We start from the raw sequence: 60,948 nt of genomic DNA on the forward strand, positions 1-60,948 counted from the left end.
AAATTTTTCATCTTCTCAAATTCACAAACTTCCTGTCGTTTTAGGGGCAAGTCTGTCGATTCTATGAGTAGCTGTGAAAAAAGACTTGTGGGCGGAAAAGTGCACTTTCGAAGAAGTTTGGAAAGTTTTTAAACGAGAGGACATAACTGTGCCAAATGCCACATCCATTCCTCTCGCATTTTCCTCTCCATAAGCAAAATCGAAATCAAATGGCGTCATTCCAAGAATCGAAAAGTAAATGGTTAACATTTGCACCAAGTTGCTGCTTCATTCTACTAGCAAATGAATTGAATTGGTACTCTCGGGAATTAATAAGTTTAATGGAAATTAAAAGTTCCATACGCTCAGTTCCATTTTAGCTTTCATAGACAGATCAAATAAATTGCAAAAAATATGGTGACTATCCGGAAATTTTTCTGGCTCAAGCCCTTCTTTGTGCCTCAACATTTTCAATATGAAAATGTGATGAATTATTTCCAGAGGGTAATTTCTAATTATGAAAATGGAGTTGCAAAAATTTTCCTTCTATTGAAAGTCAGATTTTTGTCAATAGCTGCAAAGTTCATGCCAAAAGTTTTACTTGCAAATCTTTCAAAAACATTTCTTTTTAATAATATTAATAAAATATATTTGTTGGCAAGATTATTATGATTTTATTAGTTACGTTTGAACGAGAGAGTAAATAGGGATGAGTGCAGGAAGTTTCAGGAAGAAATAAAATCATCTCCTGCAACTTTTCCTGGTTCTTTTAAAAGAAATGGCCTAAAACCTTCATGTTACTAAGAAAGTAGAGCCTCATGCTCACTAAAATATTATTTGCTCTTCGTTTGGTTTTTGTAATGAAAACCGATGGGTGAATAAGTAAAGCGATTGAATCGTGAGTTATAGAATGTCTGATCGACTGATTGGCGGCGATTAAATCTGATTGATTACCGACTCTTATTAATTAATCTTCATGATCGGCAACCATAGTTAAGCGTGAGTAGCGGACCCGTCTATCCCATGAAGAAAACATTTTATTAAAGATTACTAATTTATCGGTAACCCCAGTGTTATTGTAATTATTTTTTTTAAGTATGGGAAGTCTTCCAAGCCTCAAACACTTCTTATTATTCCTATATTCCATTAATGAATCTGAAATTCAAAAGAAACCCCTAATTTTGGGAACTCAGCTAGATATAACCCCTTAAGTAGAACTTATACGGGCTTCAGACCTAAGGCTTAGCTACATGGCTTAACTGCTTTTCTTATAAATTACGATTTTTTGGAAAAATTTATTTTAAAAATGCGGCAGTAAGAAATTGAACAAGTCTTCTGAACAAATGTTTTGAAGTGTTTTAATATTATAAATCTTTGATCAAACACTTTGAAAAAAAATGCGAATTTTACATGTAAATTATTACCACTCGAACTCAAAGAGAGAACACTTATATAATCCCTTCTTTGTTCAACTTGTGACACGGCTAGAGGCTAAAGGATAAGAGATATAGACTTTCGGTATTCGACAACCCTTCCATAAGTCAACATTATTTAGAGCAGTCTTTTTTTCTCCATCCCCCATCTTCTCCTTCTAATACAAAATCATGTTTTTTTGGTTTATTTCGAAAGCGGCTGCTTTGATTTTTTTATTTTCGAATATGTTTTAGAGGTAGTCAATTCGAATATTTTGTCCTTGAACGCCTATGTGGCCTATGTTCGAAAAGCATTTCGATATCAAATTTTCAAAGATCCAAACTTTACCACATTAGAGGACCTGTTTTTTTAAACCGATTTGCTTGAATTTGGATTTTTTCGCTTTTTTCGAATCGATAGTAAATGATTTACCTTTCTCAGATTTACTTTTCATTTGTTCGTATGCTTGCTAACTTATGCTAAAATATTCTAAAATCTGCTTTTCTTAAGCAAATTTTAATTTCGGAATGGTTTTTTTTTCATTTTATAGATCGATTTAATCGGTTCGATAAAGTAAAGCGTTCAAAACCATAATAGGGGAAAGTACCCTACCTTCGAACGTTCATGCCTTCGAATAATGTGAATTTCTTCTACTTTTCTTAAGAGATTTACACATGATTATCCTGATTATCACATAATTATCAATAATTGATGATAGTTAACCAATATTTAATAAAAATGTGTAGGGTAAAGGCTCATAATTTTGGACAGTCTGCTTATAAGCATCGATGTTCCAAGTTTAAAGTGCGATATTTTCAATACTAATTGATTTTTTCCATTACTCTCTTTTCAGAAGGGTTGTTTAGAAACTTGGCAAGATGTTCATCGTCCTATTTTTACTAAAATTAGTTTTAATACGTTTAAAAATGAATTGATATGCAGAGGTGACTTTGGCTCTTATTTTGGACAACTTGTTTATTAATTTGTCCAACTTGGCTGTAAATTTGGACAGCTAATCCGCCTCAATAGGATGCCCATTGTTCTTCATTTCATGAACCAATCTTGCCAAGTCCTCTTCCTGGTCATGTAAGGAAAACGTAGAATGTCACAAGAAGCCCGGAAACTTTCCATATCATTCATTAAAGTGAGTTGACTTCGGTGCTCCAAGTACGTGCGGATTCGCTCATTCCCTGACCTTTCCGGGAGCCATTCAGGGCATTTCTCGCTACATCTCTTTCGTAGAGATGATGCGCCTTTGTTTCTCCAGGCATTTGTCTAACCTAGTCATCACAAAAGCTACAACTTCACGAAATTTCGTGAGAAAAACACCTGTCCAAAATAAGAGCCATCACCTCACTGGTAAATGTATTAAAACATTTCCCATTTTTCACACGAAAAATCTAATTCACAAGGCAAATCTCACTTCAGATCAAATGTACAAATCACCACTAACGTGAATCAACACAATATTCAATGAGTATTCAATAATATCACTCAAAAAACCGAAGAAACATTGTTAGTACTTCACCACAGCTAAATAAGAACTGAAGTAAACACGAAGTTCGGTCATATTTCTCGTAAGCAATTGCTCACACTGAATTTTCAACAAAGCAATTTCAACTCAAATCATATTCAAAATTTAACGTGTAAAAATCTTCCAAAAAAACAAATATTTAGATAGAATTCATTATTCATCAAATATTGGAATAAAAATCCATCATTTTAATCAATTTATTTTTAGTGTCCAATGTTATCCTCAAAGTGTCCAAAATAAGAAACTGGACAAAATTATGAGCCTTTCCCCTAAGTCTCTTATGAAAAATAAAAGTAAATTCATATTATTCGAAGACATGAACGTTCGAAGGGAGAGTACTTTCCCCTACAGGGATAGCTCTTTCTCGAGTGTTGGAGTAGTCCGCAAAGCCGTGAGGCTTTGCCATTTCTTTTTACCTTGTGACAATATAACATTTAAATTGGTAGAGTCTGTGCTTTTTCCAAACGATAATAAATTGATAATGAACCGATAATTGATAATTTATTGAAAATTCAACTTTTGTCTATTATAGTAAATTACTGGATATTTATCAGATTATTATTAGATCAGTTAAATTTGATAGTATACAGATATACACCTAAAAACGGTAGTGAAATAAATCTTATAAACAAAAATGTGTTAACGTAAAAATACATAAAATAAAAAAAAAACACCTAATTCAGTAGCGGTATACTTCCATCATGAAAATAGTCCAAAGTCATTTCAAATGAGAATTTAAATAAATCTCAAATGGCAAAAGTGCAGAAGATTGAACCACCCCCAAAAATTTCATCACAAAACTCTCATGATGTCGTTCAGTTTGTGATTATACTCCAAAGTAATTCGTTGAGTATTTTGCAAGAAGATACGACCCTTTTCTAGGCTTCTGTTGCTGATTTATGCGTAAAGTTTTGCGAACAAAATGACTTTTGCACTGCCTCTTTTCGTCTTTCTCTCTTCAGGGGATCTGGGGAAATGGATTTTGCCACATCCAGCAGCAATCTATATATAAAACCCAAAAATCCCAACGACCAAAATTGTTCACCAACATTGGGGTATAGGGTAAAATATTTCAATATGATACTCAAAGTATAGTTTTCTCTTCCGTCACTGCTGTTATGCATGAAATTTTGTCAAGTACGTGAGCTACCAGGAAAAGAATTCTTCAACTTTTAGATGGATTTTTCATCTGAAGTTTATGGTGATTTTCCTTCCCAAAATATAAAGGAAGAGGCTTTCAAGAGCTTCAAGTTTCCAATGTAAGAGCTTTAAAATTTTGTTTCAACTTGTGGAAAGTAACATTGATTGTGTGATATACTTTACATTTCCTACATGCAAGAACTAGTACAAATAATTCAAGAGTTATACAATATAATGACTTTTGAGCAAGAAAACTCTGAAAAATATATTTAAATTTTATTTACTCATTGCTGAAAGTTCTGCGTACATCTGTACGTACATTGATTGAAGTCATCTGTACATTGATGAGTAAATCTCAAAATTCCAAAATAGACATGATTCCGAATTACCCCATCTTATCATATACGGAACGTACGAGCTATTCTCATTTTCTACCCTTACTGTATCATTTTCTAAAATGCGTCACGTTGTTGTCGAGATTTTCCACCTGATAGCGAAATAGAGCCCAGGCTGATGAATTCCCTTCCCTGTTTGCGGGAAATTCATATTTCCCGCCTCTAGCTCCAAGTAAGGCCTTTTACTGGTGGTATAGTTCTGTTGCCCGCCGTGTGGGGGATTAGCTGACAGGCGCCACTGTCAGTCAGTCGGTAATGCCCTAGACACATTTACGACTTAAGCCGAGAGACGACTTAGTGGAAAATGACGGAAATGTAGTTTGACTATTATTTCTATTATAATTATGCTAAGCCGTCTCTTGGATAATCCTCAAGTCTGTCAAGGCCCTAACATGGCCTGGAAAAGGTCGAATGGGGGCACAGAGCTAGGTCGCTACCGGGCAATTGGCCACGATAAGCCTTGGTCTCCATGAGGATTATTTCAGGGCAGTAGTCCGGCTACAACGTGATATTTTTTTTTTATTTTGACATTAATGACATTAATTTTCGTTCTGGTTTTATAAGTCATATATATAAATCGATTCTTGAAAGCAAATTTCGCAACCGATTTTGGTAATCTTGAACTTAGTTTAAAGATCTTTGAATCCTGCACAAGAGAGAACCAGTTTCGATCGTTTATAAATCGGTATAAACTGGTTTTGAACCAATAACTATTTTTTTTTCTGAAATCCAATTGAATCTACCTAAATACCATCAATCAGTCTCCAAATAACGTGTTACCAATAGCCAAAAAATGCATTATGACCTCTTGGGAATTCCACAATTTGACTATGAATTTCTATTCCAATTTCGAAATACAGTCCAGTGGTAACATAATTGAATTCGTTTTTTCAACATTCGTTGGAGTCCTGATTTATTACTGTATTTGAGCCAAAAATTCACTTTCGGCGAGGTCTAAAATATTGAATAGCTTTTGAAACTAACCAAAATCGATATCTTAAGTAACTCCGTCTTCAGAATATGCTAACTAATTAAAGTAGAGCCAAAGACGAAACAAAAATGACATCATATTTTCAAAAGTGATATAAACTTAATAATTAATTCAATAAATATTGTTTTTCTGTAATTGTAACAATATTCTCATCATTTCTATTTTTTTTAGTAAAGAGATTCTTAAATTGACTTAAGGTGATTTTTTGTACTTTAATTAAATTATTAGTCTTCAGAGTATACATTTATACGGACAAGAAAACTTCTAAATGTTAAATTATTTTGTTAACAAAAGATGATAGGATTAAGATCCGAATTTTATTATGAAACCACTATGTCGCTACAAAGTTGTTTTTAAGTTAAAAATAATATGTTGGTATACAATAAGATCCATTTTAAAATCGAAAAATTCGTATAATGAAAACATGCAATACTTTTAGTTTAATAAGAGAATAGTTGACTCTATCGAAGTTGACATTAGAGTCCATAGCGTAAAAAAGACTATTAACTCTATTGGAGTTAGACTCTATCGAGGTCACACAGTATTTCGACTTTCAGGTGAGCATAATATTGATGTTCAAAATACTAGATAATTTTCGGCCAGTAAACTGAGTATAAGGGATCGGTCTTTGTTGGATGTTGATGGAGAAATTGTCTCTCGTGCAAAGTCCGAATTGTGCTCAGTGTAACGATTTTTGTGACAATTTTTTCCCCAAAATTTTTATACCTGAAGAAGGAGAAAAACCCCTCCGAAACGTCGGCTTGAGAAATTAAAAGGAGAAAGGAGCCAAAGGTCAATACCGTGTTTTACTGTCCCCAATTATATAATAATTTACTAATTATTTTTTAGAGAATACACAGGCGGACAATTCGTCCTTATACGAAAATACCTTTGAATTAAATCCAAGGATTTTCAGGAATTTTGTGAGCCGGAATTATGTACCTAATAAGTAAGAGAATTTTTTGTCATAGTGGTATAATTGATTCAGTTTGTGTAGCATTCAGTAAAAAATCTTAAATCTTGGACATCTGTTTCCGTACGACGCTGCACAATCTCTCCCTACACTTAATTATAGCTGATAATTTGAAAAGGAAGTAATTATGTGGTAATGTATCTTTTATCTTTATTTTTACCTACTTTATACATTAGTAACAGTATTAACGCAAACTCGGTAGAAGATTTCTGACAAAACGATGACCCAATCAAGCATTATACCCTATTAAACCCTATGTTACAAAGCCCTAGGAACCCTATCAGCTACAGTAGACCCTCGATAGTGCGATTCTTTAAAGAGCGGACTACTTTTTAATTCGGGTAACAGTTAAATACGAAAAAAGTTTGTTGATATTTGTCAAGATTGTACAATTTGTACATTGTTTATGAGTATGTAAATTTAATAGGAATATGGTGGTGAACAAAAAATCGTTGGATTTCAAATGGTTTTATGCTCGAATCTCTCTATATATTTCGGGTAAGATTTCAGTCCAAAATGCAAGAATTTGAGAGAATCTACTATACTATTGTCCTAATTTGTCAATTAGCGTATTGAATTCGAAATTTTAGTTCATTTTCAGTGAAAATTCTCTTAATGAAATACTCCTCACGATCTCAGTAATTGGCTCGCCCTATTCCTTGTCGGCTTAAAAATGTTACTAAAACTTTCGTACAAGTGTCCGAACTTTTGAATTCAAAGCCGTACAATAATTTTACCCAATTAACATAATGGAAAGATACTCAGTGACCTCGTAATTACTTGCAAATATTCCATCGGAGTTGTGTAAAATATTTGCAAGCCGCCTGTGAAGCTTTTTCTTAATTTCCCATTTAAAGTGAAAATCGTTTTAAACTCCAAACCTCTGTTCGTTATTCTTTCCTGAAAGGACAGGCTGAAAGAAAGTTTCATAAAATTCAAGAATTATACTGAAGGAAATTTAATTGTCTATGACTTTCCGAAATTACTTCTGAAAGAGCAATTATATTTTTCAATATGTGTAGTTTAATTTTTGCCATTGTACATTTCTTGTATATGGCTCAAAAAAAGTGCCTCCAGAAACTTTCTTCGTTTCCGGGCATGTTCAAATGAAAATTCGTTAGGTCATTTCCTGCAGTATTTCCTTTCGATGTCACAACGAGTGATAAAAAAGAAGTTTTAAGAAAAATTCACCCTATACCAAATTGGCTTTTCCTTTGCACCACGTCCCATGATACACTTTTTGAAATAAATATTCCGTCAGAGTTTTGGCGCCAATTCACATCTACTCTTTCCATGTTTTTGGTTAGCTTTGTCAAAATACATCTAATCACTTCCCTATTTATCTCAATACGTCTCATTCGTTACATTCTTTTGGCGAACTTCAACAAGATTTTGCTGTTCTATTTTGTCTTCCGTTTTTCTATCGCTGAGAAACCAAAAGAGCCACCCTTCGTATTTTCCACCCACCATTTCCTTCACTTTTCTGTATAAAGATGATATATGAACAGTCATTTGACAAGATTTTTATACCGCATCCCACTCCTTGATTTCTTTTCTTATGAACGCTCCACGCAGAAATTCCTTCTCGTATAAACAGAGTTGTTTCAGCTGATGCACAAGAATTTGAGATAAAATATCGGAATGATTTTAAGAATTTTCCAGCCCAAATTAATATTAGGGGTAAGCTAATTAGGGGGAAGAGGGGGGCCTGTGAGTTGAAGCAACTTTTTTTCTCTTATTTTTAAATGAAACTGGACCTTAGGGGAAAGTGACCATGCTTGATACCATTGGAAGCTTCGTAATGATTAAATTTTTCCTATGTTTCTTAATAAACATAACTCCGCAATATATTTAAAAAAAAACTGGCCACTTTCCCACAGTTTTTAAAATATGGTTGCGATGAGTCATATATATATATTGTGAAACATATAGAAAATTTAGTCTTTATAAAACTTCCAATGGTATCAAGCATGGGCATTTCCCCTACTGTGGTTATAATTTTACTCAACAAATCAATTGCGAACTTAATTGTATCATGATAAGGCTTATTTCGATTTTAAAATATAGGAGAAAAAAGCCCAATTTCAAAGTTGTCCCTATTCAAAGGTGTCCCACCTATTCGAAGAATTTTCGAACACTGAGAGAAATCCGAAATAGTTAAAATAACATTCCGGAAATGTTAATTTCACCCTGCATTATTGATCCTAAATCGGTGTAAATATTACCTTTTTTAGGTGTATTATGGGTTAAAGTTATTACCTCTTTCAGGGTGTTGACTGATAATTAGGGTTTTTTCTTCTCTTTTCACCTCCCTCGTGGTTTGTGTTCACAAAAAAAGTTCTTTTCCAAAAAAAAACAGCACAAACCATCACAATGCGCACTCGACACTTCTTGCATACACTATCTTTACACAATCACATTCAATCACCTTCAAGCTCATCCAAAAACTGGCCCAAAATTTTCCAGCCACCGACCGGCCTCCCTATTTCCCCTTATCAGCAAAATTTCCTGCCTAACCAGTTGCCCATATATTCTCTCAAGATCTAGGAAATTAATTTAAATTTAAAATGTAACCGCAACAAAGTTACCCTTTTTCATGTTGATTTTACCATCAAAAGGTGTTAAATTAACATTGAAAAATGTTGATATATTTTTACATCCGAAAAGTGTTAAAATTATGACGAAAAAAAGTTAATCGTAGCCTGTTTTTTTTTCTCAGTAAAGATACATAAATGGAAGCGAAGGAGAGCTAAGCTGATTTGCGATCTCTCCAATGAACATAGACAGTCCTTTTGTAACATTTTTCTCCTTAGTCGTTTTCTTCTCTTCCGAGAAATAATCGTGAAAACAGCTAATTTTTGGCCTCCTAATTCAGACTTCCCCCTTGAACTGAATGAAAATTTAGTGTTTAGATTCGGAACCATAGCTAGGAATAGGGATACTAGTAACGTTGAGAAACCCTATGATGGAAGTCGAAAATTGTTGCAGGACCAGATCCCCATCATCAGTCTTTTAGCCTTTAAAGGACGGTAGCGACACGGGTGTCAAAAAAAATGTTCCTACGGAGTTCTAAAGTTCTATTTTTGCTTTAAATTCAGAAAAGACGATTTTTTCAGACCCTCAATTTTTGACCCACTCGTGCTTAAAAGATTAAAGTTAAGAAACAAACTCAATGAATGCCTTGGCGTAAAGGAAGAATTACGATTTGCAGAATCTTAATTTTTTCCCAGTTTGTCTTTGGAATCTTTGTCTGCGGTATTCTTTGTTTCTTGGAATTTTTGTCTTTGGAATCTGGTCCTTCATATATTTTTCACAGGTATATTTTATTAAATTAAATAATGAAATTATAACTTTATATTAAATTAGGCTGAGATCACTACACACCTGGAGTCTAACTTTCCGATAAAACATGAACACTTTTACAACTTTAAAAAGATAAGGACTTTAGGGTGCGTTAACAGTCGAACATCAAGGTCCTTAATGATCAGTTTTCACTGTTAGGGCAAAAGGGAAATTTTCTTTGTTTTAGGAAGTTTTTAGTGTCGTCCTTCTAGGCAAAGGGAAATTTTCTGTATTTTTGGAATGCAGTCGATTTGGAATTCTAAAAACAATCCAAATTTAGACAAATCAATTGAGAAATAAGATCCTTTAAAGTGGTTTGACTTTGATCTATGGAAATTCGATGTCGAAAATTATTTCGGTCATAAGTGTCTATCCGAAAATAAATCACTGGAACCGTTTTCAAGAAAAGTCTCAAAAAAAAGTTCTGGAAGGGATAGGAAGAGGAGATTCCTCTGGACAATACAGACTTGTGGGTATATCACCGAAGATCTGAAGTTGATATCTCCTATCGTTTAGGCTACAGAAATGTACTAAATTGGAAAAAAGGTGATTATGAGTATATACTGCCCTCTCTTCAAATTCGAGCAGTAAAAAGAGACAAGGTTTAAAACGACCTGCCTTAATTGTCTGGAAAAGTGTTCTAAAGCCATGGGTAGTGAAACATTTCGGGAAGAGGTAGTGGACGTTCCAATAAGAATCAGCTACGTCTGTGAACCCGTTCGGTAACCAAACTTGACTAGAAAATAACGCTTCGTTGTTCAGTTCGAGAGCACAAAAACCTAAACGATATCTTATCTAGGTTTTTCAGGACAATCTGTCCTTCCGGTGAGCGTCGGAATTTATTGATCAAATTCTATGAATCAAACACACAATTTTACCAGAGCTTTCGACACTTATCGTGTCTTCCTCAGTGATTATTTGTTGGTCTTTTCTTTAGGATTTTTGTCACTAATTCCTCTAATTTCTTATGCATCGGTTTTGAATTTGGTTAGGAGCTCACTAACAATTTAACACGATTTTTTAACACAATTAGTGTCGAAAGCTCTGGTAAAATTGTGTGTTTGATTCATAGGATTTGATCAACAAATTCCGACGCTCACCGGAAGGACAGATTGTCCTGAAAAACCTAGCTCACTTACACCACCGTCGGCTATCGCTTTAGACCACGATATCTTTAGCAGGCACGAAAGAGCAATTATTTGCTGAAGACAACTCAAAATATCTACTGAAAATCCATTTATGAAAGGCTACCTAAAATCTGCAATAGACATATCTAATGATATATATGACCTCAAGGATATTGATATTGATAAAAAAAAGCTCAACAAATGTTAAACACTGGAAAATCTTGTTTTTAATGCTTATAAAATTTTTGAAGAATCAAGTTAATATTTGCTTCAAATTGTGATTTTACTAAACTTAGCTTTTATCTGGTAGTTGGTCAACTCTAATCGGGAATCATGTAGTAAATGTTTGTTATGAAAGGGGACGAAAGACGCTAGTGGTTTGGGTGAAAAAAATCATCAAGACGGAAACTACCAATAAAATATTTCCGATTTCTTCGTCTTTTGATATCGAGCACAATCACAAGAAAATCTCTTGGTAGCTTTTTTTTTCCTTTTGACTTCCTCTCCATCATTCCATTCATCGCTGTAATTATTCAAGCAATTTATGAAAGTTTCCACCACAAGAATCACTCGGCGGAGTGAGATTCTGGGAGCCATGTGATGACAAAACCGGGAAAGCAAGAGGAAAACTCAGGGAACGAAGGGTGTAAAGGGAAGAACAAAAAAAAATCCAATCAATTCGATGCGGTAGAATAAAGAAATTAATATTAATGTTGTGCAATTTATGAATTCTCGTGGACATTTATGGTATATTGTATATCAAAATTGGAGAAATTTATGTGAACCATCTGAACAACATTTGGGTTCAGGAAGAATTTAGTGAAATGGGAGAATTTTTTTTTACCGTGATTTACAGGAAGGGATAATCTTCATTTTTTTTTTTTTTTGTTAGACAGAGGATTTTCAGTAAATTCGATTTTTGTAGTGTGACATATTGCCTTTTATTCCCTCATGATTTGCTATCTCCTGACATGTTCGTATTGTTCCTCATATTCAATCCTGTATTCAAACATTCAAACTACTTGGAAATAAATATTATGTTTTACACGTTTATATAGGAAATTTCTTAGAAAACCTGACGGACATCACGGTTGTTCATCAGAAACTTTCCTTTATCACTTAAAAATGGTCTTCGCCGACCCGATCGGTAAAGAATATCCGATTTTTTTTTCAAAAAAAAAACAATCCATTAATCTGTAAGAAATTAATTTCAAGATATGATATGAACATTCTATCCCCAATATTTCTAGTACATTCAATGAATGGATTAAAATTAAAGATTCTTTAACTCGAACTTTTCAAAGAAAAAGCAACAGGATCTTTACAATGAACCAAATGGATCTATTCGAGTTCCAATTTTTACATCGAATTTCTAACGCAATTAAAACAATATTTGACCAGAAAATGAGACCAAACCATTTATTTCGGTGAGAGCAAGGTACAGTGCTGTCTCTCTATATGCACACTCTCTATATGCACAGCTTTTGTGTCGGTTGCATTCAAAATCAATTTGTTTACATTTTGACATTATTTTCTTCGTAACTAATTTTTCTTGTTTTTAATTTTCTTAATTTTATTTTTTCTGTCTCATATTATATTTAAAATAACACGGGAAATTCTAGAACAATAAAAAATGATTATTTATTAAAAGAACGAAAAAAACCGTTGGGAATTTCAAAAAAAAATTGTGCATATTCAGAGAGAGAACTGTCAAAAAAAGTATCCAAACTGTGCATATAGCGAGACAGCACTGTACTACTATTATAGTCGAGATTTTCCACCTGATAGCGAAATAGAGCCCGGCTGGTGGATTCCCTTCCCTTTTCGCGGGAAATTTATATTTCCCGCCTCTAGCTCCAAGCAAGGTCTTGGAGCACCTTCCTGTACTGTGGATGCTTTTTCCATGCTCCCAGAGTTCTTGGGCAAAGGCTTTATATTACGTTTTAGTTTTTAGTTATATTTTAAAATTTCCTGTATTAAACATTCAGATCGTTCTTTGCAACGGGCGGAACTCTAACTCACAACGGAGAGTCAAGCCGGAAATATACCCGCCCAAAAGCAGACAATCTTGCCTATTGCGCCACTGATATCTTGGTACCGTTTTGCAAATATGAAATTTCGAGTTTTAGCTAAAATTCTTTACAATCTCAGCTTATGTGGTCCTAGCTAGACCCTAGTCCTGACCCGAGCTAGAAGGGGTCAAAAATTGAATTTTAGAATGGCGATATCACCGGTTCTAATTATCGGAATTCGAAAAATTTTGATGTTTTGGAAAGCCCTAATTTAGTACTACAACCATTTTAACTCCACAATTTCATCTGATTAAATCGAAGGTCCGATTAATCGAAAAATCGATTTTCGATTAATCGATCTCGAATATTTCGAAAACTAGGCGATATTTTTCTTCAAATTCTAGTATTTTGTAACTGAGGTCGAGACCTTTCCAACGGTGTTTCGCACTCCTCCCTCGAAGTTCCCTGTCCCGAGAGCTATAACCAAAAATGTCATGACCTGACTGCTTTTTTGGTGTTTCTGAAGCGATTTTGACAAAATTTTAGTATATATTATATCTGAGATCAAGATTTTTCTAACGATGTGTCCCATCCGTCTCTACCCCAACCCACTGTACCCCGACCCTTACTATATCCATATGGACCGGACTCTATCTCTTACGTTTATTCACCGGTTTCAATGAACTTTTTTTCAGTGGTTTTGAAATATAGGATCCAAGTCATGAGTTTAAGTATTTTAAAAAACATGAGACACTTTGTTTAAGCTCTAAGAACTACTGTCTTCTTCCACCTGACGTAAATAAGATAAGTAGGATGTTACATGATCCATCAGATTATTGAGGAGACATAAAACCTGAACTGATAATTAAACTCATATAAGAAAATAGGTATATTTCCTTAAGGTAATTGCTCAGGAACATCTTTGCTCCTTGAAACTTTCTCATGTCTAAAAAAAAAACAATTCCAATGAAAAGAACGCTTGTTATGCCTATACAAATATTGCAGAGTATTTTTACGACTTGTTTAGCGTATGATGTAAACTTTCCCTTTACTTCAAAGAAAAGGATTCTTGATCCACGATGATGATTAACATAGATCCAAATAAGGGTTTCATTAAATCGATTATGAATATGTCCACTCACCATCTGAATGTAATCCATCCCTAATATGGACTCACAAGTATGACATCGATGTTCTCATATCGAATAAAGTCTTTACGATTCTCAACGGATGAAACTTTGCGCAAAAACTTTATCTTATTAGTCGTAAAAAAAATCGCCGCAGAGAAAAATAAAACTCATGTCTCGAATATTACTGAATATGTGTTGTATTAAATTTCATCTTTCCCAAGAAGGGTCTTTAAAATTATAATTGAACATCCAATTAAAGTATATTGGGGGAAAAAGAGTATAAAATACATAAAATAAACTCCACTCGAAAGTCAATCAATTTTCATGTTTTATGATTCTATTCAGCGAGTTGAAGCTTGCTTTTAATTGAGATTGATAAATTGACTGACTTTTTAACTGTTACTCCTTTAGAATTTCGACTAAATTTTGCCATTGTTCTTTTTTACGATTAATTTAAAAGACTTAAAATAGAACGCAATTACAATTTCTTCTCTTTTGCTGCATTTTTTTGTAGCGATCAAAATGGTAGATTATATTTAATAACTTTTTTTTCAATGCAGCTTTGAGACCAAAATTACACAAATATTACAATAAAGAAGTTAGACGTCTAAAATTTTTGCCAAACATTTTTTTTGTAGTACTAATAAAAAGACACACAACGCAATTTATATAAGAATATTGATAAGACTTCCCCATAAGCCTTGGGGAATTTACAAAAGATTAAATGACAAAATAAGAAAGTATTTTATGTACCTAAGACATAAGTTTAAATTTACTTGTCAATATTTGGTTTTCTTTTTTTTTTAATATTTCAAGCTCGAGATATAAGTCATGATTTACCTCCTTCGATATTTTTTTCTTTTTCATATGAAAAATTTTGAATTTTATTTTATTTATAGCTTTTTTTCGTATAGCCAAAATTTTGCTTCTTCTCAAATTTTTGCCCTAAAGATACCCAAAAAGATTTTCATTCTCAAACATTTTTGCTTTTTTTTCTTGTTTCTGGAATTATTTTTTTCGTTTTCTATTGTTTTTTTTTTTCAAACTGTTGACTGAAAAAGTTGAAACAATAACCCTTAAAATTAATAATTAGTTATTTCATTTAGTATTCTTTTTTTTTCTTCATTTTAATAATAATATCACCACATTATTTTCTTTTGTAAATATTGTTTTAAATATATGATCAAAAACAATACAATTGCCTATTTATTTTTTTAAGTTTTCTTTTTTTTATCTTTAGTTCAATAACTAATAATTTGTTTAATTTGTTTATTTCATTTCTTTTTATATTTAATAGTAACTGTTTCTATTTCAATTTGTTGGTTGTTGTGTTTCTTTAATCTTTCTCTTTGTCTCTTGTTTATCTTTTTGTGGGTTTCTTCATCTTTAGTGTAGTTTTTTTTTCTCCAACTTCTATTACAATTAATTCATGTAAAACTTGAAGGCAATATTTAAGGTGTAAATATGCACTTGTTTAGCATCTTTCATTCTCATTAAAATGTCTCGTTTTACACTCCAAAGTGCCATAGTTAAAAAAAGGAAAAAGAAAAATATATTTTTCAATAAAAACATTTTTAAATAAAAACATTACTGAAAAAAAGAACTATCAAAAAATTCACAACATAAAAGAAAAACAATTTAACAAAGCAGAATAATATTCGTAAACATTCACTTTACTAAACGATTGAGAAATAATAAGGATATCCACCTTCTCTATGGCACTTGCATTTCAAAGAAAATCTTTAAAGTCCTATTCATAATTAATTAAGTCAGTGTGTATCACCAGGAATCATAGTTGCAAGTATTATTCATAGTACCGTTTAAATTCACTTAACAAAGATTTTATGCAAAAAATAGTATTTTCCATAGAAATAAAGGCATAATTTCACTTGGCATTACTTCCCTTGAATTCTTAATATTCAACATGTGAATTTTATTTCAATTCCTAAACAAGCTCGCCTATAGAAAACTTGTATGATCTCGTCCACTTATTAGATACCTTTACACATTGGGGACAATTTTTGTCAAAATTGCTGTTTTATTAACTAATTAATTTTATTTATATTAATTTGCTCAGTTGTAGCTGAATATGCTACTAACTGAGCTGTAAGGGGCACTGGCTCTAATTGTCTTTGCCACTGATCTTAACAAAATGTCGAGTAGACTAATTGACAAAGCAAGAAAACTCTAGATTTGACCACTGAGGAAGGCTTGGAGTCCGAACCGAAAGTTCTGGGAAAAGTCGTCTTTTTCTAAACTACCCCATCCTCTAACTCTCACCGGTTCTCTATTATTGAAACTATTAAAATACTCAAGATGATTTGGGATATGAATATTGAACATCTCTCTATATAGAAAAAGAGATATACGCAATCCCGGCATATGAACTTTGGGATTATGTTTTTTTTTTTTTTGGTAATTTCCGACGATTAATTCAATAGGTGTGGAAACCGGTGAGCGTCGGGTAAGAAGAAGCAAAGAAAATTTTCAAATTCTTCCCAAAGCTTTCGGCTCGAACTCCAAGCCTTCCTCAGTGGTCAAATTTTTAGTCTTTTCTTGCTTTGTCAAAGGGACTTTTTTGTTCACAGGGCATGGGATTTGGGGCACTGCACTGCACTTAATTTTCTACTTATTTTTTAGAATTTTTAGCAATTTTTCTCTCTTTGTGTGTCTTTCTTAAGATTTCTTTGTGAGACTACATCTTAAGAAATCTTAAGAAAGACACACAAAGAGAGAAAAATTGCTAAAAATTCTAAAAATAAGTAGAAAATTAAGTGCAGTGCCCCAAATCCCATGCCCTGTGAACAAAAAAGACCCTTTGACAAAGCAAAAAAAGACTGAAAGTTTGACCAATTTTGAAAATTTAAACAAATTTTTAAACAAAAATTTAAGGAAGATAGAGACATCATAGTCTAAAAAAAATATATACGGCCTTCAAAACCATATCATCGGTTGGATCAGCAACTGTCTCAACTGCAATTGCGTTGTGTCTGCATTTGTTGTAAATGATGCACCGTTGCGCAGTATTTGCAATGAATACAGACAGATAAGATTCAGTTAGCACAGTTGCTGAGCCAAACCACGATATCTTTCTACGAAAGACTTCCACGGTAATACAGTTATGAAACAGAAAAGACAACTCTTTCGGTATGCTTCGACGGCTACTTTATGGTAGTTTCTGCTGACAGAATGAGCTTTATACTTACATAGAATATAGATATTACTCTATATCTATAGGACCCACAATAAACGCATTCTAATAGGCTACGGAATTAATAATAATAATACTGGCACAGCATTCCGTGAAGGAATTAGGGCTTTCCGCAAGGGGATTTCTAGACATGAATTGCATGAATTATTATTTTTTCTTATACGGGATGAGGTTGTCAGTCCCATGCCCATGGAATCAAGTGCAGTGAAGCTCACTGGATGCAATCCGAACGAAGCCAGAAAAATTCCTGGAGACCCAAAGGGGATTCGAACCCGGAACAATTGCATCATAGAGCGAGTGCTCTACCACTTGACCAATTGAGTTACCCATAGGTTACGGAATTGGAGCTGTATTCCCTTTCACTAAAAAACTATAAACCAAAAGTTTATATTTTTTATATGTTCAACTTTCGCTTAAAGCTTAGGACCAACTAACCCGTGATCAACCAATGTTTATACGGAATCGTTCTCCACTTCAGTCATTCAAGATCTCATTTGATTATATGCTATTACCATCAAGATCTATGCCTATGGCGGCTCCATATGGACTTACGTCTAACACTTCAGTTAATAAATAATCAAGTAATAAATATAGCTAATTCTACCCCAGTTTTAGAGACCGGGTAGATGAAGTATTTGGATTCTTTACATTGACTTGGCGGCGGAGGGTTGTCAGAACATTCCAAGTTGCTAGTTCTATTCCTTTGATCAAAAATTGTTCAGAAGAAATATGTACTTCTCTTCCAAATAATTTTTATCAAGGTGGGGACGCTTTTAAAATGAATGAATCAAATCGCCTCTAGGAAACTCTACAAAACAAAAGTGTACAGAAAGAATAAAATTTGTTACTTGAAAAAGGAAATAAAGAAGGCTCTCTTTATGCTTCAGACACTGATGAAGGCTTGGAGACCGAGCCGGAATTTTTGAGAAGAGTTGCCGTTTTTATAAGGGTGACTCCAAAAACAAAACATACCCAAGAATAAAGCTAGGCGACAGTGTGGTCTTTTTCCGTTACCGGTCAATTTGACCGGCTTTGGTAGGAATAGGTATACAAAAATCTCATTATGTTAGTGTCAATAGATAATCCGAACTCTCAATGTACCACAATTCAAGATAAATCTTTACTGCTTCACTTCTGTACTAAAAGCACAATATCATGTTTCCCAAATAATAGATAGAATATTCAAAACTTTTCGACCCTATGCTATATTTTTTTTAGTTTGCCATAATTTTTAGCAACTTACGTCTTTTCAAAAATCAACATAATAACCTATCCCCATTAAAAAAGCGTCCCAGGTGAAATTTCCCTATTGATTCTTTGGGAAAATTTCACCATGTACCCAGTGAATTTTGGCACAAAATTCTCGTACACTTCCCAACTTAGGAATATCTTGAGAAATTACCCTATAGAGCTGTCAAAATTTCCGAAGGAAATCACAAGTAATTCTTTTTGAATTTTCAGTCTTGGAAAATTCGTTAATTTCTTAGGGAATTCCCAGAGAATTCCTAGATAAATTTCTATGGGTCATTTCCTCTGAAATTTCTTGGGATTTGCCCAAGAAATGTCAATGTTTGAGTAGTGAAATTCCCCCCAAATATCTTCAAGAATTCCATTATTGAAAATTTGAAAGGAATAAGTGAAGAAATTACCCTTTTGGGATGTGGGAATTTCCCAACAAGATCATAGAAAATTCTTTTCAAATTTTCGTAATTAGAATTTCAATGAAATTCCCAAAGAATTCCTTGAGAATTTTCCATTGATTGTTTCCTCTGATATTCCTTAGGATTTTCAATAGAAATTTCATTATTTGTGTAAGGAATTTTGTCATAGAAATCCTCGAAGATATTACCCATGGGAATACGTACTAAATCGCTGGAGAAATTAGCGAGTTTAGAGGAAGAAATTTCCCAAGGAGATCGCAGGTATTTCCCAAGACCATTTTCAGCTTCGAAAAAATGGGTAACTTCCTAGAGAAGTTTTGATGATTTCTTGTGGAAATTTTCTCAGGTAATTTATTAAATAATTCCCTGGACTTTCCTACAGAACATTCTATGCTGAGTTCGAGAATGTCTTATGAAATGGTGGGGACATTTTTTGTAATTCACCTTTCTTAAACTTTCCGTCCACTTTTGGTAACGATTGCGAAGGTGAGTCTTTTAAATGATGGACGCTCTATGCCGCTCTCGGTAGTGAAACAATAAACATCATCTGGTTATTGATAGATTTGGTAAATTTCAAGAAATTTCATGAATTTCCGCCTAAAGTAGATGGCGACTGCTGTGAAATTTCTGAAATTTTACCATCTCCAGTTATTGAACATCGTTATTGAACAGTTATTGAACAGTTATTGAACATTGATCATACTTTCCAAAGGAGTGGAGCTAAATAAATTTTCAGGGCGGGGCTTATTCTGGAGGTCAAAAAACGACCTGATTACTTTTAAGAAAATCAAAGGAAATATTGCCAAGCAAATAAGACCAAAAATTAATTAATTTTCAGTGACTATAAATTCTTAAAACTCTCACAAGTTTGCTTGGTATCTTGTGCACGAGTTTAGTATTTGAGCAAAATTCTGAGTATATTCAAAAAATTATCTCCATCAATTGATTTAATTTTATTTTAAATCTTCATCCGTTTTTTTTTTTTTTTTTGCCAATAAAACGAGAGCGTAAAAAAGTTTTTCAAGTCTTTTCATCTTGCTGAAAGTATTCGATTATTCTGATATTCTTTCTCAGCATATTTTCATTAGTTTTTCTTCAATTCTCCTTAGATATTAGAGAATTTCTTTTTTTTTTAAAGATAGTTTTACAATTTTTAAAACAAATAATCTTGGTTCTTTGATTTATTAATTTTTTTTTGGAGCAAAATTATTCATTAAAATTTTAAAAATATTTTTTGGCATATTAAAAATTATTAAATGCGTCATTTAGTTACTTAAGAATATTACTAGTAAATTGAATATCAATATAACTTGGACATCTCTCTGTTGATTACTAAATTTAGATCTTAGTTTAAGAATGTCTCTTTTTTCCAAATCTACATACACACAATCATTTGAATATTTTATGGTAATTTTTTTCTTTTTAAATCCTTAGCCAAAAATTCTTTTTTTTTCTTTTAAATTCCAAAATATTTCGTAAAATTTCCGACAATTTTTTTTATACAATTTTACATTTTCGACATTATCCAAAAAACGTTTCCAAAACAAGAAAGGGTTGACTGAATTAAAAACTGCAAGAACCGAATGAATGTGTGCAAAAATTGGAGTTGGCATGAAATGCTTTCTATTAGCAAGTTTTTGCATTAATGAGTTTAAATAATATATTCTCTTTTTCTTTTTATTTTTTTCAATTGTTATTTCAACTATTGGACGTTAGTAACTGTATAGGAAAAGTTTATGATGTTGTCCTCTTTTACGCTGAATAAGATTTCTTTCATGATTCATATTTTTTTGGCGTGGTAATCTCTTTTTTCTATTTCTTTTATGAATATCTCCATAAGTCTCATTCCTTTTTTTACTTCTTTTATAACAAATTCATAAAATGTAACATTGATTTATATACAAAATCTTATCTGAGTTTTATTCTTTGTTGTAGTTATTATTTTGGGCGGGAGTAGGAAATCAATGTTTTGCATCTTTATTCTTTTTTATTGTTTTATTTTTTTTCTTTTTAATAATGTTTTTTTTATTGTTTGAAGGCAACTGTGAGTCTGTTACTTAATTATCCATTCTTTTGACTGTTTTTAATATCGTTAATTTGTTTTTTGTATCTGCTATCGCCAAGTTTTTCAATCTTATTCTTTGGAACGTTTCTTTTTAATCAGAGGACAACCAACACATATTTTAAAGGCTCACGCGTTTTCTGCTTCTCTTTATACACTATTCTTAATAACTTTCTCATTGTCTTCTTCCTCACTTAAGTATGTTGTGAAGGCGTTTTAAACCACATTCTATACTTTAAAACTACGTAGTAAAAAAAAAGCAATCGACTCAAAAAGAAATAACAAATTAGGACAACAAGAAGTTTTAATCAAAATTTCAAATAAAACCTAAATCGTAAAATAATCCTAACAAACATATTCGTAAAAAACTTAAATATCAAAAAGAAAATTGAAAGACGATTAACGTAAACGAACAAAAATCCTTAACGTTATTTAATAAAAAAAAAATATGGAAGCATTAGACAAACAAAATAAAATACGATTTGGATTTTGGGAACTTCTCTTTTACTTAAACTTCCTCTTTTTGCCTCCTCTCTTCTTGGGTGCCCCTTTTCGTTTGCGCTTTCCAGCCTTATTCCTGGACGAGCCTCCTTCCAGAGCACTCATGTCACCAAATCTAGTCAACTCATCACCCAAAGTACCTGAATTTGATAAGAAAAAAAATCAGTTCTGGAACTTCCTTAGTATTAGTAGCAATTGGGAATATGAACGGATTTTGATACCGTTTGGATTTATTTTCTTTTAACTTTGTCTTAATAGATGCGCAGCCTCGATTTCCCACTCTAAAGCCATTTGCCACCATTTGCTTGTTAGATAGCGCCACAAGTCAAATAGTGAACATAGTGACGCTACGGTTCCTTTAGAAGGTTTAGCATAATTGAATCTCAGTTGGCACGTCAATTAATTGAATTGATATTGTTTTTGTTTTCGTTTAATAAAAATGTGAAAAAATTTGAAAAATGTGCGTAAATTTAGCCGCAAATTGTTTCGTAGTAGCTTCCTTAAGTGATATTTTTGACAAAATTCACGCCTTTATCTCGGCTTTAGTAGCATCGGGTAATACTACTTCTAATCAACGTGCAGCGCCATCCAAGCCGTTCAAAAGGATCTTTAGACACAACTTTCTTAATCGTAGCCGTTTCTTACACAGCCTAGATTTCAGAAAAGATATTCCTCCGATACCTCTTCAATTTTCTAATCGATTTTTTATATTCCAGTTTACGTGCAGCCGCTTCATCCCAATCACGATCCTGCATCAGACCTAATTACTCTGTCTCAAAAATGAAATTCCTTAGGAAGTGCATTTCTTTTTGCTTCAACGAGATCAGTAGTCAATGGACAAGCTTTTTCATATGCCGTGAGCAAAGTCAAGTTCACTCTGATGACTGACTCTTCAATAACATCAGCATCCCTAGTAGGGTGTTTCAACAAGGAAAAAAAAATTTTTGGCACTATTCTCAGGGTGCTGTATTTGATGAGACAAGAAAGTTTTTCTTCAACGACCATACGATCAAACGCTGTTTAGAGGTGGCTGGACGACCCTCTCTGTAGTGTAAAATCAGAAAAATGTTCTACAGAGGGTCGTTCAGCCACCTCTAAACAGCGTTTGATCGTATGGTCGTCGAAGAACAACTTCCTTGATGAAACACCCTAATTCCCAGGCATGTACGTACTGTTCTGCCAAGATCAATCTGATGAAAAATTGACCAGTCAGTTTTACGAGGATTGCGGTATGATCTTGGTACAGTGACCGTAGTCGACATACCAAAATATATTCTTCTATGGTCAAACATAGTGAGGCATTCCGACACATGTCGAAATCAGGGACGAAAACACTTAACCTCTCCTAATTGTCACGATGTTCTGTCTACGATGCTTCGATGATGAATGTCCTTTCCATCAGGCATCGAAGATGGTAGGGAAAATCGGGAAAATTACATACAAGTGCGAATTGTTAAACTGTAATTGGACTTGGATCACAACTTCTGCCGTGATTGGTTTGAGGTAATTTCCGGGTGGTATCTATAGTTGTACGGCAGCCCGGACTTAATGTTAGGTGTACAACCAGAGCCCCTTTTGATGCCTTCTGCTTTGTGGGATCTCCTCCGGGCCTTATGCCTCTCCACACAGATTCATAACAGGTTCACAAAGTTGCTTTAAAATTTATCTACAAATACTATACTGCCTTATGAATTTAATGAAATCCTTTCTTCTATGCTTTCTTTACGTGAATGATAGTCTATTTTCCCTCCTTGTTTCCCTATTAATGTGTTTATTACAATTACTTTTGCATTTTAGTTAAATCTTCTTTTATATTATATATATTTTATCCCAATCTATAGTTCTTTTTTGACTCGTCGGCAGCGACACGAACTCTTTCACGGAGTCCAGTTGCTGATCTCCTCTCCATTTTTCGCCATGATGACTGTCAATATTGCTGTATTTTTGTATTTTTGCTATGTTACTTATAGTAATATTACATATCAGCGACATATACGACTAGTGATCCAGAGTTTTCTGCCGTCTTACCCGGTGAAGTCGGTTTTGAAGTCGGCGGCAGACGCAGAAAATGGAGATTAGCAATAAATTATTATTATGTTCATCATTTGATCCTTCGTCTTTTGTTATATTCCATCGAACCGAAAATACAAGTACATCCTTCTTGAAACACTCGTAGCTTCGGAACAGTAAGGTCGAAACATTATGTCGTCGATAAATTACTGTATAATAACCGATTTCGCAAGATAATGGTAAAACAGCGATCGTATCATTACTGAAGAGCAGCTACTGAAGAAATTTGTTCACATCAAGACCGTAAATTCGGAGCAAGACGAAAAGTGTTTTCATCATAGGCTGACACTTGTCTACCGGACACTGAGAAAACCTTTTAAACGTGTTGAAAATTTCCCCTTCGTTAGCAACTAAGTCATAATCCCCGTATCACATTTAAGAGTAGATAAAGATCATATTTCTCCGTATCACTCTCTATTCTCTCTATAGCGAGTGACTGTGCTACTATGGAAACTGGTTTCTACAGGTGGGTTGCCTTTGTGAGACCGATCACAGTGGTACCGAATTGTTACCACTGTAATCTACCGATCATTACTACCGATCATTAATGAGATCAGTATGTAGAAAAGGCTTGAAATAGCGGACATGTGGACGTCAAGTTCCCTAGTTCACATGAAACAGAGAACAAAGAACGTCACATTCCAAGAAGCCATACCATAGTCTGTTGTCTTTCAAACGTGCTACACCGTTTTTAAACGATTGAAATACTTCCACATCCCCCAGTTTTTCCCTTGCTAGAAAAAAGAAAGTGAATTAATAACAAAAAAAATTACCAAGGGTTGTCAGTTTCCTCTGGTGATGCTTCTCAGCTTTCGTTATTGGCAAACGTGTCAGATATGTTTCTTCAAATTCCTCCTTCTCCTTTTGTGCTCTTGAGAACATCTGCTGGGCTCTCGATGTACCCGATATCTCCACCGGAGTATCCAAATACTCCTCCTTGAGATCCTCAATTATAGACATCCCAAGTGATCGTTTCTTGGCACGTTCTATTTGCTTTCTGTTACGATCCACCTTACCCTCATCCTCATCATAGTACATGGGAATGAGTTTAGGCGGAACATAGACCCCACTGGACCCAGCCTTCGTTGGGCGCTTTCGATTCTTCTCCTCCTCAGCCTCATCATCCTCACTCTCTTCCGACTCATGTGTCTGAGCACTCTCTTCGGGCAATGGAGTCACCGCATGGCCCAAATTAGCCCTTAATGTTCCACCAGAACTCGGTGTAACCTGAGCTGTTTTCACTAGCTTGTCAATTTGATATCGCAACTTGTGATCAATCGGCCGAATTTTCTCAAGAACTGTTCGAATCTCGATGAGACGGTCAATTGAGGGATCATTCTCAATAGTTTGTCCTACAGAAATGGCAACATTTACTTAGCCCAGGAGCGAGAAAGTTAACCAAAAACTTAACAAATTACCTGAACATTTTCGTAGGACGACATATGTGAGATTGATCAAGTATGTGAGAAGCATGTGATACTTAATTTCAAGGAAGCTCAGTCCATATTCTGTTGACATTTCGCCACTTTTAACCTTTTGTAGCATATTCTCAACTAGATCCGACACCTGTTTTACGTGATTATTCATCTCGCCGAGAAGTTGCATAGCCTGTGGCAGATCCTGCCCAACATCGTAATCATCTAAAGCCTTTAATAAAGACATTCATTTATCTAAACAGCTCTATACATGAAACCTCTTATCCAAATTAACAATTTCAACTCAATATAAAACCGTGGAATTTTCCGCGAATCCACCATACCCCCCAAAAAATTGATAGAATCCCCAAAAAATACGGGAGTGCACAGTGTATACCCCCAGCTAGGACAAATAGGAAAAAAAGAAGAATAGAGAAACAGAGAAAGAGAGAGAACGACAATCGAAAGCGACTCATGATTGAAATCCGTGCGCGAACCCCAGGAAATTATTCATCTGCATTCGATGCTGAAACAAAAAAAAAGTTGGGATGCCCGATGGAGCGAGAGTGGCCTGGTATGTTGGGGTGGTGACCAATCGCCACCCTGAGTAGCACCAACAGCAAAAAAAAAGCACCTGCGTGGCGCGTCCTGCATCAAAAGAACGATATTTTGTCCATATACCACCCCCTCCAAAAAATCGCGAGCGTCCGTCAATCCCAAAAATAGCGAGCTCTTCGGGAGATTCCCGGATTGGCGGGTGGAATGGGACCGTGGACGCCGCAGCATGATAAAAAAAAACACTCACAATAAGCTATAAAATGCTAAGGGTGATTGTGAATATTTTGATAGCCACATCGTGTTGGACATTATAAATTGTTGTTTTATTATTTCAGACAACCACCCGTAAGGCAATATCATTTTCAGTAAAATGTTTTAGTTTATCCCGAAAAACATTTAGTATGATTTTGAACATAGGCCAATTAGGAATTTCATACTAACCCAAGGGGTAACTCATGTTGAGAAACCCTCGTCATTTGTCTAAGAAACGCTTCACGAAACCCTAGAAACCCAATTTTTGCATCACGAAACCCGAGAAACCCAAGAATTGTATCGCGAAACCCGAGAAACCCACTATTTGCATCACGAAACCCGAGAAACCAGAAACCCTTGTCAGAAAAAATGGGAATGAATTACCCCTTGTACAAACCTTTATGTCATTATTAATAAATGCAGTCAATGTACTAGAAATACTTGAGATAGACTGTTCATATTTTGGGATTAGTTTCCTACAAATCAATAGATGAATTTTTTAAAAACAAAAAAAAAATATCTTATAGGGTGCGAGGAGCCCCTGTCGAACACAGTTCTTAACGGTCACCGAATTTAAATTCTTTACATTAATTCAATAAAAATTTAATTGATTTAGATAGAGGAACTATCCAAGAAAACAAATTGGCAATCAAAATTCATATCAAGAAAGAGGATGAAGACCTATTTTAACAAATTCGACGGGATGTCGAATTCTTCGTCCGCCATTTTGAGCAAAAATTATGCATGACTTTCCGAGAAGCAAGAAAAGAACAACAAAATGTATTTCCATCTCTGTCGGGCTATTTTTTCCAAGTAATTGAAGAACTAAAGTAACTAAAAATCCATTCCCGACAGCAATTCGAATATCCATTGCCCAGGAATAAATCATCTAAAATCACTCAATTTGCGTATGATGTATAATACCATGGTAAGGAATGGGTTAATCGTATCGAGATATTTGTATTACAAGGTAATCATTTTACAATGTCATATCCAGGGACATGACGTTTCCTATGTTTCCCATATGTTTCTAGCGTGCCGAAAAAACATTGGAGTTTATTCGGTGTTTTCTGTCATTGTGGAATGAATTAGCAAAAAATTCAAATACAAAATAAAAGCCAATTTAATACGCCATGGGCAACCGAAAACCCCAAATTGGCAACCTACGTAGTTTTGTAGATATCTCGTAAAATGTGTACGACCACAGGAAAAAATTTACACTAAAACTGGTCACATTTTTCAGAGCTAATGAAGAATGTGCTAAGTCCATTGTGGACCGCCCAGAAACGCCTTCCCAATAGTGTGAATGCTTCTCCGTACTCCTGAAGTTGTTAGGAAAAAGCGACGCAATATATTACTCATTGTAAAACACAAACCGACGTAAAAGTGCCTTCATTCCCTCTACATACCCTATGAACATCTTGACCAAATTAATGGACAAATCTCAGAGAACATTTGAAAGACTTGACAACTGATAAAGGCTTGGAAACTGAGCCGAAAGCTCTGGAAAAAGTTGATGAGTTTTCCTTGAGTGAATTGTATTTCCCGACGATTTTCGGAATACCCACCTCGTTAGCAATATATTACGTTTTTCCTAAATGTGAAAATTCTTTATATCAGACGATCAGATTTTTGCACCGGACGAGACTCTTACGTGCTGAAGACACTTACGACTTATTATTATTAATCGTATCGAGATATTTGTATTACAAGGTAATCATTTTTACAATGTCCATATTCCGTGATGGAAGAATCTGCTAAGTCCATTGTAGTGCGCCCAGGAGCGCCTTCTCCGCTTTGTGGATGCTTCTCCCATGCTCCCGGAGTTGTTGGGCGTAGGCGGTGTATTATATAATGTTATTAACGTATTAAAATTGTCTAAATTAGATATTCAGATCTTTGCACCGGGCAGGACTCGAACTCACAACAGTAAGTCGAGCCGGGGAATCGATCCGCCCAAGAGCCAACGTTCTTGCCTATTGCGCCACTGATTCCCCACTTACGGACTTAAGCCAATAGACATCTTAACGTAATTATAATAAAAAAAAAATGATTTTTTAAATTTTATTGTGTCAAATCCTAGCTTCAGAAATTTAAAAGTCCTTATCAATTAAAGTATGGTAAAGAACTAAGAGTTTCTAAAGATGATCTTTTTTTCAGGTTAAGTCATACATAACCTCATACTAAACTATTGAACTGATTACTAAAAAAAAATAAAATCATGTTTATTTTGAATTTTAGTCATTAAAACATAGTTTCTTGTTTTATATCCACATTTAGCTTTATATTTAGATCTGCAATAAAGACTTTGAGCAGGCTTATGATTTATTCTTTTATTAATTTGACAGCTGTCAAAGTAGTACTCTTACTCTTACAAAGTCTCTAAAACTGAAAATCTACCAAGTGAACACCGGCTAATCCAGTACAATCATATTCCGAATTAATTTTTTTGTTCGCAATATCTGTGAATCCTGCAAAAAGGATCACTGCTGAAACAGCAGGAGAATCAACATACAAAAAAGCACACACGAGAAAAATGTTGCAACGAGCAAAACCGTCACTAAAATCAATAACCATTTTTTCATCATTGAGTTTTTCCTCTTGGCCTTTTTTCCCAGCCACTCTCTGTCTCTCCCTGTCGCTCTCACTGTGCCCACCCCATCCGGACGAATTTTTCCATCGAGATTCGTCGCTTTTTTTTGATTTTTTCCAACCCATTCCACCGGTTTTTGAGCATCCGAAGGTGCCTTTGTGATGTCCGGGAACTGCCCAGAATGCTTTTACCACGGTAAAACCCCACGGAATGTTAAGTAAATGCATCTCAGGTATACCTGGCACTCCCAAGTAGCCCACTCCCAAAGAAATAGAGCCAGGATTTGCCCCAAATTCAAAGGATTTCATCGCAATTTTTCACCCGCCAGACAATGTCAAAGGATGCTTCCCCAAAAAACTATTCCAATACGATTTAAGACAGTTGCCCCAGTGCTTTTACCTGAACCATGGTGCCCCCGTGTATGTGTCCAGTCAGGTGGAAGAGACGCCCATGCAGAGCGGGAAAGAGTTGATGTGGAAAGAAGGAAAAACACGTGCACTTTGCAATTAAAAAACTTTTTCACTCAGCACTATTAACACAATCCGCCACCACTTGACAATTAGCGCTGGCGGCAGTTGTGAGGCAAACAAACCCGAAAGTTCACGAACACACTTCGGCACCCGATTGCTGTGCTGTATCTCTGAAGACAGCTGAATATTTTGTAAACAAAAACCCAAAGCACACTGAAGTTTTCATTTTACCTTTACCTAGTATACACTCAAAAAAATGTATCAATCAAATATAATTTCTAATTCATTTGGAAAGAGTGTATTGTATCGATATCGATCTAATTTATTTGAAACCACAAATTGGCAAAACATGCAGAAAAAACTTCTTTATTGTTTAAAGATACGCAATGCAATGTTCTACTTCTTTCTTTTGGATCTTAAAATTACAGTAGACTCTTCGTTATCCGGCTGACTGGGGGACAAAATGACATTTAGGCTTTTCTGTCTGACAAAGAAAAAGAGAATTTTCTTCATGGTGTGCTTATGTTTCATTTTTTATCACAATTATGTATTAAAAACTTCGATACAATGTTAATAATACTTTTTTAATTCACTCTGGACAAACTTCATGTTTAGTGAAAATAATTTTGAATATATCAACCGCCATCAGTGTTTGGCAGCTGTCACCCGGATAACTAAGTGCCGGATAACGAAGAGTTGAGTGTAAAACCATATTCCAAATTAATTACAAATTAAATGAAACAAAAAGAAACTGACGCAACGATGTAAACTTCCTTGCAGTATCCTTATTCTTTCAGTTCTCCGTTAAATTTTTTATAGCAATAGTTCCAAATTTATCCTAATGAATCTAATGCATTTTTGCTAATGCATCCGTTGAGCCTGTAATTTATTTTAGACCTTTCAATTATAAGACAATTTATCAGTCAACAAGCAACCTATTAATGTAAATCATATACTGTGAAAACTGAAAACGAACTTTACAAGAAATTGTGTGATTATAACGACATTCGATTTAAAGGCATAATGCAATTAGTAACTAACAATTAAGGTATAAGGACCACCTATTGCCATTTTCAAGTACTTGTGTCATGATCTATTAGCACTCTTTAAATATAATTTGAGATACGAAATTTGAACACTTTTCCTTGAAATTAATTAAGCAAGTGTTCTCTGCCAAAGGGGTGTTCCTTCGACCCCATAACAGGCCGAACTATTGGAAGTAATTAAAATAATTTTAGAAAAATAAGTATTAATCCTTTAATCCTTTAAAGACGAGAAGCATTACACTGGCCGAAATTCACCAATAATAATAAAACCCATCAACAAAATCAATTAAATGTAAATATAAACTCAAATATTCGAAAAGATTCATAAAAGTGTTGGCCTCTACACACTAGCGAAATTTATGTCCATATTTGACAGTTTCCCACATGCAAGCGTAGGCAATTAGCCTCAATATGGACGTAAATTTTTATAGTATGTAGAAGCCATATGGGATCCCAGGGGTGACTCAATATTATCTTTAAAAGATTACGAACGCTTGGGACAGCCGACACTGATAATTTTTAATTTGTATATCTGAACTTACATCCGCCATTTTTTCCCTTATTGAGGCGTCACTTCTACTTCGAAAGTGCCTAATATTTCAACACAATGGTTTCCCGCTACAGAAAAACTTATGTTGACCCGAAATACATTATCATGGTACGACATGGACGACATGGTTTTGCTATCGGGTAACTTCGCCTCTTAACTTAAATAGTCCATTATATTGTTAAAAAAAATATTGGACCCAAAGTTAAACCCTGATGAACTCCCTTAACTGCTGGGAAAGCATCAGTATCGCCACAGAGAGTATATATGTGAATACGATACATTTACCTGACGTTGCGAGTGTATTGCTCAGGAACATCCTTGTTTCTTATCGTTGTAAAGAAAAGATTCCTTGGAACACAATCAAAAACTTTCGCCAGGTTTAAAAAGGTCATATAAAGGTCGCGCTCTTACCTTTATTTCTTGCACAGTAATCTGACGATTTGAATAGCATGAGATGTAGACTAGACTTACCATTAACAAAGCCACATTGTTTTTCCGATTCAGTTAGGAAAAGCTCAAGTATATCTACCAATATGTGTTCGAATATCTTAAGGATCTTATGCGTCTGAGAGAGGAGCTCTGTTTCCTCTGTAAGTGTCACATTTTCGTACATCAATTTTAACCCTCTATCAGGTAAAGCCCTGTCAAGACGGCTTTCATTTTTTACTGAAAGATATATCGTTCTACTTTGTGTATTTTATTTAAAAAAAAATGAAAAAAGTAAAAATGTGAATTTTAGAAGCAAAGAGCTTCAAAAAAATTATATTTTCTCACCTAGCGCCTAAACTAAAAGAGATGACAGAGATGATGAAGAATGGATGGTATTTTTGACTTTATTGGATCATAATTATCCTAGAAAACACTTTCTTACAACCTTGCTTACAACTTTTTTCGTGTATTAAAGAAAACACTGTTAGAGGGTTAATACATTCATATCGTGATCCCGAGAATCCTTTTCCTTCTCTTCGCCATACAGAAATTCTTAGATCTATCATCTGCGGTGTGTATTCAGTTAGTTTAGTTTTTGTTCATTTATGTTTCAGAAATACAGTAGCCTCTCCCTCAATCAGGCATATGGGGCAAAATGTCATCCAAATTATCAAGAGATTTGGGCATCAAAATCATTGTAAATTCCACAAAAAGCGCTCAATTATAAAGAATCATGATAAAACAAAAGGAACTACAGTAGACTCTCACTCAATCGGCTCTTTCTCAATCGGGCGACGAATTTTTTTGATAATTTTCACGTTTAATTATGAAGCTAATTCGCTCAAATTCGCTATAATTCTTCCTATTTTATCGTGATTCTTTATAATTGAGCGCTTTTTGTGGAATTTAACGGTCACTGAATTTAAATTCTGTGCATTAATTCATTACAAACTCTACTGATTTAAGTAGAGTAACTATCCAAGAGAACAAATTGGCAACTAAGACTTCAAATTAGGAAAGAGGAAAGAGGCCAATTTTAACAAATTCGACGGGATGTCGCATTTTTCGTCCGCCATTTTGAGCAAAAATTTTGCATGACCTTCCACGAAACGTAAAAAGAACAACAAAATGCATTTCTATCTCTGTCGGACTATTTTTCCCAAGTAATTGAACAACTAAAGTTACTAAAAATCCATTCCCGACAGCAATTCCGTTCAAAGTTGTCTAGAACTAAATCATCTAAAATCACTCAATTTGCGTATGATGTATAATAGCATGGTAAGGAATGGGTTAAGCCGCGCCCATAAACCTCCGATTTGTATAGACAGACTGTCATTTTTTCTCAGTGTACTAACGGTCTTTTTAAACCAAAATTTACTATTATAATTTTTTGCAAGATATTCAGTTTAGTGCAGTGTTTACATTTTGCAAGGCAGGAAATTAAGCGCGTATTCCTGGCCAGTTTTTTCAGTTTATTCTCTTGAAAATGTCCGATAATGAGTATGAAAAGTTTGAGATCAGTGATTATGATCTGGAAAATGAATTCAATCCCAATCGCCGGCGGAGGATGACTAAAAATCAAAAGATTTACGGTGAGTTGCGGCAAAGAATCTTTTGAACGTTTATCTTGATGATTTCCTTTGGTTTTTCCAGGCATTTGGGCTGATGACAGTGACAATGAGGATGTCCAGGATTTTCCCCGGAAAGGTAGGGCTAAGGATTACTCAGCTCCGGTAAGTTTTGTCGCTGGTGGTGTCCAGCAAGCTGGCAAGAAGAAGGAAAAGGGTGAGGAAAAATCTGACGAAGAGGATGATGAAGGAGATGCTCGGCCTAGTTTTTCATCCCGGACAAATTATGGCACTTCGAGTGAGTCTGATGGAGAGGCACCTTCTATTCAGACTACAGCCGGCTTCCGTCGAGCTGCTGGGCCACAAATCTCTGGGAATATGGGAAAGTGGGAAGCGCATACAAAAGGGATTGGAGCAAAGCTCTTGCTTCAGATGGGCTATCAGCCGGGCAAGGGATTGGGCAAGAGTCTGCAGGGTATTTCGACGCCAGTTCAGGCACATGTGCGCAAAGGCAGGGGTGCTATTGGGGCGTATGGACCGGAGAAATCTTCCACTTTGGCTGATCAGAAGCCTGTGAAGAAAATCGATGAAGATGAGAAGGAAGAGAAGGAATTCCGGGAGAAATTGAGTCAATGGAGACGTGATGATACGGTCAAGGGGAAGAAATCCAAGTATGTGTACAAGAGTGCCCAGGATGTCATTGAGAAGGGCAAGAAGGGGCCGTTTATTGATAGATTGTCCAGTAAATTGGGAAATGTCACGGTGATTGACATGACAGGGCCGGAAAAGAGAGTTCTCAGTGGATACCATGCCTTAGGTCAGACAAAAGCTGCCGATGAGACACTTTATGATCCCAAAGCTGCCAAAAAACCCATAAATTTTGCCCTTCCGGAACTCATGCATAACCTCAATTTAATTGTGGATCTCTGTGAGCAGGACATCATTGGGATTGACAAGAGTCAGAGGGCAGCAAATGACAAGGAAACTGCTCTGCAGCATGATAAGGAGAATTTGCGGAAGATTGTGGATTTGGAGGAGAAGCACATCTCAACGTTGGAGAAAGTCGTGGATTTGGTGAAGAAACTCGTCAATCCGGAGGATGAACTGACCTTGGACGAGGCTGAAAGGTGTTTCCTGACGCTCCAGATGGACTTTCCGGGGGAATATCGGGAATTTGGACTGTGTGACTTGGCTTCTGGGGTAATTGCTCCGCTCGTAGCTGGACACCTGAAAGCCTGGAAGCCACTGCAGGAGCCCACAAAGCACATTGAGCTCATCAAACGCTGGAAGGGAATCCTCGAGGTGCATTCAGCAGAGACTCGCAACATTTTCAATCCCTACTCGGCTCTTGTTTGGTCAGGAGTGGTTCCATCGATTCGGCAGGCTGCTGGACTCTGGGATCCTCGATTGCATCAACCAATGGTGGTTCTCCTGGATTCATGGGCTCCCCTCTTTCCCACCTGGGTTTTGGACAGTGTCCTAGAACAGATTGTCCTGCCCAGACTTCAGGCAGCTGTCGAAGCCTGGGATCCCCTCACAGATACCCTTCCCATTCACGTCTGGATCCATCCCTGGACTGGACTCCTCGGCACAAAAATGGAGGAATCAATCTACGCAACCATTCGCGAGAAACTAGCCAATGCCCTGACCTCCTGGACACCCCAAGATCGTTCAGCGCGTGCAATGCTCCTGCCCTGGAAAAATGTCTTCCCGGACGGAGATCTCCAAGCATTCCTGCTCAAAAGTATCGTACCCAAACTCCAGATTGTCCTAGCGGAATACATAGTTAATCCCCTGCAGCAGGATTTAGGTAAGTTTATTTTCTCTTTGGTACATTTTTCTCATGCTCCCGGACCCTTCGCGTTGGAATAATCCATGAGATTTTATATTTGATCGTGTACTCGCGGACCACGGAACCTCCTTGTCCATCTACCTCAACGGTCTTACGCAAGAGAAAAATTTTTATTAAACATTTCCATGAAACTCCTAAGAATTTCAATTTACCTTGTACTTCTTCTTCCTTATCGAAGAGCTAATTTTTCTATCTTCAGTTACTGTTTTTAGAGTTGTAACGGAGTTTTTCTTAGACTTCATTTTCAAAGGATCAATTTGGATTTACAGAAAAGGAATTTTGGCACCCGCGTCGCTTGTTCGAAAAATTCGAAAAAAATAATGAAAAATGCAAGGCAATCTTTGATTTTCATTTATTTGTAGATTATGAATTCCAATTCTTCAAAATTTCCAAAATTTCCATGGCTTTCTAGAATTCACTGAAAATTTACCAAAATATTTTTTTATGGCTCCAGCACAACTTTTATATCGGTAGAATTTTATGAAATCAAAATTCGCGTCCCTTTCTTTCTCAAAAGACTTATGGCCTCTACACATTGGGAGAAATTTTTGTCAAAAATTGCTTTTTTGAAGGAAATTCCCTACAGCGTTGTAGGCAGAAACGTCAAATTTCTGTCAAAAACGCAATTTTTGACGAAAATTGCTCCCAATGTGTAAACGCCTTTACTTACATAAATCTGTCCCACTCCTTTGGTCTCAAAATTAGACAGAACTAAATTTAATTTGGTGTGATGTTCAAAAGAAGAAGAAGAGTGCAAAGAGTAGGATATGCATATGCAAAATTTTTAAAAATGAATTTGGACTTTATGAAATTTTCTTGATCTAAATGGTGTGCCGAAGCCATTATTAATCTTATTGCAGTCGAGTTCTTTAAATTTGAACTCCTCAAATTTGAACGACCGTTGCATTCAAAATGTAAAATATGAGGTTATGTAAAAGAAATTTTGCATGGAGTCTGAATTAGAATTATTTTTCTCTGGTCTTTTCTCAATATTGTCGTATTATATTAATTTTCTCAACAAATTTCACATGTTGGACAACAAATTCCATTGATAAAATTCTCTAAAGTTATTTTTCTTAATTTAGGAAAAGTGAATTTTACATGAATTTCGTTACTTTTTTGAAAATATTGTTCAAATTTGAGGAGTGAGAAATGTCATCTATACCCCCCAAATGTTCAAATTTGAGGAACTCTACTATAATTGATTCTTAACTAAATTGAATTTGTTGTGACGTCAAAAGAAAAACTTTGAGAAAGAAAAAAATATGAATATTAATTTCATAAGAATTTTTCTAAGCTAAAAGGTGAACCACAGCCATAATGGCTTCGGCACACCTTTTAGATCAGAAAAATTCTATAAGTCAAAATCCCTTCTATTAGATGAATAGAATGACGTTTCCAAAATGGTGCGTAAGTGCGCTGTGGTTATAATAGAACCGGAGATATGAGGGGTCAAAGTTCACAAAATTCAAAAAATTCAAAAAATCATATCGTCGGTTCTATTTGACCAATTTTGATGAATGAGGGCTCAAACGAAAGAACTTGCAAATAACTATAACTTTCTAGAACATTTGAACTTTATGGGGCCAACACCAAGGGTGACACAGTCCAATAACCAATTTCAATATCACATAACATCAATTATCCTGTTTGTCGTTGAACCGATTTTAATGATTACTTCGACATAATTGTAGAGGAAATTTGTGTCTACATTTCGCCCATACATCATTTTTCGATCAGATAATGCGATCTTTTCGATTTTGCCGTTTAAGTGTGAAAAAATTGATTTTTTCCATAATAACGCTTTGAAATCACTCAGATGGTCAGATGCCAATTTGACTGCCTCTACTCCACCAAGACACTTAAAATAGGGTTTTAAATGGAAAGTCCCACAAAATACAACAATTCTTTGATGTAGTTGAAGTTCATCAAATGAACACTTGGGGCGCTCTGGGCGAAAAAACGAGTTCAGAAACAAACAACCTCGATTATCTCGGCTCCTGAGCAACCAATAACATCACGGTTTTTTTGAAAATTTATAAAGAACATTCTGGTCCTGGTCTACATTTCACCCATATATCACTTTTATGTTACTCCATCGAAATCCTTTTTATTTCTGAGTTTAGTTCACATTCAGAATCTCACCTAACATAAGCCGGTTAGGATTATCTGTCCCTTTTTTTCTCTGAAGATTTTCATAAGTCTATCTCACTCTTTCGGTCTCAAAATTAGACTGAACTAAATTTAATTTGGTGTGATGTTTGAAAAAAGAAGAAGAGTGCCAAAGAGTCGGATAGATATATTCAAAAGCTTTTAAGAAAGAAAGGGATGTGAATTTTGACTTTATGAAATTTTCCTGATCTAAAAGTGTGCTGTAGCTATTAAATGGATTTTTAGGAGGAATTTTGATCAATTTTTCTAATGTTATTTTATAAAATCTCTTGGGGTATCCAGTACCCATTAAACCTTCTACATCCGCCTAACGTAATCGAAATTGGTTTAATATTTAATTTTTGGTGAATTTTTGAAGGAAACTTTGTGGAAAACATGCTTTTTAGACTCTTAACCAGGGGCCTTTCGACATTTCATTTTTCCATACATTTTTGCACAGAGCCACTGAAGAGTATTGGCAAGTTTTTTTCTAAAGAGAATTGACTTATCAGTCTGATATATTTCGAAATCGTGCATTAAAAGCTATCTAAAAATACATATTTCATTATGCTCGCCGAAATAATACAAGAACTACGAGCAAATTTGTTTATGTCGCGGTGCAATATCTGCGAAATTTTTACAAAAAAAGTGAAAAATAGCTTTTACTTTTTATTACGCTTGATGGGACCCTGCTCTTAACAGCATTTCAACTGAATTTTTCTTCAATTTCCAAGAATTCCTTTCAGGAAAAATTTTCTTGGTACGTTTCCAAGGTATGAAATTTAAGATTGTGAATTTATCACGAGATAAATTCACTGATCTGAAATTGTCTTATCATTGAAAGGAATTTTCGTCAAAAATCGTTTTTTTTTTTAACGAAATTGCTTGCGCTTTTGTAGGTAAAAACCTTAGAATTCTGTCAAAAACGCAATTTTTTACGAAAATTGTTCCCAATATGTAGAGCCCTTAAGTGATTCAAAAGATTTGAACAAAAATTATTATGTAAATTCTGAGATACCGCAACTGTTTCTCATCACTCACTGAGAGAAATCCGAAAAAGTTAAAATAACATTCCGGAAATGTTAATTTTACCCTGAAGTTTTGATCCGAAATCGGTGTAAATATTACCCTATTTAGGTGTATTGGGGGTTAAGGTTACCCTTTTTTATGTTAATTTTACCCGTAAAAAGGTGTAAAATTAACATTAAAAAATGTTGATATATTTTTACACATAAAAATTGTTAAAGTTATGAGGAAAAAAAGTTAATCGCACCCCCGTTTTTTTCTCAGTGATGATACTTTGTATGGAAATCTCATAAAATACTCTCAAAAGTCGATCTAAAAACGGTGAATTTATCACGTAAAAAAACGAATAAATTATAGAAGTCACCCCCTGGTTACGAAATACGCCTGTCAGATTCATTAAGATTGGGTTTAAATCAGATTTTCAAACAAGGAACAGAACATTTTCCACAATTTTTTAATTCGAATTTTCACCTAATTTTCCTTTAAAATAAAAGTCAATGTTGGAAAGTTTATTAAAATTTTATTTTCGAAATATTCCTCAATTTTACAAATAATTTGAAAATCAGTAAAAGGGGTGGCAAAGCGTCCGAGACTTTGCGAGCTGCTCGAAGTCCCAGGAAGGAACTCTGTCTTATATTCGTTCTGGAAATTTTTAGGATGCTTATTATAAGATTAATTTCGATTTATTTGTCTATAAATTACCACAAAACCATCTTGAAGTTGAAAATTGTTCAATAAGAGGATGTTTTAAAAAACAAATAATATTTTAAATATTTTAATTTGCCCAAATCGGTTGAAAATTACACCCTTTGATCTTCAGTAATTCAAGATGACGATTTATTGACAAAACTATATTTCAAGCTGAATTTGAAAATTTCCAAAATTTCAGTAAATTTAAAATTTCTCTAAACAATAAAATTCATAATACATGAATATTATAATAGTAATTATTATTATTCATTTTTGAGGAAATTAAGCTTTGTAAAAAGTAATGTAGTAATAAAATTTGTCATTTTGTTTCTCAGAGCCATGGAATCAAGTTTGGGAGTGGAATGAACTGCTGAGTCCGGTCATGATGGCTCAGATGCTGGACAAATACTTTTTCCCCAAATGGATGCAGACTCTTGTGATCTGGCTCAATCAGTCTCCGAATCTCGATCAGGTTTCCCGGTGGTATTCTGGGTGGAAGAATATGATGTCTGACGACGTGCTCCAGCAGACAGTTATCAAGGAACACTTCCGTCGCGCTCTTGAGATCATGCATCGCGCCACAGCTACGCCGATCCCAATGATGGGCGTAGAGATGCCTACAATTGATCTCACGGGGCCTCCAAGTGTTGTTCCAGCCCCACCGTCTCTCATGGATTTGCAGCTGCAGCCGCCAGTGGCCATGGAGTTTAAGGAATTGGTTCTGCAGAAATGCTCAGAGCGCGGGATTATCTTTGCGCCGATGCCTGGGAGGAGGGAGATGGGCAAGCAGGTCTATCGCATTGGGAAGATGTTCTGCTACATCGACAGATCTGTGATTATGATGAGCGATGGGAATCTGAGCAACTGGATGCCAATGTCACTCAATGCAGTTCTCGAGAAGGCTATTATCGGGTGAATTGGAAGCTTTTGCAAACAAAACTTAATAAAAAAAAAAGATATAAAAAATCGTAAATTTATTAAATAAATAATACAAAATTTTAAAACGTTGTTTTATATTTAAAAAAAATCTCGAAAGGTGGGTGAGTTTCAAGAACAAAAACGTTTGAGGAAAATCTTCTTCTGACATTGACGCTAAATGGAACTGCTTTGAAACAGCCACTCTGGGCTGCAGAAGATTTGTGGCACTAACCCTTTGAGAACGCTTGGAACACCGGTGTCCCATAAAGAAAATATTTTTTCCTGACTACCTAATGTTACTGTTTCCTTATGTTTGTACGTAATTGCCAAGTAGAAGGTTGAAGGAACCTAGGATTTTTTTTGCAAGTTTCTAGCCATTTGCTATGTACTAAATTTTTAACCCAAAAAATTACGAATTTTTAAATTCTCATATTGAAAATTGATTTTAATTATTTTTTATATTTGCAATTTTTTTTAAGCAAAACAGTTTTGGAAAAAGAAACTACAATGCTTAAACATAATATTTTTCGTTAGAGTAAAAATTATCTTCATTGGTATTGTCAGAAAAAATACTTGAATTTTTAGAGTTTAGACTATTTTTGTCCCTATCGCTCATAGAGGAAAAAAATACACCGAATCAGACTCTGTTGGATTTTCTAAAGTTAGATGTAAGACCTTTTACTGATTTTGTTTATCGATTTCATTTTTGTTGCTGATTTTCGGTCCGCGAAAATTGTCTCGTCGTTAAAGTGTTAAGCGAGTTAATGTGACGAAGAATGTAAAATTGATCATCTTTGTGGAAAACCCGGGAGTAGAAGAAGCCGCTAGAGATAAAAAAGGCTTATGCGTTGAACATGTATCCTAATGCCCTAGGTACACAAACAAATTTTTTGAAAATTTAATAAAAAAAAAATTTCGAATTTATGCAATTTGTAATTATTATTTATCATATTTATTTGCCTCGAGAGGTTTCTCCTTATTCTGGTCTAGAAATATCAAAAAAGTCACAATTTCTGCAAGGAAGCAGAAAATCGAAAATTCACGATTTTTGACCAAAAATGTCTTAGCTCAGGAGTAAATTAGAATTACGCAAAAAATATTCTAGATTTGGATATCCTTATAGTTTGTAATCATCCACAAGAATCGGAATTTTATCGATTCTAAATAGTCTAAAAAAAATTCTTTTTTCCGTGGGTACCCAGAGTCCCAAAGGAGACGAAAGAGTTAACGCCTTAACGTAATTATAATCAAATTAATGATCAGATTACATTTCCATCAGCTTCTGACTAATCCGTCTTTCTCGGTTTAAGCTGAGAAACCGCTTAGTTAGAGCTAAACTGATGAGAATTTAGCCGTCTCTCGGCTTAAGTCGTAAGTGTATCTAGGGCATAAAGGATCGTAAGGATTCTGATTCTCGTAATCGTTACATTGAAGCGCGAAAGGCTGGAAAACTCGCAGTTAAAGCCACAAGAGAGGAGTCATGGAAAAATCCGGCGAACATAAAGACAAGTCCTATAGGTTAGATATCTGACGGATTAGGCTGGATTTAAATCTTCTGGTGTTCATAAGAGACAGCTTCTTTTTTTATCAATTGAATATCTTCCTCATTTTCTTCAAAACTTGATCGACCCTTGGTATGGGTCTTCCTCAATGAACTGGGGAATGTTTTACTTTTGGTTCGTATGCAAGAAAATGATCATGATGGAAATGGAAGTGGTTAATGGCCGAGAGAAATCAACTCGCTCTCGCACACCCCGCAGCAGGGGCCTCTCGAAATTCATTTTCCATACGTTTTTGCATAGAGGCACTGAAACCTAATGGCAAGTTTTCTCCTCCAGAGGATTGACTTATAAGTCTGATATATTTCAAATTTGTGCGTTAACCCAAGGACGATTAGGGTCACCGGTGACCCAAAAATGAAATTTTCCCTACGGCCATCCAAAGTCGGGTTTTGCTCTAAAAAATCTGAAAAAGTGTTCTAACCCCCAATTTTTGACCCTCTTGTCCTTAAAGGGTTATAGGCTATCTAAAAACACATAGTTCATATAATGTTCGCCGAAATAATACAAGAACTACGGGCAAATTTGGTTAAATTACGGTGGAATGTTAGCAAAATTTTTACAATGAAAACTGAAAAATAGCTTCACTTTTTATTAGGCTTAATGGATCCCTGCCCCGCAGGTTATTGAGTATGTACATACAACGAATACTTTATAACTTTATGTTATAAAGTAGTCTAGGTTATTTTCTAAATTTGTTTTAAACTGATTTATTAGCCATTTTCGGATTGTTTTTAGAAAAAAACATTGGATTTTCTAACCTTTCAAGAAAAATCATATCCTTATTGCGGGAAGTTCCTCTTCAGCCAGTTCCCCATTCCTAATGGTCCACACACTTCCACTTTTGCCAATTTGCATAATTTCCACTGTAGCTTTTCCCACTTCGGAAGGACTGGAAAATATTCACATTATAAGCTTTGCATTCTTAATATCTAGAGATCTATTCATTTTTAATCATTTCATTATGTTTACAAAAAAAAATGGTAAACTTTGAGAGTTAAATTTAATTATAAAACTTGGCTTCTATTTTTTTTTTGAATAATAAGAATAGGGCTCACAAAATTAGCCTTTCCATATTCAAACCTTTGTGCAGGAAGCAGTTTCCTTCTTTTTGCTACAGTTTCTTCAGTGGTCATAAAGAGGTATTTTGTCGAAAAGGCTCTTTCGTAAAATACGGAATCAGTTCCGCTTGGACAAAGGATCAAGAATTTAATGCCCAGATGATCTCGTCCATGGGCTAGAGCCCGGGTATAGGCTACAACACCGAATTTTGAAGCACTATATGCCGGGCTACCACTGAATACGTTTAATCCAGAAACTGAAGAGATATTTATGATGGTTCCACCTTTGCCTTTGCCGGTATCAATTCTCATGTGATCGATAGCAATGCGAGTGGATTCAATAACACCATTCAGATTCACATTAATAACTCTCGTTGGGTCCTTTTCATTGAAGATTCCAGCACAGTTTATCACGATATCCAAGCTTGGAACTGCCTTTGTGAACACACTGTAACACTTTTCCAGTTCTTCACGGGAAGTCACATCCACTTGGAAGTACTTTATGAGGACACTGGGATAGGACTTCTTCCAATCATTTAAAATCTTAGGTTCTTGAGAATTCATGTCAAGAACAGCAAGATACTTAATTCCATTTTTAAGAAGTTCCTCACAAATTGCCCCACCGATTGCCCCAGATGCTCCAGTAACTAAAGCACTTTTATTATTTTTTATTAGAGACATTTTTCCAGAGTTGTTTTCTGCTTAACAATTAAACATAAAATGAATGAGCTGAAATTTCGTCGAAAAACCAATAATACACATAAATTGAGATAAGATTAAACTTTATTAGTTTATTGTTGATTATTTTAGAGATAGCAATTCTTTCAGTAATTGGAAAATTAGGAATTAGAAGATATATAATGATCTAAAATCAAAAATAGATATCGTAATAAAAAATTTAGAATGCATACATTGATCCAGGAAAACTCCTAAAAGAAATCCTAAATTTGTACAAGGATATTAGGGGAAAGCGTGCTACCTTCGGACAACGCGAGCTTCTGACAATTCATTTTTTTCTGTATGTTTCTCATGGATTTGATGCACAGCTCTTTTCTGAAAATTTAAGGCATTGGACTAGCTATTAAAAAAAAAATAGTGTTCCAAATTAATTTAGAACACATTGAAAAAAAAAATGAATTGTTTGAAGCATAAATCGTCCGAATGTAGCGCGCTTTCCCCTACATATTAACCCTACGGGGTAATAAAATCAAAAATTTGTTTTTGGAATCTCCATCTCTAAATTTTCTAAAATTATTTCCGTTTCTTATTCTAAAAATAATCAACTTTGTTTTTAAACTGAATCCCATTTAGGATGGGTTTTGGGTTTAAGTAAGTAGAAATTTCCAAAAGAAAACAAATAATGTGATATATCTGCTTTTATCCGCAATCGGACTGATTTTAAAATCCATTTCTCATCATCTCTTCTCATCAATGAGCCCTTGGCTTGGCCCTTGCTGACCTTACCTAATCAAATTTTGTTGCGTCTGAATTTCTTCGCGTAGTAGGGTTCGATTCCAAATAAGTCAATAAATAATTGAAAATAAAAAATAAAAAACTATTTTCACTATTTTGGTTAGTGACAAATCAAAAATTGATTTTAAAAAATCTCATTAAACCAAAATTTAAATATTAAGATGGTTGAGAACAAGATTTAAAACTTCTTAATTTCTCCATTGCTAAAATTTTTTCTTCTTTACCCGTTTATATTATTTTTTACCTTTGCCAAATTATTGCTTAACCCTTTAACGACGAGATACTTTTTACGGACTGAAAATCAACAGTAAAAATTAAACTGAGAAACATAAACAAAGATAAGTCTTCTATCTAACCTTGGAAAGTCCAACAGAGTCTGATTCAGTGTATTTTGCGCCTCTATTAACGATAGGGACAAAAATAGCCCAAAAAATTAAGTAATTTTTCTAACAACATCACAATGAATAATAATTTTCGCTTTAATGAAAAATATTACGTATAAGTATTGTAGTTTTTATTGCCAAAAGGGTTTTGCTTAAAAAAAATTGGAAGTAAAAAAAATAAATAAATTCAATTATGAATTTGAGAATTTAAAAATTCGCCATTTTTGAGCCTTAATATATACTACATAGCAAATGGCTAGAAACTTGCAAACAAAATCCTAGGTTCCTTCAACCTTCTACTTGGCAATTACGTACAAATATAAGAAAAAAATAACTTTAGGTAGTCAGGAAAAATTATTTTCTTTATGGGACACCGGTATTCCAATCGTCCTTAAAGGGTTAACTTGCTGTGGCCTAAATTGAATTTTCTAAAAAGTTTCTTCTTTTTTAATAGAAAATGATCTATAAAGTGATAACACAGTCTTTAAAATATTTCCCTCTGAAAGCAAATAACTTTTTTCAGTTTTCAATAAATAAATAAATAAATAAATAAAAAACAAAACAAATCTTGCAAATTTACATATGATTTTCTTTAGGAATTCTTCAGAAATTCTTCAGTACTACGTCTTATAGTTAAATTATAATAAAGAATACCACACGAAAAGTCCATAAAATTAATTAACTAAATGAACTAAATTAAAGCAAACAGTTTAACAAGCATATAAAATACGTTAATAATTAAACATTTTTCTTACAAACAGAGAGCTTCAAAACAAGTAATTAAAAATAGCACGGAGTTTAATCTTATCTTAGTTGCATTAATGTCACTCATTTGAGACAACATTCTTTCTCGTTTATTCTGTATAGAATTGTCGAGTAGAAAACAATACCCTGAGAACATGATTTTGAATAATAAAAGTGCTTTAGTTACTGGAGCATCTGGGGCAATCGGTGGGGCAATTTGTGAGGAACTTCTTAAAAATGGAATTAAGTATCTTGCTGTTCTTGACATGAATTCTCAAGAACCTAAGATTTTAAATGATTGGAAGAAGACCTATCCCAGTGTCATCATAAAGTACTTTCAAGTGGATGTGACTTCCCGTGAAGAACTGGAAAAGTGTTACAGTGAGTTCACAAAGGCAGTTCCAAGCTTGGATATCATGATAAACTGTGCCGGAATCTTCAATGAAAAGGACCCAACAAGAGTAGTTAATGTGAATCTGAATGGTGTTATTGAATCCACTCGTATTGCTATCGATCACATGAGAATTGATACCGGCAAAGGCAAAGGTGGAACCATCATAAACATCTCTTCATCCGTGGTAATAAACTTATACAGTTTTAGTCCGGCGTATTGTGCTTCAAAATTCGGTGTTGTAGCCTATACCCGGGCTCTAGCCCATGGACGAGATCATCTGGGTATCAAATTCCTTGTTCTTTGTCCAAGTGGAACAGACTCCGAACTCTTTGATAGAGTCTTTTCAACTGACTATCTCTTTTTGACGACTGAAGAAGCTGTGTCAATGTTTAAGAAACACTTTCCAACTCAAAGGTATGTTCTTAAAGCCCATTTAAATATTTTTATCTTTCTTTATTTTTTAAGGCAAGCTTATATTTACAATATAAGCTATTTTAAGCATTCAACCAGTTCAAATTATTTTTTTTAAATTTTAAGTAACGCCTTTGGATTGTATTAAACATTAATTTCTTAATGAAAGCTAGTCTACACCTAGCAAAAACGTTTTCTAAATTATTATTATGTTCGCTTTTGCAAATCCTTTTTGGTGCTGACCTTACAACTTCTAAAGGGAAAATGGGAAAGTGAAAGTGTAATATTTCCTTCTTACTTCTGATTTTGGCCGTGGACTGTGTTAACAATTACCGAATGTACTTTACGCTCCTTAAACAATTACTAGAGTACGAAATAAATTATTTCAGTCTCAATGAAGATCCTTAAAGACAAAATCCTAAACGCAAAAATTCTGAAAGGGTCAAAATTCAGAATTTGTAAGAGTCTCATCTATAAGGGAATCCTTTCAGGATTCGCACATACTCTAGCTTTAGAGTATTAAGTCACATGTTTCCTGAGAAATTTAAGCCAGATTCATTGAAGAAGTAAAGAAAAAATGTGAAGTGCTCGAAGCTAGATTGTGTGCGAAGCTTGCAAGCCTTCCTCTGCTTCCATGTTTACACCCACGCTTTCTGGAGACAAAAGACTTATTTTGTGTCTTGGGAAATTATTCCACACATTTATCCTCCGTGTAATTTCAATACTCTCAGGATTTGACCATACGGGATCTTGACTTTCGGGATTGTGGCGTTTGGGATTTTGTCTTTCTGGATTTTGTATGCCACTGAGTGAGATATTTAACTATTTAACACCTTTAGTCACCTTTAATAAAATTAAAACCGGAAAATCACTTTTTCTGGAATGGTCTTTTTGCAGTTAAGCTCATACGAATTATTTCGGCTTTGGAATTTTTGAGACATCATAACTAAATTAGATTATTCGTCCGTTTTAACCCTTTAAGGACGAGAAGGGCAAAAATTGGGGGTCAGAAAAAATAATTTTTTCAGACTTTTAAAGCAAAACACAACTTTAGAAGGCCGTAGGAAAAATTACATTTTTGGGTCACCGGTGACCCAATCGTCCTTAGGGTTAAGGGATTAATTATGATATTTACAATTTAGGCTAATATTGGAAAGTGATAGATTATCATTAATTTTTCAGTCCATCCGAAGTGGGACAAGCAGCAGTGGAAATAATGCAGAATGGCAAAAGTGGAAGTGTTTGGACCATACTTAATGGAAAATTATCCGAAGAACAACTTCCTGGAATTGTTGTTTGAATATTACGAAATTATAAATACTTATTTCAAAAGTTTTAATAAAATTGTCACTAAGAATGTGAAAACTATTTCATTTAATCATGGAGACATTTTATTTCTGAACTGTAAGCTTCCAATAGCCAAGGTGGGGTAAGTCAAGGTCCAGACATGCATGAAAAATCGAAAAATACTTAACGTAAGTCTTTTACGTAATTTTTACAAATAGTGGAAACAGCAATGTGGGTATTTAAGGGGATAGCCTAAATTAGAACGTCCACAATTAAATATTATAAAATTAGGATTTTTTAAGGAGATGGTAACGATCAAGCTTCAGGAAATTTTTGGCTATATATCTGTCTATATATATTTAAAGTACCTAAAAAATTTTCGAAAAAGAAAATTAATATTGGTTGACAAATTACTAGTTTACTGGGCATAAATTCGTTGTAGTACTCGCCTAATTGGTGGGTAATGTTGACCTCGTAATCTTGTGTGAAAAAAAAATAATTTAATAAAGTAATAAATATTTAGGTGTATTTACATAGTTAAACTAGAAATAAAACCGGAAAAATCGTGAAATCAGAACTTTTCCGAAGTTTTGGGATAAAATACTGACTTTACACGTAGTAAAAAAATAAATAATAATAATAATAAATTTATTCAAGCTCTACATTTCCCCCCTTACCATGCGTCTGCCGCCGTCTTAGCGTTGTTGACCAGCCTCCGAAGCCAAACGACAGAAATACTTCTTCATTGGCTGTGTAATCTTTGAAAAAATTACTTTTACAAAGTTGACATGGCAAGTTTTACAATTTTATGGCAGAAACCTAGCACAAAGGCACAGGGATGTAGAGTGCGATTTTTTGTAGAGTAGCGCATAACCGAAAGGCTGTTCACGCTCTCTAAGTGGAGATAATTGAAATAAGGGTAATTAAATTTTATATAAGGTTAATTAAATTTTATATAAAAGTAGGACCATATCGCTCCTTGGAAATTACAAGGGGCCAACTCACTTTTTGGCGATTTTGAGGTTTTAATGCACTCAGACAGAGAATTTAATAAAATTTCAGATGATATGAGTCAATAAATTTCGTTATTAGAAAAGTTTTTCAAAATTTTACTCTTTATGATTGCTTGCGCGGTTTTGTTTGAAGTCAATGGGCACAAAATAGATTTATCGTTCAAATTTTTGTGAAACAAGGGACTAACTCAAGCAAGTTGATCCCTTGTCATTCTAATTTCATGAAAATTTGCGCATCATTTAGAATGACAAAGAGCTAACTCATAAAAAAACGTATTTTGAAAGAATAAAATATGTATGTTTCGATGTTTATAATAATGCTCATACAATTAGAAAAGAATTAAATTGTTTTTATTAACATACTCAATTGAGATAATTATTTATACAAAGTTGAATCTTTCATGCTGTCTCCTGAAAAATGGCTCAGTTTGAGTTAGCCCCTTGTAATTTCCAAGGAGCGATATATTCCCCGTTAAATATTCAATAATAATTCCATAATTCCCCGTTAATAAATTCAAAGACTTCAAGATTTCAAAGTTTCTTTTCATTTAAAATTGATTTTGTCTATTTAAAGCATGTGCACGTTAAGATTTCACCAAATAATAATGCTTTAAAAATGAAGTCTACATAATATTAAAAAAAAAGAAAAATATTTTTTGAAACTTTAATTCATTGTAGATTTATTAGATATATTAGTTTTTTATTCAAGTATTTGATTGGCGAAATTACGAATCTTCTTCTTGAGTCCTCTGATTTTTTTTTTGTATTTCCTTAGACAGTTTATCTATCGATTTAGGTAATAAAAAAAGATTTTTTGACTTTGTATTTCAAGCTTTCCCCTTAACACACTGAGTCAAGATTATGTTTTGTACACTTAAAATATTTACCTTTTTCAACTTTGAGCATTCATTCGGGCGTTTATTCATTCTATTGCTATACCATCAAGGCAAGCAAGATCAATTGATACTTATAAAAACTAAACAGATCTATGAACTTTTAAGAGCCATACCAACAATGACAGTGCATTAAAATATGAAAAGCATAAATTATCTCAAACAACAAATAAAGAGATCCGAAACGACCAACCAATAAACTTTACCACTGAGAGTGACTGAGTTTAATCTTATCTCCAGCTGCATCACTTCTTCCACTTTTAGACACAATTCCAGTTCATTCATTCCTTGTTGAATTGTTGAGCTGAAAAGAACTCTGGGAAAATGTCTCTAATAAGTGATAAAAGTGCTTTAGTTACTGGAGCATCTGGAGCAATCGGTAGAGCGATTTGTGAGGAACTTCTTAAAAATGGAATTAAGTATCTCGCTGTTCTCGACATGAATTCTCAAGAACCCAAGATTTTGAGTGATTGGAAGAAAACCTATCCCAGTGTCTCCATAAAGTACTTCCAAGTCGATGTGACTTCTCGTGAAGAACTGGAAAAGTGTTACAGTGAATTCACAAAGGCAGTTCCAAGCTTGGATATCGTGATAAACTGTGCTGGAATCTTCAATGAAAAGGACCCAACGAGAGTTATTAATGTGAATCTGAATGGTGTTATTGAATCCACTCGTATTGCTATCGATCACATGAGAATTGATACCGGCAAAGGCAAAGGTGGAACCATCATAAATATTTCTTCGGTTGCTGGACTAAGCATTTACAGTGCTGGTCCGGCGTATTGTGCTTCAAAATTCGGTGTTGTAGCCTATACCCGGGCTCTTGCCCATGGACGAGATCATTTGGGTATTAAATTCCTGGTTCTGTGTCCACATGGAACAGATTCCGAACTATACGAGAGAGTCTTTTCAACTGAATACTGCTTCATGACGTCTGAAAAGACTGCATCAACAGGAAAGAAATTGTCTCCCGCGCAGAGGTTTGTTTCAGTGTATACTAATTTTTATTGAAACTTAAATATCTGAATATTCCTTCCAGCCCTTCTGAAGTGGGAAAAGCTGCAGTAGAAATGATGCAGAATGCGAAAAGTGGAAGTGTCTGGACCATAATTACTGGAAAACTGACTGAAGCAGAGTTACCACCAATTCGTATCTGAAAAGTTCAAAATTTCAAATTTTAAAAGTTTTAAAAACTTGTAATAAAAATATATATTATGTATTTTAAATTTTTGATACGGTGACAGTTTATGAGTAGATTTAGGAATTTAATTAATCCATGAGTCATGAAATTCAAAATTGTACTCATGATCCTATAACTGAATGTTCTGTTTTTGGAATAAATCATGCGATTAATACCTTTTTTGTTTTACGTATTTGTACGCAATTAAGCATTATTTACAAAAGGAGGACTTACGTTTAAAAGCAAATCATTTAAAAATTGGTCAGATCCTGGTTTATTGATAGATATTTCAATGTGTTCCCATATCTTACCTCTTAACTCTTTCGCGTCATTAGGGTCATATATGACCCGGGGAAAAAACAATTTCTTTTGACTATTTACATTAATTGAAATCTATCGGTTTGTGCACGACATCATTATAGAAGGATGTAAGATTCTTGGCTAATTTTCTCAAGACTCCAGATATACAGGAAAAGAAAATATGTGAGATCAAAAATCACGAATTTCGAACTTTGTGAAATGACTTTTCTTTTTCAAAAATTTTTATATTCATTTATTTTTTTCAGCAAAAAGTTCTTTAGAAATACAAAATAGAATATCCAAAGATTGTATATTGCATATTTTGATATAATAAATTACTCTCAATTTTCCAGAAAAGCGTGTAGAATTTTCCGGGTCATATATGACCCTATAGTCCCCAAGGGTAACAGTGTTTTCGTCCCAAACCTGCAGCGAAATGTAGTTGGGACATTGTTTTTCTTTGTGAAATGCAGGTGGGACATCTTGCTCCTGGACATTTCATCTTATATCTGATGAATTATAACATATTTTGCAATATTTTAGAGTATTCTGCAAGCGTCTCATATTGTGCAATTGTATTGTGTGTCAATATATATGTTAGTAAGTTTATTTTTGCCAAATACCACTCAAAATATTGTGACAGTGACTGTTCAAGGGATTACCAGGAAGATTCCTTGAAGACCAGGAGTACAGTGTTCATCAAGGCAATCCAGTTTGCCATGGTTTTGGCCAAATTAGTAACTTCAAGCAAGAAAAACTCTTAAAAAGCCCGTGATATAGATTTTGAAAATGGTATGTACACTTCCCTTGAGGACAACAGGGTCATATATGACCCGGGGTTTTTCCGAGTTTTCACGCAATGGAAAATTTTTTTCCTCTCTGAACTATTATATTTGATCATAAAGCATTAGGAAAAACTCAATTTTGCATGAATTCATCTGCTGAATAAAAGTGGGACGCGAAAGAGTTAAGGCCTCTCCACACTAGCAGAAATTATTTTAAAAAATGCCTTCTTAATGAAAATTTCCCCTATCCTTGTAGACAGAAACGTCAGAATTTTTAAAAAAGGCAGTTTTTTTTTGTCGAAAATTACTTTTAGTATGCACTGAGAGAAATCCGAAAAAGTTAAAATAACATTCCGGAAATGTTAATTTTACCCTGTAGTATTAATCCGAAATCGGTGTAAATATTATGCTTTTTAGGTGTATTAAAGGTTAAAGTTACCCTTTTTCATGTTATTTTTACCCTTAAAAAGGTGTAAAATTACCATTAAAAAATATTGATATATTTTTACACCTAAAAAGTATTAAAATTATGAGGAAAAAAAGTTAATCGCACCCTCTTTCTTTCTCAGTGTGTAGTCAACATTAAAGTCCACATTTTTGTCCCTGATAATAAACGACAAATCATACGACATTATAAGAAAATATTAGCCGCTTCGAGTTATAGGGCATAAGATTTTTTATCTCAATTCTGGAAGCGTTATCACAAATTAAATTTTCCGCATCTTCTGAGTTTTACTTCCCTTTGCAAAAAAGAGTAAAGATCTTTAGCATTTGGAGGTCACCAAGATGAACAGTTGTCTATGTTAAAAAAATATATTGCTGATAAATAAAAACTGTTTATATACCTTTTAACGCTAATACAGATAAGATTATAAAATGTCAGAATAAGAAACGGTTATAGTAACCGTTGAAAATATGGAATATTTCACTTATTTGAAGTAAGCCTAAAAAGATAATGAGGTTCCAAAAGCATAATAGTCTTAATTACCGCTAAATAAAAATTGTCTGTTAAAATGTGTGGTAAGGTAAAATCTAGTAGTAAGTCTTGGTGCGCTTATGGTAGATGAGATTGCTTATAGTATTACAATTCTTGATGTACACAAATTCGAATATTTTTGGAGGAAATTACTCACATTTTATTGTTAATAGACGAAATGGCACTCAATGGGTCAAGTGGTAGAGCACTCGCTCTATGATGCAAGTGTCCCGGGTTCGAATCGCCTTAAGGTCACTATGAATTTTTCTGGCGTTAAAGGTGTTCGGATTGCATCCAGTGAGCTTCACTGAACTTGATTCCACGGGCATGGGACTGACAACTTCATCCCGTACAAGAAAAAATAATAAGGCATGTCTAGAACTGCCCTAGCGGGAAGGCCTAGTTCCTTCATGGAATGTTGTGCCAGCATTATTATTATTATTATTATTATTATTAAACAAATCTTCTACGCACTGGTACACTTTGATTTTTGATCAGTCCATCTTGGTGACTGATCTGCACGATCTGTCGATCAGCCACTCATGGCTCATGGAAAACTTAAAAACCGTCAGAACGGTGTCATTCTTGGATTGGCAATGGACGGAAAACTTATTTCTAGTTATTCCTATAACATTTTTTTTAAATATAAAATTTGAAGAAAAATATTCACTGGTAAAATCTTTTTTGTTCAAATATGAACTCATTGACATACAATACTACATCCACGAAATTCCACTTTTTTCAAATTCTTTTAAAATTTTTGAATTGTAATTTCATTAACTTTTCGAACTTATGCGTATAAGTATAGTTGGTTTTGTTAAGGTGCATATGAAAATAAGTTTATCGAAATCAATCAAGAAATATGTGGAAATATAGATTGGTCTGGTCAAGTTATGAAATGTAATTCCAAATAATGTAGAACATAGCAATACCAAAAACAGTTCGATTACTTTTTGAAATATTTCAGGTTCATTGTACTAAAGATTTATAAAGATATTCGCCATTCAAGTTCTAAAAAATCCTATCCTAGAGAATTTTCGGCCAGCAATTTGAATGTTAGGCTTTGTAGTAGATATCAGTAGGGGGAAGTTGTACACCATTTAATTAGGACACTTTTAAAATAGAACTTTTATTCTATTTTAAATTTAAATTGTACCCTATGATATGATTTAGCACTGCAAATCAATTGTGAAGCTAAATTTGCCATTACAATAGGGTATATTAAGCTAATTCAAAACCTGTTCCAAATGGAAATTTTTCGCTACTCCAAATGGAAACGTCATTGTTTTCATAATAAATACAGTACTAAATTATTATATTTATATATTTTCTGTACCACAGTTTCATTATTTAGTTAATTTTGCTCCAAAATAAAGCGAAAATCCATTCATATTCACAAATTTTGATTTATTAATTTCTCAGAAAAATTAAAAGTGTGCCTTTTCACCATCGAATTTTTCATCGATCGACCATGTTTTCCAATGAAAAACACAATGAGGTGACTGCTGTTTATTCGTTTTGTTTAAAATTTATGCCATATTTCTGGCTAATTTTAGTTAAATTAAGTGCTAATCTTTATTGTTAACGATACGTGAAGTTTTCAAATGAAATAATTACCTATTTCGTGAACAAAAAGGGTTTTTCTGAAGTGTCTGCAAATGCTTCAGTAGGAAACCCCGGAAATATGATTTTTTTTGGAGAGATTTTCTTATTGTTTTAGATGGGAAAGGAGAAAAGACCAGGAATAAGAACAAATCCTGCACTCAGTAGCAACTCAACAAGGTTTTGGAAGCCTTTCGTAGCGGTTTCACTTACACTGTTTGTCTCCAATTAGAAACTTTCCCTTGTCTCCATTTGGATTAATATATTTCCAATAGAAGCATTTTGCACTCGAGTATTTTTTTTTGTATTTAAGAAGTTTTCAAATTATATCTAAAGAATTTTCACTAAACAGTAACATTCTAGAAGAGTCAAGGAGGAAATTTATGTAATTCTCTTCAGAAAAAATATGAACTTAATATGTTGAATCTTCTGTCAAAGTTGAAGCGCCTGGAAATGGTTTTGAATTAGGACATTTACCCTAAAGGTCAATTCTATTTTAGAACAGGAGAAAAAGCTTAATTTTAAAGCTGCCCTAATTCAAAGGTGACCCACTTCCCTAGTTTTCAAGGCTTGAGAAATTAAATTAAAAAGAGAAAGGAACCAAAGGTAATTTCCGTGTTTCACAGTCCCCGATTAAGAAAAACCGTTCCTTCGTTTTTTTAACGTCAATTGATTTAATTATTTGAGGTGATTTTTGTTTCTTTAATAGAAAGTCCAAAAAAGAAAAGTGGGAATTTAAAGATATTTCATTTGGCCTTTCCGTTACTTAGTTCAGTTTTATTCAAGTTTCGATAAAATCGATCTTCAGTATACCTATAATATGAGCCTTAAAATGTGAAAACCGCAAGCCGGTATCTCTTATTGCTTTCTCCCACAAAGAGTTGACACGAATTTCATAACTGCAATGATTTTTCGAAACCTTTTAGAACAATAATCTTTAATATTAATTTTAAAGATACGAAAATTCCAAAAAGAAAGCCTGTTGAGAAGATATTTTGGATTTAAAATATTCGAATAGAATAATAAATTAGGTTTGGAAACCTTTTCACGAACTGCCAGCCTGCACAAAAGTCGACCTTTAATAACATTTTTCGTGCTTTTCGTATTCATGAGTCTCAAAAGACACTTCGCCATAGTTTGTGATCGATCTGATGAGCTCGTATATTAATTTGAACACCAATATCTGGCATTTTGAGGTACCCTGGCTAAATTCTTATGTTTATTCAGATTTCTGATATATACACCAAATTTATTGTTTTAAAAATTGCCTAATCTTATCGGCCTGATTAAACAAAACACACTACTTATAATGAAAAAGTAATAGCTAAAATTCAATCGTGAACTGCTAAGTGAGTAAAGTGGTCGTAAACACAATGTCTGTGTTAAATAACGGAGTAAATTCTGTGAATAAAACTTTTGGTAAGTAAGAATATTTTTGATATTAATATTATAGATTTTTCTTTGACATTAAAGAAAATATTCACGTACCAGAAAATTAAACAAAAAATACTAAAGAATATTTACTGTTATAACATTTTTAGAAAATAAAAGTGCTTTGGTCACTGGAGCATCTGGTGCAATCGGTGGAGCAATTTGTGAGGAACTTCTTAAAAATGGAATTAAGTATCTCGCTGTTCTTGATATGAATTCTCAAGAACCTAAGATTTTAAGTGATTGGAAGAAGACCTATCCCAGTGTCTCCATAAAGTACTTCCAAGTGGATGTGACTTCCCATGAAGAATTGGAAAAGTGTTTCAGTGAATTTACGAAGACTATTCCCAGTCTGGATATCGTTGTAAATTGTGCTGGAATCTTTGATGAAAGCTTGTATAGGAAAGTTCTAGAAGTCAATCTTATTGGAGTTATTGCATGTACTTCACTTGCAACTGAGCACATGAAAATAAATAAGGGAAATGAAGGGTCTAGAATTATTCTAAATGTTTCTTCAGCTGCGGGATTAATTCCCTTCAGTACATTTCCCACCTATAGTGCTTCTAAACACGGTGTTGTTGCATACACTCGGGCGGTAGCCCATGGACTTAGAGATTTGGGCATTAAATTCTTGAATCTATGTCCAGGAGCAACAGAATCTAAATTATTGGTTAAGAATTACATAAAAGATTATACTGCAATTGCAAGTCAAGAAGAATTGGACGCCAAAAAGCAGGCAATGATGGCTTTAATACAAAGGTTTTTGACTTAGATACCACAAAAAAATTAGAATTATTTCTTAATAATAATTCCTTTGCAGTCCGTCAGTCGTGAGTAGGGCAGCTGTAAAAATAATGCAGGAAGGTGAAAATGGAAGTACCTGGGTAGTAAAATGTGGAGAACTAACAGAATCTGTTTTACCTGAAGTAAGATTCTAAGATAGTATCAATAAAGGCACTTATGATGTTTGAGTACTTTTATTAAAATTTTATTTTTCAAATTTATACAATCAGTGACATTTAACATCTAAAGAGGGCAAAAACGAAAGACTTCTATAAAAGGTACAAAAAAATCTCATAATGTCAAGAAGGTCAAGTATTTAGTTCTTATGAAACCTCCTGAGATTCATCATTGATCGTTGAATCAGGAGACTCCGTTGTAAAATCTACAGTATTTTCCTCAGAAACTGAGAAAGATGTAGATTCTTTTTGCGGGGAACTACCTTCCGTTTTTTCCTCTTCACTTGAACTTGACGATGATACTGAGGAAGAATCAGAGTCTACAGAATATTCGCCATATCCGTAAGCAAAGCCATATCCATAATATATCTTTGGTACATTGTCAGTAGGAAGAGGAGGAAGGGTCATTTCTTCTACTGTTTCAGCAGGAGTTTCAATTGGAACATTTGATCCGGTAACTGGGTATGGTGCTAAAGGTGTTGCAGTTGGTGTATTGGCCACATAGGAAACATTGGCAACTGGAACTCCAATTGCTTGTTGGATAGCAATATTTTCCGCTGTGTCTTTACCATGATCCCGATGATCATAAATATGCACCTCACGGGCCCCGCCATAACCGTAATTACTGCCATATCCTCCACCTCCCCAGCCACCGCCACTTAAGCTTCTTACTGTCCCGTAAAGTGCTACTCCAGTCAGGATGTTGGACAAACTAAACAGGGATGACTTGGGCTTCTGATAGCCGTACATTCCTCCTCCCATCATCATTGGAGCACCTCCCATTCCCATGCCTCCGCCAAAGCCACCAGCCCCAGCACCAGGGTAATATCCATGCCCTCCCATGGCATGAGGAGATCCCCCATAACCACTAAATCCGCCATAGCCAGAAGACATGTAGGGATTGTGTGGATTCGATTGACCGAAATTCGTAGGACCTAGTCCATAAAACCTGGATGAATCCGCAGCATGAGACATTTGTGGTGCATGATGCTGCTGGTAAGGAGAATGGCCTTGTTGATAGCTGTTGTGATTCAGTGAGGAGTAAGGCGGTGGATGGGCATTTCTGGGTGAATATGCTGGTGGAGCTGCTCCAACTTTTCAAAACGTAGTAATATTGAAAAGAGAAATAACAGTCATGAGAAAAAGTGTTAATCATTGTGTTAATATTGCATGGGTGTCTTAAAAAGCTTGGTAGGTTTCGAGAGCAAGAAAATCAATTTTGCGCGATTTCAAAGCTCTTATTAAAAAAATTAATAGACGAGAGCATTGTTTATAATGACACGCAGATTAACGCTTGAAGCATTTCCGACATTCATTACGTAGGAAAGAAATATATTAGGTATCATCATAGTGTTTCTATGATAAAATGTATAAAAAGGTAAGAGTAGGGGAGACTGGGGCAAAATTTGTCAAAACGAAAATTTCAATATTCACTATTATCTCAAATAAAAGAGACTGAGGCTTGAAATCTTTATTATAGATAGCCTTCATGAACCTCCTTAAACTTACAAAGTTTCAAGGGATTCGACGAAGGATTATGTAAAATAAAAAATAATGAAATTTTGAGTCCTATTTTTGGAATATTTGGCTTACAGAAAATATCAATACTGATAAGCTCAATTTAACCAAATTTCTCGTTAAGATGAAGAAGAAATGAAGAATAAATTTCCTATAAAAATATGTCTATTTGATATTTTTAACGTTTGCGAGAGGAAAACGTCATAAATTATCCGAAGACTGACAAAATTTGCCCCAGCAATTTTGAAAATCTCCACAGAATCGACTTTTAGAAAATGATTCGAAGATCACATTTCTTTCGAGATAGAGGAAAATAGTCTTCTGCAATGATGTAGAGCAGTAACTTTTCTAAAAAAAAATATGCTCATTATAAAATGTTTAAGTTTTCTCAGAGCTCGTGAAAGAATTAAATATGCGTTTTGACAAGTTTTGCCCCAGTTTCCCCTACCCCATTTTTCCTTAAATATAGATTTTCTTAAATGCCCTATCAGGTAAGACCGTATATCGAGAACTTCATCACAAAAATGATATTTGCTGATATTAAAAGTTTTTATTTATTTGAAATTTCTTGAATGTCCTCAGTCATATTTTTTCAATTACAATTTCAACTTATTCAAAAAAAAACACAACAAATAGAGTACAACCCTCTTACTAATGCGTGGTAAGTATATAAAATGAGTAAATGAAAATTTACAAAAGGAAAGAATAAGTAATTAAGAAAATAGAAAAAAACATTAAAAAAAGAGATCTTATTAGGTGTAAGGCCCGGTTTAAAAATGTTGTGCCTCACGAGACTCACGGGGAAGGGATTTGGAGACTCCCCTGACAAATAACGTCTCATTAAACGTGTCCTGCTCCACACTTGGTACAACAAACAGGAAGCCAGGTACTTCGAGGATTCCATCGATATCAGGCGGTGCCAGTAACCAGTCCTATCCCACAAACACGTCACTATGCAGAGCAATGTTATCACGGGGACCCAGACCACAAATATATCTTATGTGTTAAAGGCAATTGTTAGTCGATGGATTGTCTCACTTTCCGTGAAAGAGAACAGCGCAACTCCATAGGCAGGGTTGGGCGGATTTTTTTTTAACATTTTACATAATTTTTTACATGTAAGTTAAAAAAGTTTTCTTCACGTGCTACATATTTAGCGTGTAAATTTAAAATGAAAAAAAAATGTAAAATTGATTGACTTATTAATTTAATTAAAAAAATAATCTTATTGCGTTCATTTTCGAATGAGAAAACAAGAAGAGAAAATGTGTAATAAAAAGGGGTGACAAAACGTCCTATGCTTTGCAAAATGCTCGAACTCATCACTAAGATGCTATAGGGGAAAATGCCCATCCCTCGTACGATCGCAAGCTTCGTAGTGACCAAATTTTTCCTATGCTTCTCAATAAATGTTACTCCACAATATATTTCAAAAACCGAGCACTTTCCCTTAAGGCCTCTACACATTGGGAGTAATTTTTGTTAAAACGTCCATTTTTGACAGGAGTTTGACATTTGAACCTACAGCGCTGCAGGCAATTTCTTTCAAAAAAGAAATTTTTGATGAAAATTGCTCCCAATCTGTTGTGGCCATTAGTTTTTAAACTGTGCGATAAGTCACATTTATAGAGAAACATAGGAAAAATTTATTCATTACAAAGCTTGGTATCGTATGATGTATACGATCGTTACGAGGTAAACTGGGCATCATTACCCGTACTGGTCTACAACCCATTTGAGCCGATTTATGAATTAAAGATCGCTAAAAATGGCTTATGAGTAATAAGATTGATTTTCGGATAAAAATTATTTATCAGTTCACTACCAGGTCATAACCGATTGGAAGGGGTTTCACATCGCAAAACCCTTAGTTCAACAATTTAGCAGAGATCCGTTTGTGTGTCAGTGTGACCATTGTCAAAGCTAGAGGTCAAACAATTATAGGTAGGTTCTTGCGATCTTCATGAATCTTTCCCATTTAAGAAATTATCTAGGTAGATTTTTGCCCATAACTAACAGAGACCTTGGCTAATTCCTTCTAATATATTTTTTTAAGTTTTTCACATCTGTTTTCTTTTTAAATTTATTTTTTGAATAAAGTATAACACGTTCGGTTTCACTGAAGAAGTCTTTGCTTTGAACTCCTGGCGTGTTTATTTAATCTGTTTCGCATCATGTTGCAAAACGGTTACACACCGATAATAACTTTTGGTTTAATTTTATTATTCTTCCACGATAATTTGAAAATATTTTAAATCTTCAATAAATCGTTCTAAACCAGTTTTATGCCAGTAAATACAGAAGTATAACGGTATAACGCAACAACGGTATAATGAGTTAGAGTAGGTATTACACAAAAGGCACAATTTTGTTGTTTTTATTCAAAAACATATTCTCGAAAGTCACAAATCCCAGTTTCAAAGAACAATTATTTTTAACGTTCCGTATTTTGAAACTTGTTATGTTTAATCTGTTATATTAACAAGAGTAGATTAAGATCACTAACAGTTCACTTAAGCTGCAATCACACTATCTTTGTGAAGAAAATAGCAAGTAATTAACGATTTTAACACTGGTGACTGACTAAAATTGTTCAAAGAGAGTCTTAAAATCACCACTTAATTAAGATTTATTATATTGTACGTATTTTTAATATTTTTTTCAGAAATATTTATATCTTGTCTGTGGAAAATCTAAACGTCATCATTCGTAAAAATAAAATATCCGCTGTTAAATTTTGAAAAGATGGATCTCACTTAGCCTATTGTAAGGCTTAAAATGAATCTTTGAAGGTTGAAAGCCAACAACGGAAGATTATTTTTATCATTTACGGGGATGAAATAAGATTCATCTTTTCAGGACTTAGTTTTTTATATTTACTATGGTGTTCTATTAAAAAAGTATAGGGTTTTCCTGCCCAGTCACGATCGAAGGTAGACAAGTATCATTTTAATGTGTTGCAAAGAACTTCATTGATCACGGTGCTTTTTAAAAGGATCCCCGGTAAGATAAAGGATCCTCCTACTTAATCCAAAGAATAGCTTGAACTTAAATAATCCAACAATTCTGAGTTATAAAACTGAACGAATTACCACTCAATATTAATAATAAAATCGAGAAACTGAAGTATGGATTTTTTTCCACTTCACTGATAACAGTTCAAAGCACTCACTTCCTGGATGATAATGACTGGCTCCTGGATAGGGAGGTGGTGGTCCGACAGGAGCACTAGGATTGTGTTTCCCATTTCCCACGTTCCACCCGATCGGCTGTTGATTGGTAGCCGGAGCCGCAGGTTTGGGAGCTGATGCTGCAACATTGGATGCACTTTTAGGTGGTGCTACAACGCTGGATTTTGGTGGAGCAGCGGGTTTAGGGGCAGGTTGAGGTGCATAGTGATGTTGTTGGTTCGATCGACCTGAATAGGATCTTCCACTTGAGGTCTTTGCCCGTCTACCGAGGCCAGAGCGCTTAGCCACGACTCCCTGGAGGGTCGTGAGCAAGACACTGGCCATCAGCAGCACCTTCAAATCTATCCAAATCTTCATGGTACACACAGAAGTTTCTGTCCGAGATTTGTGATCGTCCGTTCGTGATCACACAATAAAGGAGACTGAGGGTGATTTGAGCGCAAAAAAGATACGTTATTTTTCTCCATGATCATCTAGATTGTGATAGTGTGCGATCTCAAGTGAATAATTTTATTAAGCTCATATGTTCAGAGACATCCGGTAATTTATAGTGATTGGCATGTTCAGGGTTTAGGAGCAATTTTTTCCTGTGAAAAATGACTTCGCATTCTATTAAATTTAAGAAAAATGGAATAGTTCTAAAGTGAGGAGAGAACTAGAAAATACTTCTTTCACCTTTTGTGATTCTTTTTATAATTTGTAAAAGAGATAATATTTCTTCTATTTCAG

General features: G+C 34.4%; 7 protein-coding genes across 7 annotated transcripts; 4 read left to right on the forward strand and 3 right to left on the reverse strand.

The window, feature by feature from the left end:
* Positions 1–20,872: 20,872 nt before the first annotated feature.
* Positions 20,873–28,980, reverse strand: LOC129807921 (neuroguidin). The gene is made up of 4 exons (XM_055857527.1): positions 28,759–28,980; positions 24,960–25,188; positions 24,315–24,893; positions 20,873–21,611 (listed from the first exon to the last, which is right to left on the reverse strand). The coding sequence occupies exons 1-4, from the start codon at positions 28,765–28,767 to the stop codon at positions 21,475–21,477; spliced, it is 954 nt and encodes a 317-aa protein (XP_055713502.1). The 5' UTR covers positions 28,768–28,980; the 3' UTR covers positions 20,873–21,474.
* Positions 28,981–32,253: 3,273 nt separating this feature from the next.
* LOC129807922 (septin-interacting protein 1) lies at positions 32,254–39,145 on the forward strand. Its single transcript, XM_055857528.1, has 3 exons — positions 32,254–32,446; positions 32,508–34,232; positions 38,477–39,145. The coding sequence occupies exons 1-3, from the start codon at positions 32,341–32,343 to the stop codon at positions 39,055–39,057; spliced, it is 2,412 nt and encodes an 803-aa protein (XP_055713503.1). The 5' UTR covers positions 32,254–32,340; the 3' UTR covers positions 39,058–39,145.
* Positions 39,146–41,392: 2,247 nt separating this feature from the next.
* Positions 41,393–42,360, reverse strand: LOC129806697 (alcohol dehydrogenase 1-like). Its single transcript, XM_055855467.1, has 2 exons — positions 41,702–42,360; positions 41,393–41,510 (listed from the first exon to the last, which is right to left on the reverse strand). Exons 1-2 carry the CDS (start codon positions 42,358–42,360, stop codon positions 41,393–41,395), a joined length of 777 nt encoding a protein of 258 aa, XP_055711442.1.
* Positions 42,361–44,358: 1,998 nt separating this feature from the next.
* LOC129807923 (alcohol dehydrogenase 1-like) lies at positions 44,359–46,449 on the forward strand. The gene is made up of 2 exons (XM_055857529.1): positions 44,359–45,087; positions 46,267–46,449. Exons 1-2 carry the CDS (start codon positions 44,435–44,437, stop codon positions 46,382–46,384), a joined length of 771 nt encoding a protein of 256 aa, XP_055713504.1. The 5' UTR covers positions 44,359–44,434; the 3' UTR covers positions 46,385–46,449.
* Positions 46,450–46,655: 206 nt separating this feature from the next.
* On the forward strand, positions 46,656–50,114 carry LOC129807924 (alcohol dehydrogenase 1-like). Its single transcript, XM_055857530.1, has 2 exons — positions 46,656–49,257; positions 49,317–50,114. Exons 1-2 carry the CDS (start codon positions 48,602–48,604, stop codon positions 49,432–49,434), a joined length of 774 nt encoding a protein of 257 aa, XP_055713505.1. The 5' UTR covers positions 46,656–48,601; the 3' UTR covers positions 49,435–50,114.
* Positions 50,115–54,370: 4,256 nt separating this feature from the next.
* Positions 54,371–55,489, forward strand: LOC129806698 (15-hydroxyprostaglandin dehydrogenase [NAD(+)]-like). The gene is made up of 3 exons (XM_055855469.1): positions 54,371–54,539; positions 54,662–55,310; positions 55,372–55,489. The coding sequence occupies exons 1-3, from the start codon at positions 54,494–54,496 to the stop codon at positions 55,487–55,489; spliced, it is 813 nt and encodes a 270-aa protein (XP_055711444.1). The 5' UTR covers positions 54,371–54,493.
* A 23-nt stretch (positions 55,490–55,512) lies between these two features.
* Positions 55,513–60,654, reverse strand: LOC129807925 (translation initiation factor IF-2-like). Its single transcript, XM_055857531.1, has 2 exons — positions 60,201–60,654; positions 55,513–56,604 (listed from the first exon to the last, which is right to left on the reverse strand). The coding sequence occupies exons 1-2, from the start codon at positions 60,574–60,576 to the stop codon at positions 55,658–55,660; spliced, it is 1,323 nt and encodes a 440-aa protein (XP_055713506.1). The 5' UTR covers positions 60,577–60,654; the 3' UTR covers positions 55,513–55,657.
* Positions 60,655–60,948: the final 294 nt, after the last annotated feature.

The sequence above is a fragment of the Phlebotomus papatasi genome, chromosome 3, assembly GCF_024763615.1.
Source record: "Phlebotomus papatasi isolate M1 chromosome 3, Ppap_2.1, whole genome shotgun sequence".
Lineage (NCBI taxonomy): Eukaryota > Metazoa > Arthropoda > Insecta > Diptera > Psychodidae > Phlebotomus > Phlebotomus papatasi.

Bases quoted from the DNA above. Each gene is read 5' to 3' on its own strand.
- LOC129807921 (XM_055857527.1), bottom strand. The intron at 24,894-24,959 runs GTAATTTGTTAA...CCATTTCTGTAG, and splicing joins CGTCCTACGAAAATGTTCAG to GACAAACTATTGAGAATGAT. The intron at 21,612-24,314 runs GTAATTTTTTTT...TATCAAATTCAG, and splicing joins GAGGAAACTGACAACCCTTG to GTACTTTGGGTGATGAGTTG.
- LOC129807922 (XM_055857528.1), top strand. From the start codon at position 32,341: ATGTCCGATAATGAGTATGAAAAGTTTGAGATCAGTGATTATGATCTG. The intron at 32,447-32,507 runs GTGAGTTGCGGC...TGGTTTTTCCAG, and splicing joins TAAAAATCAAAAGATTTACG to GCATTTGGGCTGATGACAGT. The intron at 34,233-38,476 runs GTAAGTTTATTT...TTTGTTTCTCAG, and splicing joins TCCCCTGCAGCAGGATTTAG to AGCCATGGAATCAAGTTTGG.
- LOC129806697 (XM_055855467.1), bottom strand. From the start codon at position 42,360: ATGTCTCTAATAAAAAATAATAAAAGTGCTTTAGTTACTGGAGCATCT. The intron at 41,511-41,701 runs GTTTGAATATGG...AATATTTTCCAG, and splicing joins AAACTGCTTCCTGCACAAAG to TCCTTCCGAAGTGGGAAAAG.
- LOC129807923 (XM_055857529.1), top strand. From the start codon at position 44,435: ATGATTTTGAATAATAAAAGTGCTTTAGTTACTGGAGCATCTGGGGCA. The intron at 45,088-46,266 runs GTATGTTCTTAA...TTAATTTTTCAG, and splicing joins AAACACTTTCCAACTCAAAG to TCCATCCGAAGTGGGACAAG.
- LOC129807924 (XM_055857530.1), top strand. From the start codon at position 48,602: ATGTCTCTAATAAGTGATAAAAGTGCTTTAGTTACTGGAGCATCTGGA. The intron at 49,258-49,316 runs GTTTGTTTCAGT...TATTCCTTCCAG, and splicing joins AAATTGTCTCCCGCGCAGAG to CCCTTCTGAAGTGGGAAAAG.
- LOC129806698 (XM_055855469.1), top strand. From the start codon at position 54,494: ATGTCTGTGTTAAATAACGGAGTAAATTCTGTGAATAAAACTTTTG. The intron at 54,540-54,661 runs GTAAGTAAGAAT...TAACATTTTTAG, and splicing joins TTCTGTGAATAAAACTTTTG to AAAATAAAAGTGCTTTGGTC. The intron at 55,311-55,371 runs GTTTTTGACTTA...ATTCCTTTGCAG, and splicing joins ATGATGGCTTTAATACAAAG to TCCGTCAGTCGTGAGTAGGG.
- LOC129807925 (XM_055857531.1), bottom strand. From the start codon at position 60,576: ATGAAGATTTGGATAGATTTGAAGGTGCTGCTGATGGCCAGTGTCTTG. The intron at 56,605-60,200 runs GTGAGTGCTTTG...CGTTTTGAAAAG, and splicing joins CAGTCATTATCATCCAGGAA to TTGGAGCAGCTCCACCAGCA.